This window comes from Drosophila innubila, assembly GCF_004354385.1.
Source record: "Drosophila innubila isolate TH190305 chromosome 2L unlocalized genomic scaffold, UK_Dinn_1.0 4_B_2L, whole genome shotgun sequence".
NCBI lineage: Eukaryota > Metazoa > Arthropoda > Insecta > Diptera > Drosophilidae > Drosophila > Drosophila innubila.
The window spans coordinates 20,905,662-20,977,567 of NW_022995372.1; the positions used below are offsets into that span (position 1 = coordinate 20,905,662).

The following is a 71,906-nucleotide window of genomic DNA, read 5'->3' on the forward strand; positions in this document are numbered from 1 at the left end:
AATTCTGTTGATAAAATGCATGTGTACAAGTAATGGGTCAAATAAGCTGGGAGTGACTGTATGCAATACTATACATATAAAAAAAATTTGGATTCAAAATATGTCAAATATGTCTGTCGATTAATTTTCCTAGTTATCGCAAGACAAGTTGGATTCAACAAAAATACAACAAATTTCATTCGTTTGTCTGCATTTGGTCTCACAGTGTTATTTTTAAATTTTTTTATGTTGTGCAGTCTGTCTTCTTCCAAAAAGGTTGGCCAGTTAGATTGACTTAGCAAAAAGGGTCAGGCAAGGCTGGTTGTTTGGCTGTTTTAGCTGTTTTGGTCTGCTAGTTGGCTGGTTGGCTGGTTGGCTGTTTAGGCTGCTTGATTTGAGCTGCCACGCCCGAAGGCGCATAAAAAATGACGACAGCGCGCGCTAGAGGGCGCTAGTGGACATAAATAAAGTACTGGGGCCATATCATCATTGGGTCAAAGTGTTAATCTGCTTTTGTTTTTGTTTGGCAGCTTTTTGGGTCTGTGGGTCAGGTGGCTTGATGGGGTGTACTTCCGGGGTGTGCTTGACACCATGCTGGGCTTTCTACCCACTCCCTCTCTTTGAGTGTGTGTGGGTGTGTGTGTGTGAGGTGTTGGCAGTCTTATTTGACTGCTCTTCTCAGATTTATAGCTGCCTTTGTTATTATTATTGTTGTAGTGTGTTTAGCTATTTGTTTGGGTTACGTAATTGTTATTTAAATGTGTTTAATGTTATTTTGGTTATCTGTCTGCCTTCCCCAAAAACTGGACGTGTTTCGGCTTTGCTTTTGGTTTCAGTTGTGTTATTTACTCTGCCCGGACGTGCGACTAATTGTCGAGCATCAAGGGTTTGCGTTTAGCCCTTAATTTATTTCTCAACTCGCCACTTGGGGAGCGTGAAACAAATTGTTGAACAAATATTGGCAATTAGCATTCATTTCGCTACGCTTTGCTCTCATTTCAGGCAACAGGTTCGTCTGATTTAGAGCAACAAGTTGGCTTGAATTAAAACTCTCGAAAAGTTCACATTTTTGCTCAATGTGTAATTGAACAATTGTTTCACACAATAGTTTAAATAATAAGTACAACACACACACTGAACACAGTACACAGTACACGAAGACTTCGCGTGGCATCGGCGGCCAGCGACACGAATCGAATCGTTGCTTGCCGTGGCGAAATTGTCCTGGCTTCCTGTTGCCTGCGTTGGTTGCCACCTTCCGGCAAACGTGTTGCCAATCAACTGACAGCAACAGCAGCAAACAGCAAATCATTTCCTTTCCTCAAAAGTCCTGCAAGTGAGTGTAAGCTCCCGAAGAGCAACTTTCGCATAAATCAAAGCTGACAAAAGCTCACAACAAAAGCGAGAGAGTGAACCCGTAAGAGAATCTTGCTAAGAGAGAAGGAGAGAAACTGTTGGCAATGAAATGACGGAAACCTTGAAATAGTAATCAAGGCGTCTTTATCTGCAATACAAACAGTGCATTGATAAGTCCTTCTTAAGACAATAATCAGCCTAAATTATAGTTTAATTTAAAACCAACAATTTCTGAGTCTTTATGATCTTATTTCTTATCACTAAAAATTGATTTATTTTATGACTGCCTTTTGGCCTTGTCTAGTATCACTTTATCAGTTGCATTTGGTTGAAAAGAATTAACTATTGATTTACAGCTGCCTTTAGCTGTTATCTTCGAGAACAGCTGATTGGTCTCTCTCCATTTTATTAAAATGAAAGCTTTTCACCACAAAGCTCGCTGCAAGTAATTTCCAGCTGCAGCTAGCCGACGCTAGATGGCGACAGTGCTGTTCTATCGCAAATGAAAGTTAAACAAGTTGAATTGGAAAAGGAAAAACAAACTTAAATGATTTAATAAAATTTTAAAAAATTCCAAGAAAATTAAATGGTTAGATTCTAGAAAATGTTGTCTATTTAAATAGATTTTGACTGTTAAATTGTTGACTTTTATATTAAAATTAACTAGGTGTTTTTTATCTAAAAACGTTCATATTAAGTATGCGCCAAATATTTTCAATTTACACAAAAATGTATAGTTTTTAAAGTCGTTTAGAAATAAAAGCGGCAGACTTGGATTATTGGCTGGTAAAATATTTGGCACGCCAAATCTGAGCTCCTTCTTTCGTCTCAGTTTTTCAAGATATATTGACAAATGCTTGAAGCAATGGCAGACGAGCCTGCTGTAATTTATAACACCACAACTCAGACGTGCCTGACAAAGCATTAGCAGACGTAGATGGAGATTGCTACAGCCTCTTTCTTGTCCCTGTTTACCATCGCAGATTCTGCAGGTGTTTAGTTATTTATGCCTTGTCACACATACTTCTCACTTCTTATTGCTTGTTCTTGTTGTTCTTTGTGTGTGTTTTTGAAATGGTTAAGACAAATGTTTCACGTTTCATACATGAGTGTGTGTGTCTGTGTGTGTATAAGAGTCAAAAAACTCGTAAAGGATTCGACCCCAAATCAAAATGGAAAACTCACTTTGCTCTCATCGCTCATGTCTTCGGGGCGAGTGAATAGAAAATTCCACAAAAGAAAATGCGCAAATAAAAACATTTTATTGCCAGGCTATTTGAAAGATTTAAACGTATGCGCAAGTGAATTTATATTGAAGTGTTTGCCGGGTACACGTACAGATAGCACATCCTGCTGATAACCTCTGTGAAGCGGAGGGTTTAGGATAATTATTATAAGGCCGCTTAAATTATGCAACATTAACATCATTTTTTAGTTATGGATGAGGTGGTAATAAACATCATTTTATTAACACAACAAGCAATCATTCCAGGTATTCTATTAAATAAATATCGTTGTGTTGAGTGGAGATATTTTATGTTTAAAATAAATAATATATAGTTGAAACTTAAATTTATTTTATTTTTGGATATGATTAAATATATCATGGTGATTAAATCAATAAATTTAAGTTTAAATTTAAAATCCTAGGGAAAAAAATATGTAAATTTAATTTATTTTATTTTACTTATTAATCTTTTCTTATACCAAGTGCTAAGAATTCATCTTTCTTTTGTGTATTGTTGTATAAATATAAAATAACTTCAGATTATTCACTCTGGAAGTACTGGAATGTTAAACAAAAATGTTCTGGAATTTATCTTAGAAGGGATGCTCTAATTTGGAAAGCTGGCTGATTGTGGTGCATTAATTCTCCATATTCATCGCTCAGTCTAGCTGTAGTCACGAATACCACATCGTTCACACACACTCCAACACAAAGACACATACATTTGTACCTCCGTAGAGCTCGCATGCCATGTGAGCTATACAGACTATCATGACATTTGAATAATGCGCGCACATTTGGCATTTTATTTTATCATCAGGCACTTTGCTGATGTGCTTACACGCCTCCTATTTTTCTCAACTACAACAACAATAAGATAAAGAGCAACGTCAACAACTAGAAGAAACGTAACAACAATAAAAGCATCTTGTGCTTTTCTGATGAAATTAAAGTGCTACTCACACTCAGCTGCCTTACTTTTATTTGCCTTCACTTTTATTTTGTCCCTTTTCTCGACTCATTTTACACTTGCCATGCCCACCGCTTCGCTTTGTTCTTATCCTTCCTTTTTTTTGGGTACTAAAGTAGAGAGTAAAAGTAACTTGCTCTAATTACCACATGAAAAACTCTTGTTCAATGTTGCGCTCGTAAAAAAACTTGCAAACTTTAAATCAAAATGCTAAGTATACGCAGTGTGTGACGCATAATACTTTGTATTCAGTTAACAATCTCTCATCCTAAAGCGGCTCAACTTTTATGGAAGGAGGTCTATCTTAGGACAACTCTATTCACATCTGTTAGCTCACGTTTGTTTACTTTTGAAAGTAGAATCTGTAGAAATCTGTTTTCGATCAATGTTATTATTGTATAGCAAATGCGTCGGTCGTTAGTAAGTTTTGCCTTGGCCTTTTCAAGTATTCGCCGCATGTTACTAACAATGCATTGAATTTTTGATTGCAACTATTAAAATGCAAGCGCAAGCTTGACGTTTGCCAAGAAGGAACAACAACAAGAAGAAGAGCATAATGAGCATTGCACGCAGTCGTCCTGCAATGCGCAAGGTCAGTCAAGGACGATTCGCAAATGTTGCTGTTATTGTTGGTACATATTTTTTCTTCTCATTTGAGTTGTTGGTTGTTTGGTGCTCGGTACTCTTTTATTATTTCAAACAATGGAGAGGCAGGGCTCTGGCACAGGCCAGACAGCATCCCCAGCAGCGACAGCTACAGCAATTAGAGCTTGGCAAAAATTTGTATAAAAGTTGCTATGCCAGTTTCTTAAAAAATTCAACAAAATATATATCAACATGCAGCACAACCAGTATAAAAATTAATTAAAATTTTGTATATGCTTTTGAAAATATACTGCAGTTTGTGACATTTTAAATCGAAATAAAAACGGACAAAAACTGTTCGTAACACGTTGGGCGCCAAATTGGCTTCATTTGTGATCTCCGTCGATTTCTAAGATTTACTTTATTGTGCTTGTTGAACCAGCTCTCTCATTTAAATATAAAAATGTTTTTAATACTTTTATCAGAAATAGTTAGCAAAAGAGAAAAAAAAGAATTTAGAGAATGTGATGCACATCTGCGCCAAATTCTTTGAAAATATATAAATAAATTGTGCTGTGGTCTAAGTGGATTATATAATTTATTATGCCCTTCACAGAATGTACAAATGTATTTTAAAAATGCAGACAGGCACTTGTAACATTTTTTTTTTGTAAAAAGTATAGCCAAAAATAAATCAATAAAACTAAAGCGTTGTCGAGTCTCGAATTCAGACTTGGACCCTGACTGATGGTTGGTTGGTTTATAGCCTCGATTTTGAGTGCTATCCACTTGGCAAGAAAGTGGCCCTCCCGTCCCCAAATGGAATGATTTAAAATGTGAGCAACACAATGTAAGCCAAATATTGATTTGCAGCAATTGTTGTTGCTGATTAAGGCGACAAAATGCTTGAAAAAAAAACAACAACAACAACGACCAGATGGAATCATGCACTTGAATTATTGGTGTGCCTTGTTGTGGCATCCATTGTTGCAAAAAATTAATATAACATTTATGAGTCATTTATTGACCGCTCATTATGTGTGTGTGTGTGAGGTCAACAGTCCAAAGGGGGGAAGTTAAGCAGCCAACTTATTGCCAAACAAATGACCCGCACAGCTGGCCACTTTTATCTGAACTGCATTGGTTCTTGCTCATTAATTCGCTGTTGGTTATTATGCCAACAAATTAGCGGAAATTATGCAACAATAATGTTGTATAACGATTGAATTGGGTTTTTTCGATTCAACTAGACCGCCATTTGAATCCCCTGCGACGATTGATTGCCTCATAAAATGATTCAACATTAATTTGACAAGGATATAAATAGAGAAAACTATTAAATTCCATTTCTATTATTGATTTATATTTTTGAATAGATTTATACTTAGGTTACGTAGATAATGTTTTAATTATACCTCAAGTTGACTTTGCTGTCCTTTTTTCATGTCCACAATGGAGATGTGAATCGTTCACGAACATCACATAAAAGTCCATAAAACTGTGCGGCTATTTCATGTTCAGCATGCTCACACGTATTTGGGAATGGCAAATATATTTCATATTTATAACATAATTCGATATAATGCGAGAGGGAGTTAAAGGACTGAGTAAAGAACCAGGACTATGCACATTGTGGGGCCATCGTAAAACCTGAATCAGCTTATGGGCATACAATTTGTGGCCACATTACGTATGGGTAGGCCAACAACAAATATTAATACTGACCACAACCAGCAACAACAATAACAAAAATAACAACAACAACAGGGCCACGTTAAGAGCGATAACAATGTTAGGCAGTGGGGCAAACTCAACAACACAAAAGGCGAACAGCGAAACGCACTTTGCTCAGTGAGGCATTAACATCTGTTGTCAGTGTGTGTAGGTTAATAGCAAACCCCTCAGCCCTCCCCCATCACATTACAAATTTTTACCATTTTCTATGTTTATCTGTCCTAGATTCGATTTATGAAGGTATGCTAACCATATGAGAAATGTAGTAGTTTACCTCTATGGCATTAGACTACAATTGTAAATAATCGTAATTGATTTAGTATATATGCTAAATCCTGCTTAAACAGTGGCATTACTGCCTCTCTGCTCAATGTGGCGTATACGTAATGTACTTGTTCAGATATATTGAGCTTTTTGAAAAGCTTCAATTAAAATATGCAGCAAAGGCAAGCAAATTGTTAAGACATTAAGCTCGGAGCACAGTGGGGCAAACTCTGTATTTTGAGTCATATACAAGATTTACAAGTTGTTGCCAATTGTAACAATTCTAATATCTACAAAGTTTAAGCTTAGACACTCTGCATTTATGGATAATTGTATTGTTTTCATAAAACTGTGCATGGAAAAGGTCCTTGCATTTGGTTTGCTTGGTCAGCTGCACGACTTCAGCCTTCTCCCCATCAATTGTCCTTGGCATTGTGCCAACTGTCAATATATTCTCTCCCTTCTCTGTGAACATTTTAAGACAACTCTCAGTCGTCTTTTTTTATGAACTGCTGCCGCTTCTTTTGCTCTCCACATGAGCTCCATCAGCTGATGCTTAGCTTCCTGCTCGCTTTCATGGCTCCTCGGATCCTTGGCATCTTTAATGTCATTTGAGCTTCTTGAGTCTTCGAGTTTATGTTGAGCATTCGCTTTTAAATATGCTAATAATTTTTGGCGCTGCTTTATTAAATTTCTACGGCAACACAGTAAAATGAAATGACATAACTTATTTAGCGTCTTCGTGGCAAGCAGCGTGCAAATTAACAGAGCCCAAAAATAAGGGGATGCCGAGCAAGCTGTACGCAAAAGTCAACAGCAAACCAGCTAACAGTTTTTTATGGCCATCAGATTGGAGGTTGTGGCATGCAGCAATTTCGACGTTACCGTTGCTTTTTTTTATGCGCTTTAAGCTGCAGAATTGTCTCATTAAACTGACAGCCAGTGAAATTTAACGCGCTTTAATAAAAAAAATAATTAAATAATTGACGTCAACAGCGTTAGGCTAAATGGATGTTAAATATGGTAATAGATGAAGTTCTACTTGTTTTACAAATAGGTATAGCCAGAATAACGCCAATTGGGTCAACTCTGGTCACAGTAAGGTCATATCTGTGGTAATTATGGTAATATCGACAGGGAAAGTGTATTTATTATGGATTAATAAATTGTGTTCTACACAAGATCCTCACAGTTATTAAAATTCTTCTTTGCACACTATTCTGCGCCTAAAGGTATGCCATCAAAACGGTTATGCCTGCAAATTTGAATTAATTAAGTGTCAATTAAAGTGTAGCTATAATATCTTAATAAAAAGTAAAGCAGGTGAATATTTGCGTAAATTAATATTAATTATATTTGCAACACTTTGTTGAATCATGCAGAAAATTGGCATTAATTATAATTTCATAGTCGATTTCGCAATCCGTTTGCATATTTGATCAGCCAGACTTGCTGATTGATTAACCTGCTGATTGTATTGAATTCAATCAGCACCTGCCCATAAATCATAACTGACTATACAGAAACCACCATAAATATTTACACACAGCAAACTCAACAATTAATCACACACATGACATTGTTAAATTGAACTTTTTAATTGTACATTTAACGCAGGAGACAAGAGTATTGTTTGTTTGGTTGTATAAGTCGTAACATAAATATATCCAGTTATATGTATATTAAAACCCATCAAAATTATTGCATTGATTTTCAATTTACTTGTTACGTACAAGTGAACACACAGAATAACCTCACAAAATGGTTTAAATTGTCACATTTAAAATATTTCGCTGCAATAAAAATTGATTTTTCAATATCATAAATTACACGTACTTTTCGAAATATGTAATCGGAAAACAATTTGTCCAAAATAAGTTTAAGTGTGTAAATGAAATAAATTCATGTGAAATTACGAATATTCTTGTAAATTTTTATCAGATTAATTATAAATTAGTTATTAAATATAAATAAAAATAGATTTAACTTTAACAACAGTTATCTAAATATGTAAAGTTTACTTTAGTATTTAAAATAGCTCTAAATTTACCGTAGCTTTCACATTTTGTATATTCATAAATTCAATTATCTGCGTTCCCAAATGATAAATTCATAAGTCAAGTTCAAGCTGCTTAACTTTATTTATTGCCCCACTGAAATACAAGTACATAATATGTCTCTCAGTATCTTTCGAGAAAAATCTAGCATATGGCAAATGCTGATTGACATTGAAAAATGATTGTCGCAAATAAATAAATATTTGGTATGCCTAAATAAATATGCAAATTTTGTTATTTTATTTTCATTGTTTGCCCGTTTTGCCTGTGTGTCTCTGGAATTAGGAATTGCGTATACGCCATGTGTGACAGTCGAGTGACTTATCCTTGATTTGCTTACCTTTCTACTGTTTGTGTGACTTGTCGTGTGGGCGTTCGTTCTGCAAAAGATAACATAGAATTAGTCAGGCGAAGAGACATTGATTTAAATGCAACATAAACACAATTCACTTTGATGACTTGGACATGCATGAATATCAAATTATGTAGAACTAAAAGCTAAGCCCCTAACACAAGACTTGCTCAAGTGATGAGCTGTTTATATTTATGATGATAATGGTGCAAACACACACACCCACAAACATTGACAGATTAAGTTACTTAAGCCGGACCAAGTCCAACTTTCTTGACTTGAAGTGGCCTTTTTGGCTCGCATATTTTGGCCATAAAAGATTTGACGCATAAATATTATGTTACGGCTCAATAAGCTTATGAAGAAGATGCCACATTCATCTCCTTCTCTCTTTTTCTCTTTTTTTGCTTTCATTTAATAACTTGCTCTGATTGTCTCCATTAGTCATTAGCAGCTTAGCAGCCAATCGTTGTGTTGATTTATATATTCATTCATTCTGCATTAGTTTGAGTCCTGCTGATGAATTGCTTCAGAGAGCTCACATATGCTGCAAGGTCAATCTTTAGAAAATTGTTGCCAACACCTGCATTTAATTGCCAAGATATTTTCACGCCTTAGCAACTTTTATAGCCACCCAAAAGTTAACGACAAGCACTCACAAATTGCCATTGCAAATATTTCAAGCGCAAATCCCAAACAAGCAACAACAACAACAACACTGTCTGGCATGTTACGGTCAAGCTAACCAGCCGTCCAGCCGCGTCAACCTAATGAGCAGTAGAAGTTAAGAGATAGAGGCAGAGAGAGAGAGAGTGACAGAGAGAGCCGCAGACCAAGACCACGCTGAGGTTAGAAAAAGTTTTTGCCGCTCGACTGGTAATGATATCCATTAACGGAGCACAAAGTACTGCTCACACCCAATCCTCATGCTCCTTCCAATCCCAGTCTCATTCGCACTCCTAACATCTCCTCCCCTTCCTTATATAAGCCACGCCTACCGCTGTTGGCTTTAAGCACTCTTTGTGCTAATCGGTGTTTGCCTTTGCGCTTTGCTTTCACAGCGTTTGCATAATTCCTGGCGCTCCATGCATTCTGATACCCTGTAAACAATTTAAAGGAAATATATGGAATGTATGGAAAAATCTTAGAATTTAGAATTGGATTTGACTGAAAGTTATTTTAAAAATTTAACACTTCAAAAAGATCTTATAATGAAGGGCTTATATCTTTAAGAGCAAATTTTAAATAAATAAATTTAAATAAGTGATTAATGTTTCAGCTTAAAATAAGCTGGTAATTTATTTCATAAATTCGGAGTGGGGAATTTAAAAAAATACTTTAAGCATACAGAAGTATAAGTTTATAGTTGTAATTAAAATGGTAACTTAAATAACAGCCTTGGATGAGTTTAAATGTGTGATAGTTTGGATTAAAATTTTAGATTCAGATTTCTAATTATTCTTTTCTTCATTTTTCTACGTACTTAAATTTTATATTTGAGCTAACTCCAGGGTATAATGTAGTTGGTAACTTTTCAAGCAAACCGCCGAATCGTTGTATCTATTTGTGTATGGATTTTATTTTTAGTCAAGCTCTATCTCAACACAATCCAATTATTGTGCAACAAATTCATTACAAGCGAGTGCGAGTTGAAGAATAGACAGAGAGGGAGAAACAGAAAATTTAACAGGAAAACAGTGAGAGTAAGTGAGAGACAGAGAGAGAGAGAGACAAGCCCAGGGCTCAACAAAATTAATTATCCATCAGCATTAGCAGATTCTGGCCTTGGTGCTTTCATCCAGATTTTCTCCCTCTCCCTCTGCCTCTGCCTCGCTCCCGCTACTCTTCTGTCACTTTGCATATTTTCACGCCTTAACCACGGCGAATTTCATTAACTTTTGCGTCAGACTGCGGTGGTCATCAATTAAAATTTAAGGATAAGCGCCAGTTGCCGGACACGGACACAGACTCGTACTCGTACTCGTGCTTGGATACAGACTGAAATGACCCAGAAGTGGACTGTTTGGCACACACATGGTTGAGCATATTGCAATTCGATTTAATGTGCGTTCCCAGGAGACAGAAGGCAAGAGACAAACAAATGTGCGGAATATGCGAATTTTTGCAGCGGCTCAACATTTTAATGAAGCTGTAATGGGCTCAAGGGCCCCAGGATAAGGCCAAACTCACACACACACACACACAGTTGTGGGCGTGGCTAGCTGCAGTTGTTGAAAGGGGCGCGCGATGATCTGGCAAATATTTGCCCATATAAATTTCTCGCATATCTGTGAGCAACGGCGAGAACGTGGCGCGCCTCTTACGTGCTTTGAATTTCAAATTCAAAATGCAAAAAATTAAAGGAAATATTTCGAAAATCTCAATTACCGAAAAACAACGACGATGAGGTACTCTGAAGGCTAGGCTTTTTTCTATAAATACAATTCGATCTCGCAATTCCAAAACTTTTGATGGTTTTATATTATTATTTTCATCTTTATTTCTGTGACTTTCGGAATGTAAATTTTGAATAAATTTAGAAATTCTCTTACTTTAGGTACATACTTTAAATTATGTTGTCTTATAATGCGTTTTCTTGAATTAAAAAAATTCATAGGCAGCTCAAAAGGTATAGATTAATTTTTTTTATTTTAATTCTTTTATATAAAACTTCAAAAAAAAAAAAATATTTCCACATGTAACATCAACACCATAAATTAGTTTATCTAAGATTTATCGCTGTTGCACTTTAAAATGCATATCTTATCAGGTATCTTGTCCCAACTCAATTATGAAATTTAAATAAAAATTTTCAATATGCAAAAATGTGCGACACATCGAATGGACTTTTCTTGCTGGAGAGCTTAGTTAAGTGAATTAAAGGCAGAACAGGAGAGACATGACAGAAACAGGGGGCAGACATAGCATACTTCAGGGCGTCAGGTAATTGAAATTTATGCATAAATTATGCGCATAAATGGACAAGGCAAAGCAATAAACAAAAATAAAAATGCGCACAAAAAGGCAAAAGACGCCAACTACCTAAAAATATAAAAAAGAAACAAAAAAAAAAACAACAACGCCTTCAACAAAAACAACAATAATGAAAATATTTTTCAACTCATGAAATTTTGATGCGGCAAAAGGAGACGCCTCCCAAAATACTCGCAACGTAAAGCTCTTTTATTATTAAGCTATTTTGTAAATAATTTACCAAATGATATTCTCTTTTCGCTATTGTTATTGTTGTTGTTCTTTATGTATTCTTGGGCTCTCTAAAGAAACTGCAGCGTCAGTATGTGTGAAGGCAGTTTGCAAATTTACGAGTACTGCTAGCTGCCCAGAGACTCAAAATTGTACGTACTGTATCTATGAGCTACAATTTGTGGTGGGGGCGACCGCATGAAAATTGAGCGCCGTCTGGCAAATTGTTTTAACAGCATGCGGATAAGTGCAATGCTACATATCTTTCTATCTCTATCTGTATCTGTTTCTGTATCTACAGCTGTGCATTTGTATCTGTATCTGTATCTGTAGCGATTTCACTGTGTGTTGACATGCTACAGGCATGTTCAGGACGTGCCCAACAGCAACAACACGGACTGTCAGTCACAATTGTGCTTCACTTTATTTAAATTAGACAATTTGCTGCACAATCTAACACTGGAAATTAGCAACAAATGCGACAATTGCGAATACGAATGCGACTTCACTTTGTGAAATTCAATTTAAGTGCAAACTTTTTCCATAGCCTTTGAGCGTGTTTGAGTTAAGCACAAGAGTGTGAGGAATGAGAAGAACCGACAGATCGACATCAAAACTAACAAATACAACTTATATAATAGACGAGTATCTTGTAGACACATTTTGACCCCTTTGGCTCCTTTGGCTGCCATATGCCAGCTGTCCAGTTTGTGTGTGTGTGTGTGCTTTCAAGCAGCTTAAGGCGCTTACACTGTCACCTGACTGACACACAGATACAACCACAACTCACACATATGTCGTGTGCTGTGTGTGAAATTTCTCGGCTCTCAGTTCTCAGCTCTTGCCTATCCTAAGTGGTTTTCGACCTAAATAACGTAGATGACATTTTTTTAAAGCAATGTACAGGGGTTGGTTGCTCTATGTGTGTGTATGAGAGTGTTCAGGTACTCAACAGCTGCACACATTTATCGAGAGCACATATCAGGAGCGTTCTATTTCTTTTATTGTATTTAACAAAAATATTTGCCAGTCTTAACTCCGCACTTAAAAAAGCCATAAAAAAAATAGCTTGAAGGTGTGAAAAGTTGAATGGACTACGGAAAAGCCATTTTTAAGCAGCATTTCTTAAGAAAACTAATAATGAAGAGGCGACTTATTATTACGAATTATATTGTATTTCTTGATCAATTCGACGATTCCTGACCAACCAACCTTGGCTGTGAATCAACGTGTATATAAGCCACATTTGTTTCCATATTCCAGCAATATTTATTTTATATTTATGCTTTTACCTGATAAAGACTGTGTACTCAAGTCATTTTCACAGCTCTTAACCGGCTGCATCCGTTGCTAATTTCAAGGACTATTTATGGTAAAAGCTTCTTCTGCTCAATAAAACTAACGTAGTGAAGTCTGTTTGAAACTATGTTAGAACTGTATTGAGTTTGCCAAAGCCAGAGCTTGGCTAAGTAACTAAAATTGCAGATGGCCAACGCAATCATCTGAGAAACATTGTAGAGCATTTTCAAGATAGCTCCAAAGTGAGCACGTTTTTATGTGCGCTTGTTTATAGCGCATGTTGCTGAAACAAAGCAGCGTTCCGGAACATTGCACAATAATACGGCACAACAACAACAACAGCAACGAGTACAGCTAAAATAACAACAAAACGTTGCAAACTCTAAAATAGAACGCCAAAATAGGCGACAAACAATAACCTTCACAGCTTAAACACAACTCTTGTTCCCACAAGTCCCGCAAATTGATTTTGATAGCACACCGTCCTTTACCAAGCCCTGCGACAATATAACAACAAAAAGAAGAAAAAAATAGAGTGAAGAAAAAAAAATAAAAATAAACAAAGTAAACGGCGCACTTTGTTCGTCACTTGTCAGGCAGTAAAATCAAATTGCTTAAAGTTCATTGCTTTAAGCGGGTGGGTTGAGTCGCTGATGCCTGATGATGGCTGATGAACGATGACGAGAGATGAGAATGAACCTTCTTCATTAATTTCATTTGCTGTCACTGCAAAAAGAGCGACGGACCACAGCTCCGACTGATATATTAACACTCACATTGGTTCGTAGGATTTGAATCTGCAAATATTTAGCGCCACCGAGTGGTAATAGTTGACGAGCAGCTAACGAGTAAAGCATAACGAGTAGATCCGATAAAAAGATACATATCAGAATGAATGGTTGGATCATAACGAGTAGATTGATATCAAAATTATCTTAACTAGTAGAATATATTACAAATTAATATATTTATTAAAATGATAAGATAACGAATATATTCTAATGAATAGTTATATCATAATCATAAGATACGAGTAGACAACAGGCATAAGTCACGAGCAAATCAAAGTAAATCGATTAGTGACTAGTAAATCACACGCAAAAGATTCATAACGATAAAAATAATAGCGAGCGATCGTAACGAGTAAATAAATATCAATTCGTTCATAACAAGATATATAATAGCCAATATAAATAAATGATTAAATAAGAGTCAAACACAACGAAAACTCTAGAAGCTAGTAAGCCATAACGAGTATGGAATAATAAAAATAAATACAAGTCAAGTACAGTAAATAGATACTGCTAAAGCAATGGAAAAAGATCAAACAAATAAGTACAAAGTAAAAGAAAAGAAAGCTTCTATTAAATTTGTAGGAAAACAATAACCTAAAATCCTATTACTGACAATGTCGGTCGGCTTTTCGTGGAAATCGTTGACCAATGCTTTGCTGACACATTTTCCTTTTGGCTCATCGATCAATTCTGATGTGTCCCCTAAGGAGAGTTTACTAATCTGCTGAGCAAAGTCTACGCTTGACCACTTTACATTGATGATTGGACCGGGCCAAAATATTGACGCTGCCGTCAATTTTCATTTTTTGTTGTTTATATTTAATGAAAAGGATTTGGCCTTCGTCCCTTTTGGGTTTTTGTGGGGGTTTTATTGATCCTCTGGGAGCAGACACACACTGACGCCTAAACCGATTTGAGTTTGACATAAATTATGTGAATCGTTGCCAATTTGTTGGGCATTAATGAGCTCAACTGAATTATAGCCGCATGTCCTTGCGGGCTCAACTTACCTGCCACACAGCCAGGCTTTCAGCCTGTCAGCTATATAATTTAAGAACAACGACTAAGCCAAAAACTGTGTCACGGTAACGTTTGTCTTTCCCCTCTTTTTTTATCACCTATGCAACTTGTCACCTGTTTAATTATGCAGGATAAGGCAACTAACGTTTGGTGTAAAACTTTACTCATATTCTATGCTATAGGTTTCTGAACTACAACAAACTTTATGTGTACCACGCCCACAGCATACTCTCATATACATAAGAGCGTTTTAGTAATATATGCTAAATTCCGAAATACAACTTTAAATGAAATTTACCCTCCGTTCACAGCCCTTACACACACACACTTGACTGATGGTGGTTGGGGGAATATTTTAGGGCTGAAAGCCAATAAATCAATGACACACACTGCGACCCTTGCCTACGCCCACTGAAGAAAAAGTTCAAGGCCATAATCCCACTTGATGCCGCCACAAATACGCCAATCATGTCATACATAATGCATGACTCGATGAGGAAACATAGAGATGGCGGAGACAGGGAGAATGTTTGCCAGCCAGAAAAGCGTTAAATGCGCAGCGAATTGTCAGCGCAATGTCCAGCAAAGCCAACAGGTTAACAACTACCAGAGATATATCTATATTTATATACTACATATACTTACTGCTTTATAAATATATATTGAGTTTTATATATCTATATTACTTGACCAACTAGAAAATTTGCACGCTTTGTAGCTGTGCAAAACTATGAAACAACACTTGGGAGCAACCAAAAACTTTTACCATTACCCGCAAAACTAGCAGAAATTGTATTGAGAGAACCGAACAAAGTAGAAACTGAGAATGGAAGCGCTCGACAAGCATACAACACCAGGATAACCCAAAAAGAAAAACATATTTTGTGGCTCGCAAATTAAATAACAACAAAACTCTAATTGAGTTTAGTTTCAGTTGATTTTAAATATTAAAGATCTTTGCAAAAGTATTTTATATTTATTTATCATTTGATGACAAAATTACTTTGACTTTTTGTTGCCAGAAAATTAAATTGTCGAGCTTGCCTTTAATAAAATACAACTTTAAGAAAAGATTTATTATTTATAAAAGGTTTTTAAAGAGGAAAGAGTTATTTAGTTAAAGAAAAAAAAAAAAAATGCTGAGCTTCTTTATTATAATTGAAGGATGTACATCTCAAAGATTAATTTAAATTAAAAGAATTGCTGAATTCAATTCTTTTCATTTATCACTTTGAATTTCATAAATTAAAGTGTTTTTTTTTTTTAAGGAGGGTACTTAATCTGATGAAAATAGATCGTTTTAGAAGAATCTCATGTGATTCATAGGGCTTCTCAAACATCAAAAATGTATTTTAATTTGCAGATTTGCAGATTTCAAGCAGATTACTTGAATAAATTTTATGACTCATAATGTCAACTATTTAGCTGTACGCTTTGATTAGAATCCAAATGATGATAAATTTATTTTATTAGAATAGATTTGCTGAAGCGGCATTTGACTGTCTTTTGATTGTTTCGTCCCATTTGACTTGTTTCTTGTCGTTTTGGTCGTTTGGAAATCAATAAAAATTGACAGCAATCAGTCAAAGCAAAACTATTAATAAGACACAACGGCCACATTAAATGGATTGAGATTGAAACGGCAAATGCTGAGATTATTGTCAATGGGAAGTGAGTTTTGGAAATGGGAATATGGAAAAAACCTTTAAGCCACAAAGGGGTGGTTGTTACCAGCTAACTAACTAACTTTTTGGCCGAGTGCGTGTCTCTGCCATTATAAATAATGCAAGTAATCGATTTATTGACTGATTCTTATTGTTTGTACCCAAATTGGAACACACATACCAAATGCCAAAGTAAATGAGCAGAAGGATAGAACATTGGACTGAGGAAAATCCAAAAAGTATGCCGCAATAAAATGACTCAGCCAACGTCACAGAAAAACTTCCACACATACCATACAAAGAATAAAAGCAGAGTCAGGGCAAAGGAAAACGGACAAGAAATGGCCATTTTATGAAGTGTTTAATGGATGTTAACTATGTGTGTACATATGTATGTGTGTGTGTGTGGGAGTATACATGTGAAATGTGCGTGAGTATGTGAATGTGGTCTTATCTATTGAACACTTGGCTGACCAAACAAGGCACAACGAAAAACAACTGAGCCTTGAGTTCTGCAGGGGAAATAGCCCTGTTTGGGAATTGAATTGATTTTTCTTTTTCTGTGTGTTGTGTGGCATAATTGCAGGAAAAGCGTATTAGGTGTATTCATCATATGGGCATACAAATGTTTATACCATATTGATATACAGTCAGTCAAATGTCCAAAATCACAAATGTCCAAAATCACACATCCGTTTTGAAGAATTTTCTTGAAAGTATACTGAAGAATACATCTTATGTACCATATAGATTTGTATTACATAAATAGTACATAACGATACTATATGTCATCGCTTAAGGTTGACGTCGACCAGGTTATATGCGAATAGTCAACCTTTTTGCTATGTATTTAAGTGCTTTGCAAAAACCGAAGGCAACGTGAAACTAAAGCAATCCCATCAACTAAAAAGCATCTCAACGTGTGTCCATACACACAGACACACACACACACAAGAATATATGTGGCTGTGTGTGTCTCATTTGAGATGGCAACTAAGGCGCTCGCTGCAAATGGCAGCACTTAAGTCTTCCTCGGCCAGAACTCAGTACGAGAAGCGCATAAAAATGGAAATGAAATGCCAAAGCAGCGCGACAGGCGCTCGTTTTTCAACCGCACCCAGTAGGACCCTTCTGCCCCCTCCCCACACACACACACACAGTTTGTGTCCTTTCCTCCTGCTGAGGTATGCAATGGAAAATGACAAAATTATTGCGGCTTGATAGCATTAGGGGTCATGAAAAGCGTTGATTTGTTTAACTAGATGACATAAGGACAACGACACAGGACGTTTTCCGGATACGGATACCAAAATGGCGGCCTGGCAATTAATGACACTGGGGAACAAGCTCGAAGATAAAATACCTGACACACAGTCCACAGACTGACGGACTGACAACATGCAACCAAATACAAATAACTTTGCCTAGCTGTGAAAAACTTTGAACTTTGTTGCTTAGTTTGAAACTAAAATATTGAATTATACTCGCAGCTCAGCTAATTGTGAAGGGAATTAAACTGACAAGAAAACCGGAATAATAAATCGTTGATATAGCCAAGGTATGAGTTTATTATTATAATTATTATAACAGTACTCATACAGCTGAAGAAGCTTTACTCATTCATTTAATTTGCCTTATCAAATTGTAAATTGCTTCCTCTGCACATTTTCTTATACTCGTGCTCTAATGTGTTTTTTATCTATTCTTACCTGCTTCGTTCTGGCATCATTTATCTTCTCTTAACGGTAACTAGATTACTAGTTTTTCTTCTACTTTTATCTTCGCTGTTTACAATCATCTTACATTTTTCTTGTTTTTGCTATAAATGATGACTTTGTATAAAGAAAAGAAGGCTCCCATACTTTATCCTTGTACTGTTTATAAACTTTTTAATTCAATATTTTACTAACCCTTCAAAATACTTAAACTTCAGCACGGCTTTTTTTAGCAAACAATTTCGGTGTCGTTCGTCTGACAGGAACTTAAGCTATATAATAACTTATTTACTTTATTTTCATCTTGACAGCTTACAATTTAAAGTAAAATCTATGTTTATTAAAAATATCGAATTTCAGCTGCTTTTGCTGTAGATGATGAGCATAATAAATACAAATTCCTTTAATTTATCAAAATGTTTTGTTCTCGTTCGACTGTTCGACTCGTTCGTATTGTATAACAAGAACCTTTCGTATGTGACTTTTGCACTCGAATAGAATATTCATACATAGCGAATATTCAGATTCGTAGTAAGGGACTTTCGACAAGGTTAAACTTGTGCCGTCTTCACACTGCTGTGCACTTTTGGGCGCGGTGGCAAGTGGCGCATTTAGCGGCAACTTTGTTATAAGCAGCGTCCTCCTGGCCAGGACTCGCAACCGTTGCAGCCGTTGCTCAACAGCATAGTAAACTGGAAATATGAGTATTCATTTATATAAGAGTATGTGTGAGTGTGTGTGTGTGTGTGTGTGAGTGTGCTGCTTACTTTCCACTTTAGAGATATGTTTACCGTGAACAAATGTGCAAACGGCGCCGTCGCTGCTAAGCCCACTTTGGCCTACTTGATGCACCCTGTAAACACACACACACTTACACATCCAGAGCTGCACCTACTTGGTCCATACAGGGTAGCATACTTTTTACACGAAAATTTGAGGCCAGTCGACGTCAGCAAAACAAGAGGCAGCTTCAACTTGTTAACCTCCTTTCATGACGCTGCATTACACGGACAATCAACGCTTTCACAACACTGCTCTTAGCCTGCTCTTCACTCTCAGTCGACGGAGCCGACGGAAACAACAAAAGCTAAAATTTTAAGCTGCGCATTCCGTTTTCCCAACAGCCCCTTTTCTCGGGCAACGTCTCCCACATGAATTTTCAATTAAAAGAGTTTTCCATTCACATATTCCGCATTTGGTATGAGATGGTTTCTTGTCAAAAAAAGCTTTTTCTGGCCTGGAAATTAACAAGTCGTAAAATACGCCCAAAAAAGTATGCTTTTGTTTTTTCGCTTCTTCATCTTCTTGTGTTTGCTGTATGTCATTTGGACGTCACTTGCAACAAGCACTCGACCTTGGCAACCAGAAGACAACTGAGCTGACAACATACCCGAGGCAGCAATTTTATCACCTGACAGTGAATATAAAAGATTTTAAAAGTGAATGAAGACGACGACAAATAAAAATACTGCAAAAATAACAATGAAATCCAGACACTTCTTATGTATATGAGTTTTTCTTTTAATTTTTGCCAGGCAACAACAAACAGAGTATCTACACTAATTGGCCATTTAATTAGTGAAATTTTGCAAAGCATAAAGCCAAAAGCAAATTTGTTAGCTGAAAATTCGGAATATTATAATATATACACAAGTATGAGTATTCGTAGTATCGTATTATATTGGGAGTAAATGGAGTACGTGAGGAGCCTGCGGCTGTCTATCTTCTAGCTGATGTGTTTGGTTGGAGGCGAATAGTTCCCCGAAGAATCCGTCACTTTAATGAGCCTCTCAATATGCATGACACATGGCTTAAATGTGTAATTACGAGCGAATGGTAATGCGGCAGGGCCACGTGCTCTCATCAACACCAATTTTTGAATGACTACGCGGCGTATACGTTATGAAAATGAGCGAAAATCCTCAAGCTTGCTTTATTGAAAAACTGATCAAATGCGCTTCCCAAAATTATTTTTCTGCCGTCAAAAGTTTAAATCAAATATGCAAATACTTTCAACTTTTGGCCTATTTTATTTTACAATCCTTTAAAGTTAAGCCGAAGCAATTGCCAAATTGAAAAATAGTTCCATTATATGTTTCTTTGAACTGTAAGATGAGAGTACATTCATGAGTTGAATGGAAAAGTTATTCAATTGAAAATTTCATGCAATTGAGTAAAATACTCGGAAATATTGACAGTTACAAAATACAAAATTTGAATGCACTCACCCAATTTGTGTTTGCTATTCAGAAAATGGCATTCAATGCGGGCTGTGCCTTCAGTATCAGAGTTTGTCACAACTTTCGTGCGACTGCCAAAGTCTCGGCTTAAGCTATCATAAAATAATCACAATGAAAAATCAAAACTTTCGCCAGCAAAACCATAATAAATCAATTGGCGGCAGCAAACTGGAGGATAGAGGAGAAAGGAGTATGTCTGCTGGCTGCCCAAGGAACTGGCACACATGCATAATAGAAAGACGAAAAACTGAATTGAAAGATGTGCGGCTCTTACACAAAACTTTCTCGCTAGCTCTTTTGTTCGAGAGTGCCGAAAAGTTCAAAGGGCACAAGAGGCTGTAAATGGCACACAGAGTGCTTTCTCTCTCTCTCCCTCTTTCTAGATAGTTGAAGTGGGAGAACAGTCGGTTGTCAGCGATTTTAGGAGTGCAGGTGATTAACACAAATCTGCCAAATGCCAAATCAATGAGAGCCAAATAAGTGGGCCATACTAGAAAATGGCTCGAATGTAGCTAATTAATTTTTGATAATTATCATAGACGATAGCACAAGTTCTCTTTCTCACTCGCCCTCTTTATGTTAGCCAGGCCAACTACTTGCTGTCTGACTGCTGCATCATTGAAGGTGCGAGAGGCACTAAAATAAAATTACTTTTTAACGTGAGCAAAACAAAAGGCGCACAGTTTTAATTGGAACATTGCGCAAAAATAAACAAAAAATAAAACGCATCTAACCAACGGCAACAACAGTTCACTTTTTCTCTCTCCGTTACTCTCTGTTCGTGACTGTTTCTAGTTTTTAGGTTTGCCGCAACAACAAATCAAAAAACAAATTGCAAACAAGCTAAAAATGAATATAACACTTTCAAGTCAATTATAAAGAACTTGGAATACCCTATACCTTTTTCTAGATAGTGATTTTAGTTGGTAGAAAGTATTTGTATAGCGTGAATATTAATTATATTTAATGCTAGTTGATTTATGTATAATATTTTAAATGATCTAATTTTTTTATAAACTTTTTCAAAGTACAATTTCCAGCCCACTTAGGCATAAAATCAGATACTTCAGTACCTTTTTGCTTCACACATTATTAAGCTGCCTTCAGTTAAAACTTGAACAACTAATCAGAAATTGTGTTGAGGCTTAAAAAAATAGCCATTTTTCCACACCAATTTCATTCTGATTTAAATCAATTTTTTGCCAGTTGACAGCTTGTTTGAACATATCTTATTCAAGATAATTATTTCAACTTCATCAATTGGACATTACAAATTTCCTGTAGTGATTTAAGTATAAATTTGATTAATTTTCTTATAAATTTTTTTATACAATAAATAGTATTCAATTTAATTTCTGTCAGTATCTTTATAAAATTCTAAATTTACCAACGATTTATTTTAAATGTATACAAAGCAATTGCAAATATTTCAAGTGTGTTCAACTCTTAAAGCTTCCGTAGAATTTTAGCTATTTTAAAATATGCCAAGTGTTTGGAAACTCGAACGAAAAGCTGGCTGAAAACAATCCTTGAATTGCATTTGCATTATGCATAAATTTTGACTGAAAATTACGCATACGTCAAGATTGCCGCTTGGCTTAGCACTTACCCAGCTTTTTCCTCAATTGTCTGCGCTCCAATTGTGTTTTGTATTTTAGTTATTGTTCGAGGCGTTTTTTGATTATATTGAAGATTTTTCAAAGTATAGAGATTTTCCGTTAAAGTTGAACTGTAATTAGCGCACTTGTTTGTTGTGTAAATTATTGTGACTTATATTGCTTCTGGGTTTAGTTTTCTCCTGCAAAACGACAAACTGTTGAGTTGGGTTCACTAACAGACTGTGATTGAAATCGCAGTACAGCTTAAGTATTCGCGAAATCAATTTTGTATTCGATCGTAAAAAACACAGAAGTAATTTGCGCTGACACATGTGGCGTATGCGCAATATTTAATAAGCAGTTCCCTACAGATAAGATGTATCACTCATACGTCACGTTGCCAATTTGCTAGCTCCGTCGACAGTCACCGCACACACATACACACAAGAGGCTGACGGAGCACAGCACGTGCACTTGACATTTAGTGTGACAAGCTGCAGAGCCTCGAAAAAAAAGAAATAAAAAACACAAAAACAATAACAAAAGCAACAACAACACAAAGAGAGAGAAATGGAACCAACCAAGAGAAATTCATAAAAATTCAAAACAGATTGCAATCAATGACGTACTAGAAATTGGTGAGAGTTCAACGTGTCAGCCAAGTCAAGAATGTCGCACTGTGGATTACAGCTGTATGAACTGTATGAATAAAATAATTACAAATAAAAAAATTTTGTACAAAAAAAAACATTGAAGCTTTGAAGTTATATTAGAAATACTGTAAGCAAATATAATATCTTTTTAAATTTGCTGTTTATAGCTGTTTTTAAAACCCTTTAAACTTCAGCTGAATCGATCCAAATTTATAAATAATAAGCTGTGTACTTTATAAATATGTCTTGCAAGCATCTTCCATTATAAGAACTACACCTAAAGTCACTCCAATTTTTTTTGTTCAGAATTATTTGTATTTAACACAATCCTAAAAAAAAATCTAAAAATTTTGTATACTCAATGCTATGCTGTATTTTGAGCCCACTGTGCGTGATGTCGTTGCGTGCTTAAAATGTTATTTCCTTGTCCTTGGTGGCAATTGTCAAGTGCGCGTCAGGAATCTTGACTCACTCCCGTACTCTTGTGTGATATCGTGCGAAAAGCGCAGCTGGCTCCGCTGAAATGCTTTTGCCCAAGTGCCGCACATCGCGAATCATTGAAAGTGATGTGCCCAAAATGGCAAGAACAATGGCGACAATGGTGCGGCTAAACGCGCGTTTTGCCAACTTCCTGTCCAGTCAGTTAACCTAATGACCGGCATTCATGTCTTGCTGTGCGTGGGTTTTCTCTCTTCCTTGCCTGCTCTTTCCATTGGTCGTTTTTCTTTTTTATGTCCTTTGCATTGTCATTCATCATAACTTGGACGCTTCAAAAAAGATAATGTTTCAATTGTCTAACGTAAAAACGAAATGAAAATGCTTAAAATTTACTATATAGTTCGGCAGCAGGACACGACAGCACGAAGGTCCCTCGTTGGTTACTGTTTTATTAGCTACGTTTCTAGAGGGATAGCAAGAAATGGAGCTTGCTCGAAAACGAAAACATATTTTTCAAACTCAAAATATTGTCAAGTTATGTCAGCAATGAAAAATTATTGCATAAATTAATTACGAGTAGGTAGGACATAGGACGAGGAACGTGCAGACAGGCAGGCTCGTCATCCATGCTACGACGGCAACAACGACGATGGTGGCAAATAATTGAGCACGTGCCAAAAGCCGAACCGGCAGGCATGCCGCATGCCGCGTATACGTAATGTGACCTGCTACTGCTTGATTTAACTAATACAATGAGCAGGCCTACGTGTATGTGAGTGCGAGAGAGTGTGCGTGTACACGTATGCAATTAATAACTTGTGCATAAATGGGATAGCTTGTCGTAACGGTTTTTCACAAATTGCTGCGACATTTAATTTAATTTTCTAAGCAGTGTAAAGCCAAGCAGACAACCTAAATTTGTGTCAAGTCAAAAAGGGGTTAATCAGTTTCCTTGAATCGTATTAGGTTCCTTAATTATTTCTATTTAAAAATTCCCTTTGGCATTATTATGTCGGCTCGCAGAGAAAGTTTATTAAATGTTGTCTGGGTCTATCAATTTCAATCAATACTATTGCAGAAATACCAATAGAGAAAATATTTATTCGGACAGAATATCAAAGAAATGATTGGAAAATTTTAAAAGTTTATTAATATTAGTATTATTACTTATAAAGATCGAAAGATAGTCGGTCAGTCTTACAATGACTTATAAGGTATCCCTTAAGATAAATCTGTTGTGTCTAGCTCTTTTGGTCATTGAGATTGACAATAATAGGGAGATTAATCGAGAAACAAATAAAGATCACAAAAGTGTGATGCTCTCTTTCTATTTTCCAGTTACTTTGAGATTTGTTGATAGTAAATAATCATTAATTATTTTAAAGTTGTAAACCAAATTCAAAAAACTTATTTTGTGTTATTTTATGCTATTGTAAAGCTTATAAATAGACAAATTTTCAATCAATTAGCACAACAAATATTGTCAGTTCTTGCTAGCTTTCATTGCAAAAACGTATCGCTTAGACATGATAATAATGATGTTTGCGTATATTGCGCATACGCTCCATGTGCCACAATTTGTAATGAAATACAAATCAGTCAACGCTTCATTGACAGACAGACAGTCAGAGCCCAATGAACGCATTAAATTCGCTTCATGCTGCACTGATTTGTTTGGTCTTGACATACGCATCACGCAGTAAGCACAAACAGAACATAAGTAAGAGCAGGACACTAAGGACACACACGGGAGCCCATCGATCAGAGTCTACGACACTTGCGGCCGACCTGTCAATCAGAGCTTTGAGTTCTAGCTTTTTATTGTTGTTGAATTTATTTGATTTGCTTGCAATTCGTTAGAACTTTGAGATTTTTACAGAAATTGGTTGCTTTTCAATTTTGTTTTCTTCTTTTTGTTTCTGTTTTTTTTTTTTATATGATACCTGGTCCGGTCAACCTTAAGAGGGAGCGTTGGGTTATTTTAAAATAGAGGCCGATGTCAAGGACAAGTTATGGTTATTTTTGAAGCCGTACAAACGTCGAACATTGCTGTAGGGCAAAACACGAAAAGAAATCAAACAGAAAGACAATGTTTTTTTGTCTTTTTTACTTTTGTTATTCGTTTTGTAGTTGATTTGATTGTTGTAATGGTTGTTGTTGTCAATTGAAATTCATTTGACAAAGTAAATTAAAATCAACGCTACTTTCACTTGCCAAGTCATTTGCTTTGCTTCACACATTTACACCATTTTTGTACTAGATTGAGTAAGGGCTATTCTTTTGTCTCACACACACACAAGCACACACTTAAGATGTTGTTATTGTTGTTTTTGCTTAACACGCTTTTGTTAATTGTTGTGAAGAAAGACAAGCGCTATCTGTACCGTTAGCTGCGATAGCTTTCATACAACTGAAACACAGAACAGAACTTATGCCGACGCTAAAGGCATATTTACATGTTCGTTCGACGTTGTTTGCACCATGTGCTTCGAACATGTTGCAAGCGATTATTTGTGTTTTGTTTTGGTTTGATCGGCCCAATCTGCGAATGCGTAATGCAACGCCAATGTTCCCATCATTAGAGCGTATGCAGTGTTTACAAATAGCCCATTTATATCTATTATATACATAAGTATCTATATATATATATATATATTTATATATAAATTTCTATGTGTTCAGTTAGGATTTATGCGTTGCGTGTGAAATGTTGGGAAAATTGCTCACAAATGAAAAAGAAGGATACGACGCGTGTTCAGGTGTAGAAATTGATAAGTGCATTTATGAATAAACGAATGAACAACATTTATTATTATCTCTCTATAGTTATATATTAACAGGCGAATTTTTAAGAGGAAATTAAGAATTATTTTTTTAAGTCTTATGAAATTTAACTTAATTTTTTCAATTATTCAGGATAGTAGGGCATTATATCGTCGTGTTGCATTTGAACTTTTGACTGCAGAACTCTTCCACATTGTCAGCCAAACGAAATGAATGATTGTCTCTGGCTGAAACACAAAGTGCTATTGATGATGTTCGGATCTTTTGTCTGACCTTCGTCATCACATTAATTAAAGCCAGCAACTTTTCTCTCACACAATTGCTCTTACCAATATAGAGTACAATTGAACGCAGAAAGCAGTCTTCTATCAGGGACATGGATGAATTTTCTAATCCTTGCCAGCCAGCGGACATATTCTTTGGCTGGCACGTAAAATATGCCAGCTGTAGGGGAATTTTGTGGCATTGCTCGCATTGCTGCGCAGTGTGTAAAATGGGCGATAAGCGAGCTGAAAGTCATCTCAACGTCGAACACCGAATCCTTAATCAGAACTGTCGAGCTGTTAACCCAGAGCAACTGAGCGGGAAGGAAGTGTGGAGAAGTGTGAAGAGTGTGGCGTGCTCGACATCGTCTGCAGTTTATGTATTGTTGTTGCAGTTAATAAAGCTCAAGCAGAGGACCACAAGGCGCTGTCACAGCAGCCAGCAACAGCAGCCACAACGACATCCACAGCGGCAGTGAACAATCAATTTCCCGTCAATTGGTTCATATTTTATAGGCTATGAAGGGCGATTGCAGAAATGTTGTTCGTTGCGTTGCGTTGCTTTGCGGCTTAATGACCGCATTTGTGGGCAAGCTTTAAGGTTATAGTTCAAGTAGCGCTTAACTGAAATTCACTGCTGCTGCCGCACTAATATCCATCCAAACGCCAATGCTTGACCCATAAAATTATTTGTGGTTGTGGCCAACAGCATAACGAGTACACAAGCTAGAGCTGCTCCTCTGCTGTTCGCATTGGCTTTCATGCCACAATTGAAATGTCAGCATTTGTTCGACGGCAATAATAATAATTTTGCAGCTTGTTATGCACAGAAAGGGGCTGGAAACTTTACTGAAGTCATGTCAGCACAAGAGAAAAGCTGAAAGTCAGCTGCCGAATTGGCTGTTGTAAAATTTATAGTTTTAAAGCTGAATTTAAGAGACTGCACAGCTGTTAAATTTATCACCAGAGATGACGATCTTGAAATTGATTTTATATCCATGCATTATTGGCTATTAATTATTTGATATTCCTTTGCTCCAATTTACAATGACAAGCAGAAAGAGGCTATCATTTATTTCATTCCTGAATATGCGTTGGAATTTTATCAATCCTATGAGATAGTCAATATACCCTCACTTAGTTGTCAAGTACTGTTTCAAACTACAGTATGTCTAAACTAACATGGAAAAGTGTTGTCTGCCAAGCGTTGCGCTTATGCAAAATTGAAACCGGAAACAACGGTCAAGCCGAGACGAGACGAGACAAGCCGAGCATAAAGTCCGTTCGCTACATGGGCATGCCGCCAGATGAGGAAATGCTAATGGAGGATGGGTTTGCGGTGGAGGGACAGACTGCGTCATTGTATCATTTGATTGATTGCCTTTTGGCCTATCATAGCGCCAGGATACGTGTATCGTAGTAAGCTACATCATGCCCTTCGGACAGTCATGGCGTATGCGTAATGTGATACATAACAAATATGCTATGCGCGTGACCGCCATTTCTTGTCGGCAAGTTCTCTGTTCCCTTTCATCCCCTCCCCACCCCCTCTTGCTTAACACGTTTCCTTTTACAAGCGGGTCCGCCAATTAATTTGCATCCTTTTACATGAAATCGCTTTCAGGTGCAGCAACGCGACAACAATTTTGTGTCCTTGTGCCCGGACTTTGTTGCCCTATCCTAGGATTTAACAATTATGTGGATGTGTTTGGAAGAGTGATGCGAAAGCGATGTTCAAATACTTTAGCTCAATTATTATTAAACGATTAATTAAATTTAAATTAAATGCCAATTTTACCATAATATGACCCGTTATTGGATTCTGCATTAAAATTGGATAATTCACTTTGTTCCTATACTGTCCATTTTTTCATATATTTTTCCTTTAACGCTTTTTGAATAAAAAGTTATTTAAGATAAATGGATATTTGTAACTAGATGTATAATAGTATTTTCCAATTAATCGAATACTCGATGATTTTTTTTGCATTTCCATTTTAAACAGTTTGGATTCACATTACCAGTTTGTAGTCTTTTATATCATAGTTAGTTTATTTTCTAGTATAAAATGCTTACAAAATTTAAAGCAATTATTATACATTGATCGACTTCGTCAATATTATTGTAAAAATCATTTCAAGTGAGTTTGATTAGAGTATATTTTTATTGTATTATTATTTCGTTATGAATTTAAAGCTATTTTGATTCAAATTTTGTTTTTAAATTTATTATATTTATAAGCGAGTGAGAACTGAACTTAATGATGATCAATGATCACATTGCACAATGTTCGTTTAAAATATATCTGAGGTATCTGTAAGAGTTATTGCTAGTTCTAGAGTATCCACCCGTCGAATTTTCTCATTTGTTCTTATTTGTTATTATTTTTATTTTTTGCGACCTTTCAACTGACATCTTGTGCATTTTTTCTGTTTACGTCCTTAGCCTTTGTTTTTTGGGGGTCGCCTTTCCTCTCTACTGCTGTTTCCCTCGCTTTAGCTGCTGCTAATGAGTGTCTTTGGCTCAAGTGTCTGCGAGGAAAGGACAAAAGGGTTCTGCAGTTGGCGACTTGGCGGAGACTGTCTATTAGTCTAATGGCAAGTGGCGAGTTTTGCAAATTGCAATTACATGCATTCTGTGGCGTTTACGAATAGCATGGGAACTCATACTCATACTAATCGCACTTAGAATCGCAACCGCAACCACAGGGCGAGTCAAGTCGATTAGAGGCAAGGCAGCAAACAACACAAATCGCTCAACACTTGGCAGCACTTAAACGCGGATAACCACATGATAAAATTAGACGATTAGCCACTGGCATGACCTCACACACACACACTGCGTATATACTTTACACACACTCGCAGGCAGACCGAGGCTAGACTAAATAAACAGCACAGCTGGCAGGCTATGAAAGTTCCAGCTTGCCTCTGCCCCTGCTTCATGCCACCAGCGTTATAGCTGCAGAGTGGCAAATAAAAAATATATAAAACAAATTTTCTTTTTTGCGTTTTTTTTTCTACACAGCGCGGTTTCTTCTGGCAAATATTTGAGCTGTGAAAAATCGTTTGAAATTAGTTGAACAAAACATAACCAAAGGCATTAAGATACAAAACCAATAAATAATTGACGCCTTGCGCTAAACCGTAACATAAACAAACATTAAAGGTATAGACTCGAACTCTATAAGAGGATCCTATCTGTACATAAAATGAATAGAATTTTGTTTTTCTTTTTATCATACTTGATTGATATAAACAGTTAGCTCGAAGATTTCTATAAACTGTTTAAACTTATATGCAAATTCTTAATCTAACGCTTCCAAGTATTTCGTTTAATCGATTTTTGAGAGATTGGCTGATTGATATCTTGATTAAAATTACATTATTCAACATTTAAAAAACAATTTTGTATGAAATAATATATATTGGCTATTATTTTGTATTGCTTATTTTTTCTATTTGGTGTAAGTAATAGTTTAATAAATAGTTTAAAGTTGTAAGCTATTATTTCTGATGAACAAAACAATTAAATTTACAATATTTTCATCAGACATACCCGAGCTTATATTCTCTTAAGTTGGATTACAATCTGAATATTCCCACTTATATTTGCATCTTATTTTTAACTAAAATTTATTATGTTACGTAAAGTCACTAGAAAATTTTATATTAAGCTTGTGGCTGAACATATAATAAATTTTGCAGTTTTATATTAAATTTCTTGATAAGAATATGAAGGGTTATATCGTTCTGTGCTTGCGCAAAATATATATTCCATTTATTTTTTGCGGTTTGTGACTGTCAACTGCGAATCGGTTTAATGCTGCATTTTATAGCTATGCATTTTTTTGTTGTTCTCTATATCATATAACTTTTGCGGGTTGGGTAATGTTTTATCGAGTTGTTTTGAATATTTTCTAAGCGCACAGCTAAGAATTATCCAACGGAAAGACCCCATTGAGATGCCTTTGAGCACTGAAAGCGATAAACGTCGTTTCTTTTTATGAGCATTTAAACCAGAAATAGAAAATTCGTGCGAACAATTTAAAGTGTGATGATGAAAGGTGTGGGAGGTGGAGAAATGGGTGTGTAAAGAGGTAAATATATTCTCACACAGTGCGCCGCAATTCTAATGAAATATTAATTGTTTACTTTGGCGCAATGTTATTGTGATGTGCAGCATTTGTCGAGAGGCGAAATTAGTTCGATTTGCATTCAAATCATTGTAAATAAAACTAGACGATAATTAAGAGCAGACAGAGGCAGACAATGTATGAGTGGGAGAGAGATAGTAAAATGAAATGTTAATAAATTACAATGCAAACCAAGCAACAAAGTTGAAATTGCCAACTTACTTATCGACTCTGACAGACTAAGAAAGTGAATGCGGCGAACCGTGTCACCTCACAGATGCTCCTCGATCTTGAACTGAACCCCAACTGGCTTCAGCTGCCAGTTGATAAATTTGAAAACTGTCAGTTGGCTGATAAAAATAATTTTTGAGCTCTCTTTGTAGCCTTTTTAGTTGCTCCTATCAAGTTGATATCGTCGTCCACGCGTAACTTGCCCTTGGCACTGCCACTGAATACTGGGTGAGTTTCCAAAAATTAAATTACATTTTGCACACAGTTGTGATTTTCATTAATTTAGTGTAAATATAACACATATACGAATATAGCAGCAATAGAAAAAGTTCCAAATTCCAAATCAAATAACTTTTTGTAACTTTTATGCCGGAAACCACAGCCAAAAAAATTAAAAAAATACGTTGCCGAGCAGAAAAGTTTGCTTGAAAAAGTTTCCGGCCGCTTTGCTGTTCTTTTGTCTGAATACCGTATAAATTATGACTTGCAAGGCTACACCGACTAATACCTATAATACTTCAATCTCTCAACTCATCTTTTGCTTTGTAACAAATTATTTAAAGTTTAAAAAATATTGTTTAAAATTTAATTTAATTTGTTCTAATTGTTGATGACTTGACCAGGATCAACACTACCCTTATTTATATTCTTTAAGAATACAGGGTATTTATCTGACAGCTCTTACTTTACAGTAATTTCTATTTATTTTTCCTTGCTTTTTGTATTCCCTTTCGTCACGGTTGAGCATTTTGGCATTACGTATACGCAGCGCGAACCGCGTGCTGTGAACTTTTGTCGCATGTTTTGACTGACAGCCAGCAGGACAATTGCCAACTGAGAAAGAGGGCAAAGTGTTTCGACTTCGTAGTTGGCAGCAGGGGAAGGGGGATCCTGCAACATTTGGTTGCATGCAGCTAACGCAAAGTAAGCGTTAAATGCGCTGTGGCACAGTTTCACTTTGGAAGATTGCCGGAAGGAGCCGTTAAGCGAAGACGTCATCTAAACAATGTTGTGCTTGCTGCACTTGGCTAAAAACATTTGCAAGCTAAAGTTATTGTCATCTATGGGCCATAAAATAATAAGACCTTGAATGAAAAGGGAAACGACTGCGAAGATGAGACTAGAAATTGATTCACTTAAGCAAGTGACATCAATTGTGAAATTTCAACACTTCAAATTGACTCTACATACGTCCGATAATATTTACTCTAACATTGTAATCTCTTTCGTGACTTGTGCGACAAATTTCCAACTGTAGTACACAAGTCAAATTATTTCAACTCTTTTAGCACTTCCCAGTAAAAACTGTAATATACATTTAACCAGAAAAAAGTTCAACTCAAACTTTTTTATGGTCATCTCTTTGGCAAGTTTAAATTACCGCCGGCTCATATTGTAATATGTTTTATTTAGTGGTTTGAACTTGGACTTGTTGGTGTCGAGCAGAGTTGGCAACTTTTTTAGGCAAAAATGTTAAATTTATATATGTAATTAAATACTTTTAGCTTTCACTGTTTATTCGGTCAGTTCATTTTTCAATTTTATTAAGTCTCGACCTTATAATTTAAATAATTTCAAAATTTTAAATGGTTTTTTGTTTTTAAAAAACTTTTTTAGTTAATTTCAGCTAGTATGAACATTATCAGCTTAAAGCTATAAGACTTACTATTATTGAGGTATTTTTAATCAAAACTCAAATTTTATTTAACAAGGACATAAAAATAAATTATTAACTATGGGTTTTCAGTCAGCTACAGGTAAAGTTGCATTTCTACAGTGTGGTGTCTAATTAGATGGTCAATTTTGCATATTGACTCAGTTTTAATTAACACCTGATGACAGCCATTAGAGACACTAATAAAAATTTGATTGGTACCATTTAAATGCCACTTAGTGGCAAGTCCATAAAAGCTGCAACACGTCGAACGAGTCCAGTTAAAGGTGTTTGACAATGGATATCGACAGTACACTCGCCTATCATCCATTGTGGCTCTGCTTTCGAGTTTTGGCTCCAACGTTCTTTGGCGCCACTTCGTATTCAGTTTATGTGTATATGATTTTGATGCATTTGCTCGTTACGGTCACGTTTTCATTGCATCTGCTGCTGGGACTATTTCTACAAGCCGATCCAGCCAAGTTGTTTAAGAACTTGACTATGAGTTTAACCTGTGCAGCATGTAGCTTAAAGTGTATTGTACAACTGTGGTACTTGCCACACATGATGGAAATTAAAACATTGTTAATGCAGCTAGATGAGTGCGTCCAGAACGATGAGGAGAAGAATTATTACCGGGAGACAGTGCAGTACAGGGTAAATCGATTTACCCGCTGTATTTATATCAGTTATGGCATTATCTATATACTCTTTGTGCCCAGCTCGATAATGGTGTTACTTTCCGAAACACCTGAGTTATTATATTTGGCCTGGTTACCCTTCGACTGGCGAAGTAGTTACTCTTGTTATGCACTGGCCGTTGCTTATCAGTTTATATGCATCCTGGCCGAGTGCTTTCAAGGATTAACCAACGATATCTTTACCCCATTGACATTGTGCTATGTGAGTGGACATCTGCATCTTTTTGGAATACGTATGTCGCGTCTGGGATTTCATCAACAGCCTGGCATCGAAATACAAGAGGAACTCAAGGCTTGCTTCCAGGATTTTAAGCTAATCATGAGGTAAGAAAGAGATAACTTTTGAATTTAGTTACTTTCTCTCTACAATACATTTAATATAATTTGTTTATTATATAATTATAACTTGCATTTGGCATATTCGAGAGTCAAGAGTAATTTGTTAATTATATAATTATAACTTGCATTTGACATATTCGAGAGTCGAGAGTCAATTATACATATTAAAGTTGCATGTTTAGTTTTGAACAATTATTCTAATCTAAACTATAATTATAACTAGTTCATATTCCTGTCTGACAAGAAAAGCTTTTAGATTTAGTTAAAATATAAACTGCTCAGCTACACAATGTGTTAGAAATCCAAAATTGATGACTAATCTAACTTTTAGCCAACAGTTTTATACTATGATTAATAATAATTAATTAATAGTATATTAATTATAAGTTTTATTTATAAGGTTTTTCTTTTATTTTAGACTACATGAGCTGACCAGAGAAACCGTTAGCTTTGTACAGCTCATACAGTTGGTCTTCTGTGGTACGAATCTGTGTATAATCGTGATCTATGTATTGTTCTATGTCGAAGATATTGTCTCACTGATCTACAATGCCACGTACTTTGTCGTCGTCTGTATTCAGTTTTTTCCCAGCTGCTACTTTGCCAGTGTTTTGGCTCAGGAGTGCGGACGATTGCCCAATGCCATCTTCTCGGGCAATTGGTATAAACAATCATCTCAATATCAACGCAATGTGCTCATCTTTACCCAGCTCTCATTGCGGCTTCTTAAGAGTCCTGTGATGGCCGGCGGACTAATTGAACTCAATCTGAACGCCTTTGTTGTTACCGTGAAAATGGCGTATTCACTTTTCGCAGTTGTGGTGCAAGCTAAAAAAAATAATTAAATATAAAACAAACTAATAATGTACTACAAATATTGTATTGTATGTATTGTTTAGTCCTTAAACTGGTATTAATTAAAAAATAAAAACAACCTACTGTAGCTTGGTGATTTGTTACTGATTACGGGATAGTCATGTCTATTTATTTTTCAATGTTTTTGTGTTCCCTTTGGTCACAGTCGCTCAGTTGGCATTACGTATACGCATAGTAAGACGCGTGCTGTGAACTTTTCTACCATTTTTTGACTGAAGGTCAAAAGTACAACCGCCAGCAGTGCAGAAAGATAGAAGTTATTCCATGTGGTAGTTGAATTTGGGAACTAGAAGCATTTGGCTGCAAGAAGCAAACGCAAAGTAAGCTTAAAATACGCTGTCTTTTTTCTCATTGTGTGACACAGTTTCGCTCTTTGGATTTGCGGAAAGCCGAAAAAAGACTACGTTATCTTAACTGTGTTGTTCTTGAAACTCTCTGCATGCAATGTCATCGATTTGCCCATAAAACAATGAGACCTTGAAAATAAATGGAAAAAAAGAAGCAAAAAACTTCAGAGACGAAACGAGCTGTTGCTAAATTCAGAGAGTGAAATTTGATGAATTTATTTTGTGCAGGAATGCGTCAAAAGGTGTAAAACGTTTGGTTTGGTTCTTATAGAATGAAGATAAGAGCGTGGATTAGTAAATTATAAACTTAATCACGTCGAACTGAAAGCTTATTTGTCCAATCATTATTGATCCTGCCTACAGAATACATATTGTACGTGCAAGTCTCATTTTCAATTGTGTCCTGATGATAGCAATTAGAGGTTCTAATGAATGAATATGATTGGTGTCAATTCAATATCATTTAGTGGCCATTCCATAAAAGCTGCCATGCGACGATGGTGTTCAATTAAAAATGCTTGATAGAGGATATACCACAAAAGATTTTAAGAAGAATCAACCTTATATGGCTAAAGTAACAGAATAAGAGTTCAAAAATTTAGCATACATGACAATTTTTATTTCAATTGCAGGAAAAACAGTAAAATAAACAAGAGCTACACATATTTATCCTCTATTCTGCATAAGATTTCAAGATCACCAACAGACTCACCATCTTTGAATAAAGTTGCAACTGCCTTTAGGAAACCGCGGGGAGCTTGAGACGGTAAATTATCGGTATTAACTTCGATATTGTTGTAATAATATGTGTTCTTCGGTACGGGGCAAATATTGGTATTGATAGGAAAGTTGGTGTTAACTCCCGGCTGAAGTGAGGGCTGTAAATATGAACCATAGTCATCTCTAGCACTACATGGACCCATATTTGATATGTTATAAGGAAGTGGACGAAATTGTCCATTGCCAGTCGTATCACTGTACAGGGCGATGGAAAGTTCAAAGTGTTCATTATCGATGTCTTCAAATAAGTCTACAGTTCCATTAATAACACGATTGCGACCCATAAGATGTATATTACTTGGATCCATAACTTTCTGGCCAGAAGCCATATTAAACTGAATTTTCTCAATTGTCATCTCATAGGTCTGCTTCAAGGACTGTGAATACAATTTTATAATCAATTAAATTTATAAGAAATTATTTAACTACTGCTTACCAAGCTGCTGCCAAAAAGCAGCAAATAAATAATAAACTCGTAAGTCTGATTCTTCCAATGCATCTCAGCTAGCAATAAGCTCAAAGTTTTTCATGTGCCAAATATATAGTGTACCCTCAACGGTAACTAACAAGTTAGCAACATTTCCACTGTTTAACAGATCAAATGAACATAACACAGATTCATCACTTTTTTGTCGGCTTGTAAAATGGCAAACAACACGCGATACATTATCGTAGGTCATATCTTTAACAAACCTATTTTTGAAAAAATTGAAAGTCATCATTAAATAAAAATTTATTTGCATATGAAAAATAATTTTTTTAACAATAATTATTAGAAATAACTATTTGATTTTAAAGTCTTAGGAAATCTTTTACCAGCAAATTCACACATACGGCAATCAGTGCCACATACTCAATAAGCAAGCAGTTAATTTTTTGCAACGATTTGTCACTGCTTTTCCTTTGAATATCTTCTGTGTTTATTAACTGATCGTCAAGTTATAAAATGACATCTTTAACTACTCACAGTCTATTCTAATTCAATGCCAACTGGTTGGCTTCTCGAACTCATTCCAAAAACATTTGTTACCAGTGCAAAACTTAGGTTAATTAAAGTCAACTGACGTAGATGCTGCTGCTGTTTTATCTCTGTTATTGTTATTGATTTTCATAATTTCCTGCCTACGAGTGGCAAATACATATATACGTTTTCACTTTTCCATTTCTACAATTTTCACATTTTCAGTCAAAAAGTGAGGCAATCAACGCCACACAGTGCGTTGTAACAAATGAAATTCATTAATTGCCCCGTCCCGATGCGCAAATAAACATTTGTTTGGTTTTGTTTTGTTTTCTTGTATTTCGTTTCATTTCGATTCGATTCTATTCAAATTGGTTGCGCTTCGATTTGAACAATTCTCAATTGCACATTAAAGCAAATAAAATGTTTACATATTAAAATTTGATTTTTGTTTTCGTCAATGATTCAAGCCATTGCTATTGTAATTAAAATGAAAATATAATAAAGCGTTACCATACCTACATATCGCAAGTGCTGTACAATTTAGCAGCTAATTTATTTGCCAATTGTTGGATATGTCTACTCTTATAAATTTGCCAAAGGTTTTAATTATAGTAGTTTAACTTTAACTTAAGGTCTTCGACTCCATTAAATTCAAAGCTGCTCGCACATTTCTTATGTCTAGCATTGGGTTAGGTAAGGACTTTTATTTTTGCTGATTTATGGCAAAGCTTTGGTTACTTGAGACGTGTTTGACCGTTGTTACTGAAAGCTCCGAACGTGACCCTTTCACTTTCACAATCTCATGCTTAACCCTGTTCGTGTTTTTCATTCAAAACTTCAGCATACATATGTAACTCAAATGCTTTTTTGTTAACTTTCAACTACATACTTGAAATTTTGTAATTATAAAATGTAATGAATGAGTTGAAATGAACAATTGTAACTTATTTGCACTTTATAGCGTTATAATTAATAGCTAATTGCCATCAAAAAAGTATGTAAGGCAAAGGGTAGCAAAATAAAATTTAAATTAAAGTTAATAATGTTCTTTGATTAGGTAGTAAAAATATAATTAATAATTGTATGAAATAATTTAATTCAAATGTGAAATTTTTACTAATACAATTTTGCAATATGCAATCAATTATATAATTATTAAAATTGTAAATACCTTTGGCGAGTCAAATTTTACCGCTGGTTCCTAAGCTTAGAAGTTAGAAAAACTAATTAAATTAGCTTTTTACCAGCGCATTAAATTTCAATTTAAACTGTATGATTATGCTTTTGTAGATATCATAAGCATTTATTTTACATAATCCTGATTAATTAATAAATAGTAAAAAATGTGCAATAATGCAACAAACTGCCGCACGAAATAAAAATAATATGCAAACGGATGTCATGTGCTAGAATTGTGGCAAATTTTGTTGCCTGCCGATTGCAGAACCCAAAACTAGTCTGTACAAAATGCAAAAATGTCGATGTCGTTGCCGGAATGAATAAAATGTGCAACGGGTCGGGAGAGAGGATGTGTTTATCAAGGACACAATGCATGAAGTGCACAACTAATTAGCATCAGAAGCCAAGATAAGTGTAATTTGAATTTCAGTGCTTAAAAATTGCTGACACAATTTTCATGGCATTATTGAAACCCATTTAGAGAGTTTGCTGTGCTTTCAAATAGAAAATCGAATACGAAAAGCAAACATCAACGCGAAAGAGCGAAACAAAATCTGAAACAGAAACCGAAACCGAAACAGACTGAAATTGTGACGAGTTTTGAATCCATGCAAAGAACACGGGCTTTGGAAAGTATTATGCGCGAATATTGCGTATACGCCCCATGGGCGGCGGAAAGCATACAGTGGCTGCCACGCCTAGTGCTCGAGGTGATTTAACTTTTCTGCCTGCCATTCATTTCCTTTTCAATAGCACAAAGCACACAAACGGCAAAAATATTGTTGGTATACTTTTGCAAGTGCTTCCTGTTCCGTGTCCTGCTTGTATGTACATTTGTGTGTGTGTGTCTTTGTATTTACAATCTGTGTGTTTATTTTAACTTTTGGCATTTTGAGCGCGATCCAATGGGGACTCCACACCCAAATAGAAAACTAAAATAAAACAAAAACACAAAACGCCAAACACATAAATATGAAAAATAAATTGAAACAGTCAACCGGGCCAAATGCTGTCTATCTCAACTATTTCCACTGGTATCTGTCAAATAGTCTCGCAAGCCCCAACTCAATCAGTGCAGCAGCAAGAAACCGCTGGACAATCACCAACAACAACAGCAGTATCAGCAACAAAATAGTTACCAACTGGCCACAGATTGAATTGCTTTCACTTTGCTCGAAAATTGTTGTCGAAATTGTGAAATGTAAATGCCCCAAGGGAACCCAAACAAAAATCCTATCATACTAGCTGCATTTTATACTATGTTTGTTTGGCATATTTCACTTTTGTAAAGAGTGAACAGCAGATACTTATACAAATCAAATTGGGACATTACCAGTCGAGTATTGGAATTGGGTTGACTGAGTGTATTATCAACGGGAGCATTAAGACCATAATGAGATATAAACTAGAATTGCAAAGTTGAAGAAGCTTATCTTTTTTAGTACCACAGGGAAAAATATGAAATACAGAAAAACATAAAATATTTGAAATTGTGAAAGAGCAAGGGAAACCTCAGGCACTAAAACGGAAAAACCGAAGTCTAATCGATCTGTGTTAATAATATTAAATCTCACTTTAATAACTTGGTTAATATAAATAATATTAAAATGGTTATTACATAAGGATAATATTGTAGTAGCGTTTTTTATAAATTCAAAGATTCTAAGCTATCTAATAATGATGAATAAATAACCAAAGTACGTAATTATTATCCAATGCAGTACTATCCAAATATTTTCTTGAATCGTTTTTATTTGTAGATTAAGTTGAATTTTATAGCATAGAAAAATGGTTCACTAAGCTAAACTCTTGTATGAACACTTCATGCTAGCTTTAAAACAAGCCAAAAAAATCTTATTAAATTACTTTCTCCCTTTAAACCAAAAATATAATTTTTAAAACCCTGCAGGAAGTGTATTAAGCAGTCGCAGTGCTGCTGTGTTAATTTACTCTGACTTTGTTTAACTTGGCAATCGGTGCAATTGTTTGTGTGCCAAGTGTAAATTGTAAAATGAAATTTGTAATTCCGATTATAATTCATTAATTGCATTTAATTGCACTGCAGCTGGCCGAAGCAATTTCAATAATTCATTTGTGCAAGGCTAATAAAAGCAAATTATAAAAGAAAATTCCAGGTAATTTTGTAAAATTGGTTATGTACTGAAAATGAATACCGAATACATGTCGAGCCTAATTGGCCCGATTATCTCTTTGTGCATCAGCGAATAGTCGAATTATCTAATTATTGCACCGCAAATTGGAGACATCCTATGCATAATTGTTGAGGGATTTGCTGTAGGGATTTGTTAACTCGACTGCTTTGAAAATTCATTTAAGGACTTTTCATTTCATTCAGAACTCAATTACGCAGCGCAGTTAGAAAACAAAAAGAATCCTACAAGCGGAAAACGAGACGAGGAAAATAGAAAAGCGTTGAACAATGGCGACACATGGTTCTTGTTTCAGTTCTGCTTCTCTTGGCCAGATGCCATGTTGTTGTTGCCATTTTTAACGTGGCGCCTAAAACTATGCACCAGATAGAATAACACAGCGTCGAGCTTTAATGGGCCCACTGTTGGATGCTCGTTTCCTCTTCTTGTATTTCAGTCATGCATGAAATTTTTTTCTTTCCAGCCAGTTGGCCAGTTGGTTGTAATTTTCTTTTGTACTTGTTGTTGTTTGTTTTTCAATCCTCTGTCTCCCTCTCGTATTTTTTGTGGCGCATGTTGTTGGAGTTTTTATTTTCGTACGCATTGCTACTACAGATGTTGACATTGTTGTTGCACTCCCTCTGTATGTGTTGTTACAGCTGATAAAGCTTTCAGGCATTCAGTGTCCCATCTAAATCATGTTGACTTTAGTGTGGGCGCATACTGTACAAAGCCACTGTAGGGGACACTCGACTGACGACTAGAGTACGAACAATAATAGACAGGGGCTTACAAATGTCAGCTCTGAGCTAGCATGTAATTTATGTTGCAACGGATGAACATTTCTTTCTAACTTTTATTAATGTTTATAATCAACAAAAAAAAAAAGAAGTTAAAATATGATCTCTCTTTTTTAAATCTGCATTTCTAATTCCATTTTCACTAGCCGCTTATTGGTGTCATGTGGCATGCGATATGGCAGAGTTGCCACATAGTTGATTAACGCCTTGCCGCGTTCGCGCAATTGCAACTTTGTCGCACTATTGGGCGACTTTTCTCTTTGATACTCCTTGAAGAGAATTTTCATGGCAGCCAACAGGACATTGGGCAGCACTTGAACGGCATCAGCACCCAAAACTTTTGTGCTGCTGAGACAAATGTTGATCTGTTGACAACTCTGCGGAATCAGCTGACTCTCATCCAAAACTTCCAATGCCTCACGAAAGTTGCCCGCATGGAAGGAGTCGAAAAAGTTCATCAGCTGTGTAAGCATTTTAAATGATCCAAACTCATCTGCATCCGAAAAGCAACTGCGACTGGTTAATGCCAGATTTAATCTGGACGTAATTTTACGTAATCCTTCGCTCCGTTTTGGCAGATGCACCATCTTAGCCAAAATAGAGCAAGTCAATCGCATTGCTTCATTTAGTTGAAAGCTTATTAAATACATCTCGATTGCCGATGCGTATTCACAGCGTTTAATGAGTTCGGTGGCAACCATAGAGGTCAGTGCATTCTTCTGATATCCTGCGCCTGGCAATTTGTCTAAGATGCCGCTGAAAAGGAAGAAATTAAGTAAATAAACTTTTTTTTTTATTTAAAAAATAATTGCTAATTAGGTAAAGAGTATATTGATTTCTTACCCGGAATAATAAAATGGATTACATGGGTCGGTTTTTCCAAAGATTAAGCTTAACACTTCTACTGTACAGTTTTTCACTATGAAATCACTAATGCATTTCAGCATCAGATTGCTTCCATCTGCGGCCTTGTAATGACGCAACATGAAGTAATAATTAAACGCCTCATTGGTATCCGTTTTTTCAAATCTCATGGCATAGGTGATGATAAGTCGCAGCACATTAAGTCGACACACCGGAGAATCATCTTCAGCTTGGCTGCTGAGCAACGGATCTAGTTCATTACAGGGCATTCCCAACAATTTGAGCTCATTAAGTGCGATGGCCATGTGAACCGCATGCACTGCATTCTTCTCCGTCCGGCTTAGTAACTCAATTGCCGCCTCAATGTGACCCGTAAGGACGAGCAGTTGGAAATTAGTCAGTGTCACCTTGCATGCCGTTAAACAGTTCACACTATACCTAAGACTTATAGTAGAGAACATATCTTCCATATTTAGTTGCTTGGTCTTGCTACGCATTTTCAACTGTATCCACAAATAGTCCTCAATGGTAGGCAACACTTTGTAATGTAACTCATCTAATTCAATGCCCAGAACAAAGGCATAAACCTGGCCAAGCAAATAAAAAATTAATGCAGTAGAAAATGGTAATACAAAATTTACAATTAAGTAACTTTCTCATCTGAATAAAAATTAAAATTAAAAACAAAAAAAATGTGTTTTTATTTATATTCGATTAGGTCACTTCAATTTCCAATTTATTCTATTTAAAAAATATAATAAAATTTTAATATTTTTTAAAGCTTCATGTTGATCTTGTATAAGAAAAAAAAAATTTATGAAAACCAAATTTAAAAATGCAAATAAACAGAATCTGATAAAAAAAAAAAACCTAATGAGGTTTCATTTTAAGCAAAAGTTCAAGAGAAAAAGTTTCGAGGACTCAACTCGTGCTACGACTACCAACACAAAACCGAAGAGGGCAGGATATAAAAATGAAATAAGTAAAAGGTTCTTTCCCATCTCTTACCGCATGTTTATAAGGATCACTGCTGAGACGCAATTTGTTGCTGTACTCCATTATGAGGGACGTACGCATCTTTACAAGCTGCAAATTTTGCATGCAAAGATCTGGATCGTCCTTGAGCTCGTGCTGTTTCTGTATTATAATACGTAAATATGGATATCGATCACTCCAATCCTTAAAAAACTGAACAGCAGCTTCAGGATCGCCACAGCGGAGGCTATAGAAGACAAGTGGCCAGAGGGGACAACCTAAGACGATATCGCTGAGGTCGCTCAACGATTGAGTCTGTTGGAACTTAATGGAAACAAATGATTTGACCTTGCTGTAGATATTGGGAATGCCACCGCATTTGGACACGTTTCTGCTTTGCTGAATGACCTTGGTCATGTGATCTCTGTAGGCAAGCTCCAGATAGAGACGAGACTGTCCTAAAAACTGTGGCGACCCTTGACGTGTCCTTACAGCATCCTTGTTCAGGCAAAGTGGTGTTTGTTTCGCCATATGTTTTAGTAGTCTCCACATCTCAGTTATTTCACTATTTTTTATTTTCATTTCGGCCAGTTGTGTGAGTACAATCAAAAGATTCTCACGCCTGTTTTGGAGTTTATTATAGCTTATCAGCTCCTTCGCGTACAACATTTCTGTGCAATTAAGAGAAGTTTGAGGTGTAGTTTTCTCATCGCACTCGGATAATGAATTGATCAACATGCCCTTCTCCATTTCCCACTCCGAAAAGAGGCTTCGCCACTTTCGTTTCTCCACCGTCTGGAAGATGTTTGAATTGGTATCCTCAATTACATCAAGTATCACATTCTGTAACTTGGTCTTTAGGAAGCCAGCTACATCCGGGTCCCAGTGCGCATCGCTGGGCTTAAAGGAGCTGCCCATATCTAGTTTTTCAATTTTATCCATTAGCAACTGCAGATCGATGCCCTTCTGGCCAAACATCATCCTTGCCTGCCGCGTATTTTCCTCCGGCTGCGTCAATTTCCCTGTGAGCCTCGAATGCATCTCTTCAGTTTCCCGCAGAACCTCATAAAGTGTGCGCTCCACAGGCGAATGAGTTACAATTAACTTCGCCTCATTGGCCAGGCGTTGTGCCTGCTGCAGTAACTCACTCAGACTGCAACTCATGATCAGCAAGTTTATTTACTTGATCTATTCTGTTCAATTTTAATTCCAAGCGGCATTTACGGTATTTCTAAAATTGATTCTATTTTAATGCTTTTTTGAGACGAATGTCAAAGATAACATATAATAAAAAAGGCAATGACATGTTGTCACGACACAAACAATTCTTATAGTGAATTCAAAAAATTTTTGTTAAAACTTGCTAAAAATTTAATTTTTTTTGCACATTTTAAAAAAAATAGATTTTTATATTATTTAAAGTATTCATTGGGTACTTAACGGGTTAAGAAAAATTTTTTATCATTCAAACGGAATTCAAATGACCTTTCCATTAATGCCAAAATGTACATGAGATAAATTCGAATTATGAGTAAATTTTCCTCATACTTTTGATAAAATAATTATGCTCACCAGTGTAACACAAGGATTGGAATGCACAATGCACAGCCTTACAATATTTTGTCGGGTAATGATTGAAAAACAGGATCTATGTGATACACATTTTTTTATCCTTTGAGTTTTTGTTGTAGAAACAAGCCTCAAGGGTATTAAATCCTCTTTCACATCTCTGTTTTCTGTGTGAACTATGTTAAAAATCCCTAAGTTCACTTGCTCAGCTCATAACTTTGAGATAATTTTCCACATTGTTACAGCAGTTGCATTATTAAGGTGCAAAACTACATTTACAGTCTGAAAATTGTCAACGGCTTTGACTTAGACATGGGACCTATCAGATTTCACGTTTGTATATTATCATCATTTGTTTGTTTTGTGTCTCTTGCTTTGTCTCTCGCCCATTTGCAATTGGAGCTGGGGCTAGAAATTACAAAATTTCAAATTTGTTTTTGGGCTCCAGGTTTGTGTGCACTGGTCTGGTGGCAAATTTCCAATTTCCGTACGCACTGTGCCTGACATTTTCCTAAGCCACGCTGGCCACGTTATTCTCGGACAGCAATTTGTTTCTTTTGGCTTTAGTGAGCACCTGAAAAGTGAATGCTGTGCTGCAGCTTTTGGCTGACCAAGCAGGCGTATCACCCACACAGTAGGAAGGTCATTTGTAACTTTAACTAAACAAATTTGAAAGCCTCAATGCATATCAAGTGTGGTCTGGTTCTGGCGATGGCCCTTTTTGTGGCCAACTTATGTATAAAATGGCCAATGCTTGTTTGGTTTGACATCAGTAGCACATCGTGCCACATCAAGCAAAGAGACAAGTTGCCAAGTAGCCAACGAGCAACATCAGCTTAACATATAGCAAAACAAGCAGCCAACTAGTCGAATACTTAACGTCAACAGCCATGAAACGGGTAAGTTCTGGCATACAGTTCTGGCCATAAATTTTAGTCCGGCCGATTGCCTGCGGTGTCATGTTAAACGCATCGAACCATAGGCTGGCCATAAATCAGGATGATCAAAAATACAAAACGATAAAACTCGTAAACATATTAGGACAATTTGTATAGACGGAGATAAAAGACAATATTAAAGAATATTGTTTGCACTTGCTAAAAAAAATGATGGTATTTTCAGCGTTATTTTTAATTCAATTTAACGGAAGTTATCATTAAATTGATAAACACATTATTTCAAATATAAATGTTCAATTGTTAATGAATTAAATTTCCCCTACAATAAGTAACTATGTTTAGAATGTAATGTAGATTTACCATATAAAGAAATGAATGTTTTGATATGGTAAAATAACCACATTTACTCAGCAGTCTCAGCAGGTTTCCATTCACTGTTCAAACTTGATAACAAAGCTAACATACTCTAGCCAATAAAAGCTGCTAATCCGAGAAGACAGACAAAGTTTCAAACAAAATGCTGTCAATAGGCCTTTGATAAGAATTGTAGATGCCTCGAGCCGAGATTTAGGTATCTCAGTGGGAGAAGGAAACTCGTTCATTTAAGGACCTTGTTGGGGAAAAAAAGAGTGAATAGGAAATTTATGATGCCAACAGCAATTGGACAATTTGATTTATTTGCTGGTCATGTTTTCGGCATCCTCCGAAATTCAGAGCATATTTTTTTGCTTATGCGTATTTCCTTTTTTGCATAGTCCTGCCTGTTGCTCTGCCTGAGTCTGCTGACCTGCAATGTGGCCAATGCATCCTATCTGCGACCTATCGAACTTAGCCAGTTGAGTAAGTCATCCAGCCTGCAACAACAGCAACAACAACAACATCAAAGAGGAGAGCAACAACTGCGTGGAGAGCTGAACAACGATGATGACAATTTGGATGAGGCCACCACAATATTGCCCAATTCTAGTGAGGATTACGATAGCCGGCCACAATACACATTTGCCTATGATGTGCGCGATACTTTGACCGGCGATGACAAGCGACAGGAGGAGAAGCGTGATGGGGATTTGGTAAAGGGACAATATTCTCTCATTGAGCCCGATGGCACTCGTCGCATTGTGGACTACACGGCGGATGATGCGAGCGGCTTCAATGCCATCGTTTCCAAGCAGCGTCTGGATGAACGCCTCGGGTCCTCACACTCATCGTCATCTTCCGCTTCCGCCTCCGCCTCTGCCTCCTCATCCTCTTCGTCCCGTTACAATAGCATTGAGGAGCTCCAATCGCGTCTGACAGCTCAGGCTATGGCCGAAGCTCAGGCCATTGCCGATGCCCAGCAACAATCGCATTTGCAGCTGGAGGCAGAAGCTCGTCGTGAGTCCGAGAACCAGGCACGTCTGCAGGCCCAACAGCTGATGGAGCAGTTCCAGCAGCAGGTGCAGCAGACGGCCCAACTGCGTCAACAGCAGGAGCAATTGCGCGAATTGCAGCGTCTGCAGGAGCAGCGGGATCGTGACCAGGAGCGTCGCCAGCAACAGCAGCGGGATCAGCAAAGGGAGCAGGAACGTCGCCTCAGTCAGAGTCATAGCCAAGGTCAGCGCCTGCTCGAGCGTTTGAACAATCAACAACGGACGCTGCTTCTGCCCAGCTCCTCCCAGTTGCTTGACCAGAGTCTTCAGGCCAGCGTTGTCTCGCATCCGCCCACTTTGACCACCTCATTGTTGACCCGGCAACGTGATCTGGATGCCTGGCGGCAACTGCCCAACGCTCGCCTGACCATTGAACGCACCAATCAGCCTTTGATTCTAACTCAACCTTCAAGTGCTTCTCTGCAGGCTCAGCTCATTAGCTCGCCTCTGATCCTGGAGTCGGGTAATCTCAATGGCTTGATCTCTACTCGCCTCAACGGCCATGCCGCTCGAGCTGGTGCCGCCATCAGCTGGAGTCAAGGAAGTCGTCTGCTGGATAACGATCTCTGGCAGCTGGACAGGCTCGGGGACAATGATCAGCGGCGTGAGAGCGACGAACTACGCTCCAGCTCCGGTTCCAGTTCCAGCTCCAGCTCGGAGCGTAATGGCAATCATCGCGCTCAATGGTAAAAACCAACGCAAGAACTTCAATTGAACTCACGAATAAATGAAATCACGATTATGTCTAGCATTTAAGCACACAGACACCCTCACACACACACACACTCATACAACTACACTGTAAGTAAACTCTTGTGTTATATTTAATCTTATGTGGGATACGGGACTTTCACTATTTGCTTTGCTGTTTTTTAATTAACTCCAACTATATCGTCTGTCTGTTTTTAACTTTAACCCTAAGTTTAATTGTTTTTGTATAACTCGTTAGTCAACTGCATTATAAAATCTACAAAAAAAAAGAGAATCAAAATAAAGAGAAGCCAACGTAAAAAGTGTGGAAAAGTATCTAAAAAATTTGACTTCTATTAAATTTAAATGTAAAAGCAGAAAAAATTAGATTTTGCTCGGTGATTTTGTTTTGTGTTGAGCAAAACTCAAAACTTTCTGGGCAGTAAAAACTTAAAATAACAATTTTCTACAGGCTCATAAAAAAATGCCCTTGAGCAGAAAAAAATTTAAATAGATGGAATGCGCAATTGAAAATTACAACACAACATATTTATTTTTCATATTATTTGCCAAAAGTACAATTAATTATGGTGGCCAAAAATAAACCAAAATATTATTAATAAGCAAAAGTTGAGTGAGTTTTTAACACTTATGATTTTATTTGTTGGACTCAGAGCGCTTAAATATATTGAAATTTCGTAATGGCTCTTTTAACCGAAAAATGTATACAATAGCATAAACAACACTTACGAAGTTTTTGTCTCGGGAAGTGCTCATCGAAAAAATAATGTCTTCCCTAAGCAATGACGGCAGAAAAGAGGGCAACAACAGGTGGCTTATGGTTGACCCTAATCTGCTTTCATGGACTTTGACACTTGGCCATGGCCAATGGTGCACAATCCCCTCCCCCCTCTCACCCTTTCAGCTCCGGACACGTGTGCACGCAGGCTGGCCATAAACCTTGGACCAAGTTTCTTTAGGGTAGCAGCAAATGGCAACAAATTTTTTAATAATAAACAGGCAGACAGCATAGGGCAAATAAGAGAAAGGGCAGAAATAGGACAAGTGCCAGCAAAGTTGATCCTACTTCTCTCGGCAAACCATAAAGTTTACGTTGCACACTTAAAAATAAACTTGCACTTGGTCAACTTGCGAGGTCGTCGAAAGAAGAAGAGGGTAATGAAACTGTTAACAACAGAACTCTAGAAAAACAATGAAAATTCCAAGCAGGTATGAGAGGGTTGACCCAAAACTATATACATTTTTATGGTAAAAGTTGATAAAATTGCAAATAATTTTGAATAAATATAAGTTAAGAATCATCAAGTTGAGAACTCTAAACTTGCTTTACTGAAAAAAAAAAAGAAAGAGGAATGCAAAAATTTTTTTTTTTTTTTAAGTTTTACTTTAGTTTAATAAATGCGAGATGGTTGTCTGAGTTGCATCTTTACGAATTGAAATGAAATATTAATGGATACACTTTATATAATAAAATATATATTTTATATAAAAAAATTAACAACAGTCAAAGAAAACAGCCCTCGCTTTATAAGATTACTGCCGCTCTCAAAGCTGTCACAGAAGCAAAGTAACAACATATTTAATAAAAATTGCGCTAAGCTACGAGTTTTTGAAATGTCGCTTTAAAGTAGCGCGCTTTCACTTTGGCCCACGAAAAAAAAAAAATTCAGCTGACAGCTACCGGCTGTTACCCAAAAACTCGTCAAGTCTGCCAGAGAGGAAATCACTTAAAAGTTCATCAGAAGTGCAGTTGACTTCTCTGCACCTCCCTTTGGGCGTTTCCACTTGACAATTGGCTGACAGCTCATGGAAAACTACAAAAATCTTCTTTGCTGCAAGTGTCATTGTCGAATCTAGGAAAAAAATACACATACACTTTCGCGGACAGACAGATCAGATTGCAGAGCGTAAGAGCAAAGTAAACTGTTAAACTTTGACCTGACTTTGCCACTTCCTGTACTTTTGGGGAAAAGTATGTTGACCTTGCTGCGTTCTGTCTGTGGCAGCTTTGCCAAACCTCCCCCAGGTGTCCACACTGCCATACTTACGAATCTGATAAGAAAACAACGGAAACGGAAGTGCCAGTTGCCAAACATCTGATTCGATACAAGGAAGTCAAGGTGCAGCGAGCCATGATAAATGTGTGGGGCATGCAGCGTGCAGCAGAGGTTGAGAAATATTAGAAAGGATAAGACCGATGAAAGTTTACCCTCTCTCTCTCTTTTTTTATATCAACGAGCCGTGTTGGAACGCATGCAGCATGCGACAGACGCTTACAAGAAACTAAATTTTTCACTCTAGTGAGAAAGAGAGAGAGAGAGAGAGAGACAGACAGACATCGGCCGCAAAATAGGGACGACATGGCATTTTTATACTTTTCTTCAAATATTTCAATATTTCAGTTTTTTCCTTTAATGTCGATTTTTTTCTATGCTTTCCCCAAAGAGCTATTTAAGAAACTTTAAACTAGCATACCATTGTCAAATCTTTACAGGTTTCCTTGCGTATTATCAATTTTATCATTATTAGAAAAATCAATTTTTTTTTAATTTTTTTCCATTTTTTTCAAACATATTTTTGAGTTTACTTAAGAATAATTTACATACATACATATCAATGACAAATTTGATTAAACTTATTTTCTGTTTAATTTTCTTTTCCATTTAATTTTCAAAAATAAATAATCAGGGGTGCCACAGAAACCTCCATACATTTTTGGCACCCCTGAATGTATTCATTAGTTCTGTAGTGGAAGAAGCATAGTCCTTACTTTCTAGGCCGTACCATCATTACGGCTCTTTTGAGTGAGTACTCTTTACCCCGAAAAGTGTGCCAATTAATGCCCTTACCAAAGGTGTTGTCCTTATATTTGCCTGCTAAGTTGCTGTAAAAAAAAAAAACAAGCTTATAAATAAACCATTTAAGAGTATAACCATTTCTTCTTACCAGTCGTGACAATCTTTGTACCACCAGGCGCCAGTGTAGAGTTCAGCACAGTTTTTGTCATATCGATCATTATCCCTATCATAAGTGGAAAATGGCATACCATGTTGTCTTCTGAGGGCATCGCCAGCAGTTCCATTGGCTGTACCCAGAGTGTGTAAGGCATAGTGTTCATCTTTGTCACCGATAGCAAATTTCTCATATATTTCAAATGTTTCAATTCCCGCAAAGTCCTCGAAAACAACGAGCATCTCCTGGCTGTACTCTGCAGTTAGGGCGTGTATTTTATCTAATCCCAAGAAGAACTCGCCATCCAGGTCTCCGAATCCCTTTTTGTAAATATTCCAACTTCGATAAAAATCAACACTTCCATCCATACGACTCAAAATTACAGTCCAACCTCCTCCCTGAGTTTTTGCATCGCAGGCAACTTTAAAGGGCTCAGTACTATAGTTGGGAATCAGTATCTCATAAATTCCACTATGCTTAGAATTGGCAGTTGCTTCGGCACAATTACGTTTGTAAGATCTTAAATTATGCAGATCGTCTCTCTTGGCCTGTCGATCTAGCTGAGCTCTGGAAAAAAGTTTAGTTTGTATTTTAAGTAGGTTCGACACCTAAAAAGCTTACCTCAACTCGGTTAACTGGGAGCTAATCGAAAGAAATGCATTAGTCTCATTTAATTCGGAAACGTGAATTGCATCAGAAATAATTATCGTTGAAGTAATTATTAAAATTATGCCAATTATTTTAAACATCATTTTGCGAGCTTTCTGTTGCGAACAACATGCACTTGAAGACAAATAGTAAATTCTAAAGCCATCATGCATTATATATACTCTGTGTCTTATCTGTACTCAAATTCCATAAGCATTAGAAAGCCACAGCCCCACCGCATTCCATCGTGATAAAATGTTCAGCCTATATCCAATCGTTGAAGCATTTTATGAAATCCAGTATAAACATATAATATATAAATTATAATATATTTATTGAAATGCATGTGAATTTCTTAAAACCACATTCTTCATTTTAATTTTACTTTTTGTGCATCCATAAGAAAGAGATAATATAGATTTTAATATTATTCATTAGCTAAGGCTACTTTGACATAAACATCAATTTAATAGAATATTACAATTCGAATATTCAATATAAATACGAGAATTACAATTCCAGAATAAACTGAAAAGGTTTTTTTCAAAAGCTGAAATGTACAAATTTCTATTGCGACATCATTCTTTGAGTTTTCGTAACGATAGGACCTCAACTTGCAAGTCCTTGCTAAAGCTGAGCAGCAAAGCCTCGAATACGCCGCGTCCACCAAAGGATCCTCCCGACGAGGGCTACCGACCTCAGAGTGTGGACCATCAGGAGGTGGAAGTATCCGACTTTGTTAGACCGCAAGCATATCGGCAATTTAATGGATCTGATGAGGTGCTCGGTCCCGGTGCGGGAAAGACTAAGGATTACAAGAACGCCCAATACTTTGGCTATCATCGCTTCAGTTTTGTTGAACTCCAGAATCAATCGATGGAGTTGCGCGATGAGCGACGATTAAATGGAGGCATTCAAGTGAACATGGGCGAGGATGATGAGGAGGAATGTCTTGATGACAGATTGGAGGCCATGAAGGAGCGGGAAGAGGAGTTTGATAAGGCGCTGGCAGCTCAGTTGAAAGATGGTGAAAAGGCCAAGTTAAAGGACTGGTGTTTAGCCATGGAAAAGAAACAGGAGGAAATGCATAAGGCACAGATGTCTAGCAAGGATGACGAGAAGAAGCTCAAGGAATGGTGTGAAGAAATCGAAAAGAAGCAGCAAGAGCGAGCTAAGAAAGGACAGAAATTGGACAACAAGACGGAGAAAGTTCAGAAGGCAATCGACAAGAGAGTGAGTGAAATATTAACTGACTGCACGGATAAATTAAAGAAAACGGGCGACGCCATTGAGGTGGGAAAAAAGAATGCCCCTACTGAGTGTAAGAAGGAAGACAAAGTGAAAACTGAGAAACCTGCTGTAAAATGTGATGAAGCAAAAGTTAAGGAAAGTGTCAAAAAAGCAGATGAAAAATTATGTGATCAACCGAAAGAGAAGGACAAAAAATATGAAATGAAAGGAAAGGTAGAAAAATGTGATAAACCGAAAGAAAATGAGAACAAATGTGAAAAACCAAAAGGAACTGAAGAGAAATGTGCAAAGACTAAAGAAACAGATGTGAAATGTGAGAAGAAAGAAGAACAAAAGTCTGATAAATGTGAAAAGACGGATAAAGACAGCAAAAAGTAACATTCAAAGACGTCACAACCCAAAGCAAAGACCCAAACCATACAATGCCATCCCAGCTGTGAGAGTTTTTAGTGCATTGGCTAAGCGACGTCATCAACCGCAAACAGTGGCGCCACAGTTGCTCCCAAACTGTACTGGTCAGATACATTTTGTTTATCGCTTGGCCTTTTGTTGTTTTGTTATTTTAATTCTTTGTGCGAGTTTCTTTTCAAGTTGCAATTTGAATTGTTAATAAATTCATAGTAGAGTTTCGCATATAATCAATTGATACGCTTTACAACGCCATAACGGAAACTCACAACGGGGTTGCTGCACAATTTCAGGGACAACTTAAATTCAACCATGCAAAATAACAAAAAAGTAATATTCCAATTCGAGGTGATTCGAGGTCTGGGCTATATGAATAGATAAGTTTCAGGTACACTACATACGTGTACATATAAACTAACGTCATTGATCTTAAATACAATTATTTCTGATGCTTCTGGTAGCCTGATCTCTCTGAACCGATAGCGAGAATCATTACGTGTTTAAATTTTGTTGCTTACTAATTAGTTGATTTTACCTGGAAATCCCCCAACCTCATAGACAGTAAGAAGTAAAGGAAGAGAGTAAAACAAAGCGAAGCTTAAAGTTAGTTGGAAATTATTATACGAATTTGTTGATATCCAATTGAAAAAGTCTCTCCAAGATCTAATAGCTTACAATAGTTATCGACAACACTTGACAAATGACAAAATCTTTATGTCAGGTTATGCATGAAAAATTAATATGAAAATAAAATACTATGTTGATGTATAATTTACTAAAAGAATATTTCAGTTTTTAATGCAGAAATCTTATTTGTAATCCCTCATCATAACCAAACTTAAAGTTGATCGAATAGTATGAAACCTAACTTAAATAAAACACAAACTATCAGGTTAATTATACGGAAAATCAATTGGATTTATTGAAGGTCTGAAAGTCTATATAGTATCACTTTATATTTAAAGTTATCGTTTACAGCTGCAAATATGTGGTCATGTTTTATTTAATTTCAATTAATAATTTTCTCAAAAGGCTGCTTTGATCACAAATTCTTAATATAGTAAACTTTTACATGCCAATTAAAGTAGCATAGGAATTAATGTTATCATATATGCCGCCACCAATTTATCTTTTTAACTTTAATGTCTGTCATTTTGAATGCTTCGCATAACTTTGCTTAAATAAGTGTATCTATGCCTAAAAATTTTCGAATCTTTATGCAATCCACAGGCAAAGGGTTAACTTAACTCCACTTAAGCGAGCTGCAGCGTCCGAGTTGTCCCAGACAGCGAGCCTTGTTGTAGAGGCATTTAAGCTGAAAATTGCTGCAACAAATATTTGCACAGTGCAAAGTCTTCAGATGCAGTCGTCACAGTCGGAGGCCTCGACGTTGCCAATGCAGATCTTGGCCAGCTGCATTGATGCATCTAAATGTTTACACACAGACCATAAAGCGAGCTTTCTCACTCACTCGATAAGACTGTCTTTCTCTCTCTGTCTTGGACTGTCTGGCGGTCATGTAAATGCCTCTAATTTTGGGCCTAACGACAACTTGTCGCTTGTCATGGTTTATGCAGTTCTCTAGCATTGTTGTTGTTGCTGTTGTTGTTGCTACGGTTGTGCCTCATCATCATTTGCAAAGTTTCGACTGCTGGCGACAGGTTTTCCCAGCAGCAGCTGCCGCACTTGGCATCAACATCAGCATCAGTTTAGCCGCGCTTTATTTGTGCAGCTTTTAGATGCGCTTAAGTATTATTTTGTTTTTTTTTTTTTTTGTGTGCCGCCTCGTAATCGCAGCTCATAGATCAAAAACGAAGCGTGCTATGCTATTGTGGCCTCCTTGTCTCTCTTTTCTCCTTTTTCTCTGCATCTCTTTCTTTGTTGTCCGCGGTAATTTGCATAGTTTAGTATAAAATGCGGCTAGGAAGTCAATCAGAGTGCGACTGCGCTCGCAGACTGTGTGAACTGCCGCAATTCTCATGGCGAAATGACGCCGCATTCCAGTAACGGAAAAACTCCCAAACGCACAGCTGCGTCCCCCTTTTTTTCAGTGCTGAGAAGTGCCACCCACACTCAACAAGACAAAAGCGACAGTCCGTGTGATATGCTAGGAACTGGAGCGCCAATTCAAATGGCCAAGAGCTCAACCCAATTGCCACAATTCCCACAGAAATTGAACACAGATTTGGAATTGCAGTTACCGAGTTTTTAAGTTCGTTTGCCCCATTGGCTATTCAAATTAGCCAACTCATTTTCGCTCTGATTAAAGGTAATTTTCCAAATTTTCCTGATCGCCCTGTGACACTAACAACAACAAGAAGAACAAAAAGAGCAACAGCCGGCATGCATTTGGCTAGCAATTTGGCCTGTCGTCATTTAATGGCTTAAATCGTAGCAGCAAAAAGTTGCCCCAGCATGTTGCACTGTCTGTCCCCTAGCTCTGACCATTTCTGTCGCCAGTTGGCCGGGAAAATTGGAAAATTGTTGAATTGAAGCGCGTGTGCATTGAATTATGCAAAATTTGTTTGCCTTCCATTCAATTTGGTGGAATTTCAACTAGGTTTCAAGTCGAAAATAAATATGTGTGGCAAACAACTTGGCTCGTTAAACAAGTTCAAGAGTTATTTGGTAGCTAGTTATCTACTTAAATTATCTATTTTTTAATTTAAATATATAATTAATAAAGTTTTAATTAATTTTTAATTTTTTTAATTTTTATTTATTTAACTATGGGCCTTACAATATCTAAAATACTTAGTTTTGAATTTAATAGATTCTCAATGAATTATGACGAAACAACTAAGTATATATTTATGTATATTAAAACCTTTTTTTATGAAGAAGAGCTAACGAGGTGTGAATTTAAAGAATCCAAGTCTACTTCCGACAAAGTAGTCGTATTTAATGAGAAAGGTTTCCACCGCAGTTATTATCTAAGATCCACACTAATGTGTAAGACTATTATCTGTCTCTTAGGAAACCCTAATAACTTCCAGAGAATACATTATGTTTGTAATTTGGCTGCTTATAAATAAAAGCCCGTTTGCCATGCAGACAATTGATATGTTGCTTGCCCCATTGTGGAAGGTGTCTCATAAACTATTGCAATCTGTTGGCGAGACAGGAAGCGTCGCTGCCTGCACTTCCGAGGCTAGCCAAGTGGAACGTGGAAGGTGGAACGTTTGTGGAACTGGTGCTGGTGATGGTGCTGTTGCTGGAGTTGTCATCATCATCATCAACAACATCAAAGATAGCTCGTGCAGGAATTTCTTTGTATCATTCAAGAAAAAGTGTCTACTAAAATTTGCAACAAAATTTATGCATAAAATCATTGAAGCGTTCAGTTGACAATGACGGAGTTGTAGTTGGAGCTAAAGTCGGAAGAGAGTTGAGAACCCTCTAGAGGGACAGTGCACCCTAAAAGTATAGGTATGGGTATAGGTGCAGATACAGGTACTGCTGCGGTTAGTTGCTTACAGCTGAGGGCAACTTGGCAACTGGGCAACTGAAACCCATGGAACTCTCTCACACACATGCCGGCATTTCTAGCGTGTTGTAATTTGTTGTTGTTGTTCTTGTTGTTGCTTTCCAGAGCTATTGACGAAGTACGTCTCTTGCAGTTGGCATACTTAGTACAAAAGGAAAAAAAGTTAATTATCTTTTTTCTCCCGCTCTCCGCTGGTTGTTGTTTTTTTAGTTTACTCCGAGTTTTTTTTCTGTTTTTTTTTTTTTTGTAGCATGCCCAACAGCTCCATTGGGCTATTATCCATGGTTTGGGCCTAGCTCTGGTACTCGTACTTTTCTTGAGTTCTTTTCTCACTCGAAGCGATTGTTGTTGCCACCGTTCCATCCGCTCCATCACTTAGCTTGAAGTTCATTGAACTGTTAATTGTAGCAATGCCTCTGTCCAACTGTGGCCAGTGTGAAAGGTGATTTTTCAAGGCTGCCACGTCCGGCGCTCAGATGTTCCCAGCCCCTGACCAAAACTGATGTAAGGTTCTTAAAGGTTTTATTTTTTGTTTATTATAATTTTGAAAGTTTTCCTTTGTTCTTGTTCTTTTACAATCGGTATTTATGAATTAGATTGTTGAGCTTATATTAGGTGCTAATGAGTGTCAGAGCAACACGACAATAATTAAATTCCCACAATTGTTGCCTGGCTATCACGACGTAACCAATTTATTGCAATTTAAGGCGGTTGCCAACTGACAAGTTAAAAAAAAACTGGTCGGATTTAATTTCAAATCACGCACAAAATATACAAAATTAGAAAACAATTCACAGTTTTTTACGACTCTATTAACACAATTAACAAAACACATTCTCTGTAGAGGAGATGGGAGAGGTATGGAATTATCTAGAGCTTTCAGTTTCTGTACGTATTATCCCGCACCATAGATGCCACTAAGAGATCACGGGTGTGTTATAAAAACCCCGTGAATTCTTCCAGTGCCATTAACTGTGCTGAGATGCAGACCGAAAGCCACACTTTTTGATAAAACTTAAACAGGTTACTTTCAACTTACCTGACAGAGAGAAAGAAACTTCCAGTAGCTTTACAAAGATTTATCCCACGTGTTTGCCTGATATGGCAACGCTGTCTGCTTTGATCTGGGAACATACTTAAAAAGTTATTTACCTGAGGCAGCAACAGCAACAAAAAAACAGAAATGAACTTGTTCTTTGATGCCAGGATGCAGAGTACCATCTTTATTGTTAGATTTAAAGATCTATCCCACGTTGTGGTTGTTGTTGCTGTTGTTGTTGGTGAACTGTACACCTGTGCTGACTTTTTCTTATGTCTGATAAGGTAACCTCGCGCTTTGATCTATCCCACGATTTAATCAAAAACGCAAATTTTTGTTTTCTATTTGCTCAGCTCGCGGAAGTTGTTCATTTCCATTGAGGGCAGGAAGAGGTGGACGGGGGGCCATGTGCGTGGGAAATACGAGTTCCCACCTGAATATTGCATGTTGTATCTCTGGTATCTCTGGAGCTGAGGCTGAAGTGTCTGGGTCGCTGCGGTTGGCCGCATAATTCGCTGTGAAAATCATTTTGCGGCTTTACAAAGCTGCGTGTTGCATAAAATTACAATTCAATTTGGGTTAAAAAAAAATGTATAAAAAAGAAAATATGATTATTAATAGAAGAAGTGGCAACAGAGGAAGCCAATTAAAAAGTTATAATGTTAGCTTAACTAATTAAGTAACGCAGTTTAATGTATTTCATGCGCGATCGCGCTTCACCGCACAAAGCGGCTGAGAAATGGGGGCAGGCCAAATTGAGTTGTTGCAACCAACAAAATAAAAAAAAAAAAAAAACAGAAAAAAAATTGTAACATCGAAAATTGCTTTGCCTGCTTTTTTGGTTAGCGAATTACAAATGACCTCTGGTCTCTGACTTTGGCTCTGATGCTGGGAAAACGTCGCCGCAAATTAGTCACGAAGAAAGCGAGATGCGATGGCAAATTGTAATCGAGTTTGTTGCCTAAGTCTTTCGTTTCGTTGCGGCCAATTTATGCAAATGTCGAATGCCGAATTCGGCTGCTCCATTTTATGTAATTGCCACTATTTTTTTGTTGCTGCTTATCAAGCAACGGTAAATCAGTACGTCAGTCAGTCCGTCTGCCAGTCAGTCAGTTAAGCAGTTAGGCAGCCAAGTCTCATAGACATGCCGAGCATGCGTCGTGAGGCGACAGCCATCAATCAAAAAACGCCGCAATCAAACTTCCAGTCAGGCTAAGCACAAAAAAAACAGATACAAATAAAAAAAAAACAAGAAACAGTTAAAATATCAACAGCTGCTGTTTGGCCATTTCTCAAGGCAGCTTGCAACGTAATCGCGTGTCGCCGTTAACTTCGCATCTCATCGTCTGTGTCGCACCTTTTGACCCCCCCTTCAGCCGCCCTGTGTCTTTTGCTTACATCTCGCAATCTGAACATGATTTTTAACGACAAATTTACGCGCTTAATCTCTGGCCCCGGCAATAATCATCGTCGTCAGCAGAAATACAGCAAAATATGCAAATGTGAGCGGTCTACGCTTTTACATGTCTCCATCTCGCATCTCGCATCTCGCATCTCGCATCTTGCATCTCCGTTTCCATCGCATCCACGCGCATCTCATCGCATCATTAGCGCCAACACTTGAAGACCCTAGTCCGACAGTCCGAACAACTCTTTAATGTTTAAGTGCGTTTTTCATTAATTGAAATGGTCAATTTGTTGCCACTGAGATAGACAGACAAAACGACAGAGAGAGAGAGAGAGAGAGAATGAGAGATCGAGTGAGAAAGAGAGCGATACAAGAGTCGTTTTACAGTGTAGTTGATTCTCTCATTGATAGTTAGTTGTCCAGTTGTTGGCTGCCCTACATGGCCAGCACTTGACTGCCTGTCGCCGTTCACTTGGCGCCAGTTGCTCCACCAAGAAAGATTCAAACTCTTTAGATCTGCAGCTCTGCAGCTGCCTCAACACACTCATTCATCACGGCCAGCCAAAGCGTCAACGACGACCGCATAAATATTAATAGAAATGCTTCAAGTTTAACTAAAGTTGCATTACCGAAGATCGAATATAATATACACTCATCAGAAGAAATCTTCCTCTGTTTATTTTTACAAAATATTACACATAATTTATTCAATTTTAAAAATATAACATTGTACTGCTCAACTCTTTAAAACTGTTGAAATACTAAATCACAATATCATTTGCTTTTCGTGAATATAGTATTCAGTTATATTTTACCAAACTCAATCAGAAAACTTTCATTTGCTGCTGAATCTATTTTAAAATCTTTGCAAGGAATCTTTTTAGATATATTTCTGTTGATTAACTTATTTATAAAACCTTCTTTAGAAAAATATGTTTCTTATACTCAACATTTTGTTGCTGATTTATTTTTAAAAATGGTTATACAAATTTATTGGCAATTTTCTAAATTGATTGTTGGTTTTTTTTTTTAATTTTATTGTTCCCAAATTTTTTATAATGTTTTCCGAAAACAAAGCAATAATCTGTTTTTTCACGTTTTAAGCTGTTTACCAAAGTTCAGTTCCCCGCAAGACAAAGAGTACAGTAGATAAAATATTAAAAAAAAAAAAAAAAAAGAGACGAGACGAGACGAGACGAGACGAGAAAAGAAACTAGTCATGGTCTTGACCATGTCATGAACAAGAACTGAACTGAACGGTAAGCGTCGGAAATCGGTTTCAACAATAACAGAGTGTGGCTATCGTATATGGCCAAAAGGTAACAGTAACAACTGCTTATCGTTTATCTAGCGGCCTTTTTAAGCAAATTGCAGTCAAATGCGGCTCTACTCTGCTCTGTTCTGAATCAAAGCCAGTTCTAATTGTCTGCAATGACAATGCAAACAAGAAGAGAAAGATCGAAGAAGAGAGACGGATTGAAGATACGAGTTTTAGGTATGAAGACGCCTCTTAAGCAGGCCTTAACGGTAACCACACGCGCTTCTTTGAGTCAAGTCCAAGCAACGTGCCTCAAACAACAATACTCGTTACGAGGCAACTTCAGTTTCAGACTTTTGAGCCAATTGGCATTTCAATCACGCATCAATCTGGCACGTTTTTATGATGCAGATCACAAGCAACACAACAACAACAATAACAGCAACGGCAATGGCAACAACAGCAAATGTTGAGTATGACGAACTGGACACAGCACGCGGCATCCACATTGTATGAGCTGCAGCTGCAATGCCATTCCCCATTCCCCAATCCTCATTCCCCAATCTCCACACTCCACTCTCCATTCCTACTGTCGATTCCTGATTTCTGATTCCTTTATGAAAATGAAATTTTTATTGGTCGGTTATGTTTTCGTTACATTTCGTGGATTGTTATAAATTTCATTGATAATTGCCATATATTGATGGCATGATTATGTGCATGATTGTCTGATTGCCTGTTGCACAGTTGTTGTTGCAAGTTGTTGTGCTCTACGTGCGTGGCATATGCAGTACAAAAAATATTTTCTTCGTTTTTTTTTTCATTTTTCTGTTTGCTTGCTGCAAATTGTTTTCAACGAAAATTGTTGCACGCTCAACGTTTTCACATACATATACATATATTGGGCAAAGATCTTAAGTATATAGGTCAGTTGCCACAGAGTTGCTTTGATTGTGCAACAACAACAAAAAAGGCATGTGAAAACTTACAATTTTTCATGCCATCAAAAAATGAGAAAGAAATAAAGAGCTTTTTAATAGATTCAATTCTGAAAGGCAATCAATTGGCTTACAAAAAAAAAATAATGATAAAAAAAAATCTTAAATATATTGAGGGCCGGTTTTTCAATGTCTCCTTAAATTTAATAAAATAGATAAATTCAAACTTGACATTGATTTCTATACATTTTAAGTCAAAATATCTGTTGAGTAGTTATCAAACCCCTTAAATTGACATTGAAATGTGGGGATGAAAAAATCTAAGTTTAGTCTGAAGTATATTAAGCAATTTAAAAATAATATATATTTAATTTAAAAATAAGTATTCTCCTGTTTTAAGACAGCTAGCAACTTAAGATAAACCATAAAAACAAGTTGAGAGTCACATAAATCAGTTGCAAATTTAATGAACTTTAAATGCATGAATGACGTTTTCCTCAATACTATAGAAAGGCATTTCTAGGGAAAGAAGAAAAAAGCAAACTAAAACTGGACAAGTTGTAAACCAGCTGGCAAACTAGTTAAATGTCCAGTTATATCCAATTAAAAACTTATCTATGCTTAAATATTTGTATCTATAAAAGTAATTGTTTCAGTTTTATGTATATTGAAGAGTTTATTAAGATTTCGTGACGAATGGCTTTTATATTTATTATTTTCTTGGTTTTGGCCATGATCATTGACCGCATATTTTGGCCAGATCTTTCAAAGCATCTCACTCATAAATTAAGCGAAAAGCAACAACTGTCAGCGATTTGTGTCATTCGAGAAACGACAAGTATTTTATGCCTTTTTAACCAGTTGTGTTAGCCATAGAAAGTCGCTGCCCAAAATGGGCTAATACGGACCGAGTACTCGTACTCGTATGTGTATTCGTATTCGTATTTGCGGCTAAATGTAAAGTTTTAGGCAATAACTAAAACGCTGGCAAAGACAAACAACCGCTCAATATGCAAATGGCCAACAAAATGCATTCAAGTTGGCCAAGCTAAAATCTTGGATGCTGCTGCTGTTGGTCTTACTGGCTTTTAAGCCATGGCTTGCATGTGTGTTCTTATCAGACTGGGCTGCCATGTGCATTCGTTGAGCTATCAAAAATAATTGACAACTAAATGCGCATTGAAAATGTCGTGTGGCGTGAAAAAGTGGCATTTAATGTGCCGGCAGTTGTCGTTGTCGTTTGACAAAATCGTTTGTTTCTGATAAGATACGGCGAGTGTCATTGACTTTGGGCCCACAGTTTCTTTTTACGAGTTTTTAAAGTGCAGCGTGGGTATCTGTGTACACTGTACAGTATTCCCTCTTCTCCTGTTTTGTATTTTGGTTTCGTTTGCTTTTTTTGGTCATGAGAGCGTGCGCCCACGCCAAGTGCTTCAAGTTCGTTGCCAGAGTCTTTTGTTTTTGTTTCATTTTTTTTTGTTTCTTACAATTGCGTCGCATTTCGTTTTGGCCATGATTCATTGACCAGGGTAAGAGTAGACTCTGCTGTTGTTGCTACTGAGCCAGTTGAGCGACTGGCACGACCACCGCAATTACATCCGGTAATTTAATGTAATTTTATATTTCATTCAATCACATGCGATATCTCTCTGATCACAGGCCACGACGCAACTTTCAACTCTAGACTCGTTAGCAATTCAAACTGAATCGAGTACAAGCTAAGCGTATATTTATATAGATGCTCTGGACCACCAACTCTCTGATATCATTTAGTGATTTTTGTCGCCCATTTCAATTTCAATTTCAGTTGATGTCTTTTGTCTCTTTGGGTTAATTTAATCAAGGCGGCATCTTTGATTTCTTCAAAATGATTGATGGCTTAATTTCAGCTGCAAGTTGCCAGCAAATTTGTCAATGCGCTGTGAGTTACTCGAACTATTTTCAAATTCTTCCAAAATTTTATAGGCAATGCATAGGCTTTGTTTAGGCAGATTCTTCAGATTGACGCTGAGTTGTTGAGCCTGTTTTTATGATTAATTGCTTAGCGACGTCCAAACAATACCCAAAATAGTTTCTTTTTTTCTACTTTATTTTGTGTTAGCAAAATGTTTTGTTTTTTTGAGCCTCTCTCAAATATTTCATTAATTAGAATTTTTGTTTGTAAGACCATTAAGCTAGCTGGCCAACAAAATAGCCCAGAGATTAATAAGCGGCAATTAACGAAAATCAAACAGAAAAGGTAATGGAATCTCAAAACCAAGCCACTAATAACAGAAAACTGTTAGAAAGAGGCGTTGCTCAATGGTTTAAAAACGCATTTGTGTTAACCCCCTTCTCTCTTTCTGTTTTCCTTTTGGCTTAATTATGCGTCGTCTTTTGGGCTGAGCTCAGTTTAAAGCCTCAGTTCAGTTTCGCTTTGGACTTATTTGATAAATTAGTCGCGGCAGGCGGTAAAGGTCAGCAAGGGGTCACCTCGCAGGGTCAACAGTGCGTGTGCGTGTTTGAGTCTCTATTTAGTGAGTTTTATGTCAAAGATTTGGCCTTGGAGTTTTGCTTTGACTAAGCATTAATCTGCCTACCTGTCTCTTCCTCTCTCTTCTGTCGTTTTGTCTCAGATATCAGGTAACAGCTTACCCAACAGGAAGCGTCTCTTGGCCATTTCGCTGAATTCCACATTCACTTCATGATTGACATGTTCAAGCTCCTGTCGAAGCATCTGCTTTGTCTGCAATAGAACAGAGACATAAGTATCAATGAAAATCGTTGTAACTAGCATGTTTTTTGCGAGGGTTACTCAAAGATAATAAATTATCTTAAGATTTTTAAATTTAGTTTTTGCTTTTAAAATTTAACGTAAAACTATATTTAACGTAAAACTTATATACATATCATAAGAAACAATCAGAGCTCGAAAACATTTTTAGTAAATTTATTATTATTTAATTATTAAATAATTATATTAAATAAAAAAAAATTATTTTCTTTTCTCAAGATAAACTTGAATTTGCAATATAATTGCATTATCAAGAGTATTTATTTTCATCAAAAAACTAAAAATCTTTCTTTACTTGTCTCAATTTTAATTTGCCAGAGAATAGAGACCTGAGTATCAATGAAAATCTTTGTGTTGCAAAAACAAACATATCTTTAATTTATAATAAAATTGTTGCTGTAGGACATTAATCAATAGAACTGAATCTGTCTTCCTTAGCTACTCTATGGTCACTTAAATTATGCTGACATCAGGTCTGCTTCGACAGCCCAACGAGGTCGGTTGTTGCAAGTCTTCCCTCGGGTTTTTTCTTTGGCCATCTGCCAGGCTAATGCTCTGCTCTACATAATAGACACAGCATTAAAGGCAGGAAACTGAATTGAACTAAAGCAAACAAATAGAGGAAAAGAGGAAAAGAGGAGGCAACAATAAGTTGCAAGTTGAAGTGGGGAATTAAGTGAAGCTTTCTGCCTGTAAGTTATGTGGTCAGCAGGCTGGGCCATAAACCTGGGCCAAGCCAAGAGGCACAGACATGTGAAAGAGATCTCGTAGGGTGGCTTGGTCAATGCATTTGACAATTGGCCTGGTTAGTTGGCCTGTTGGCTTCTTGGCTGGTTTGAGCTGTGGAATGCTGTTTGCAGTTAGCCAGCAGCTGCAACACTTGGAATATAGCTAGCAGTTACTTGGAACTTGCCACATGCCACAATTAAATGCCGAGCATTGCTGCATTTCATCTAGCTGTCAAGTCAGGCCAACTGCGTGGCAACTGCCACAGCAACTTGCTACGTGCAACGTGCAACTTTGGTTAGGTGTCATCACATGTCGCTGAAGGCGCCGCTTAAAGTCATTCAAGAAATTAATATAAAGAGATGCAAAACAGGGGCAAGAATGATAAACTGACAGCCTTATGACAGCATTACGCAAATTGCCCAACCAACTGAGACACGCGGTCCAAGATGCAGAATCCCAAAAGCCAAGTCAACAGACAGCCAGCGATTGGCTTAATAAAATGATATATTAAATGCGATTAAAACGCGGCAAAAGGCGACGAAGACAACAACGACAACGACAACAACGATGAGAACAACGACAACGACAACAACAACGACAACAACCTGCAACTTGGGCTGAGGAACGCGTTGCAATAAATATATTGGAACAGCAGCTACTGGAGTTGGGATACCAGAAACTTGTTGCACGTTGCAAGCTCCAACCTGCAACTCGCGACGCGGCACGCTGATAAAAATGTTCATTAATTTAATGCGTTGAGCATAATTAAATGCGTGTTGGTCTTGGGTGCCCCATAATGACATTAAATATGTTTAAACATGCATAAATAAATACGCCAAGTAGGCAGACGTTGCACTTGCAACTGAAGTTGTGGCAGCTGCAGTTAAAGCCTTTATAAGCGTTACTTGGCCTGATGTTTTAATCAGGCTGCCTGACCCAGACGCTTGTTGCAACAACTAGTTAAATTAATGACGCAACATAAGCGACAGAGAGAGAGCGAGAGAGTGAGAGAGAGAGAGAGAGAGAAAGAGAAAGATTTACGACAGTCGCCGCTTCAATTGAGACTTTTTGTCGACCAGACGATAAATTGTAAAGTTAATCGCTTGTCAAAGTTTTCGCGGGCACATTTATCTCCAACTACAGCTGCAACTCCAACTCCAGCTCCAGTTCCAGAAGCACAGGAGCTGCTGCAAAACAGATTTTAACTGCTGATAAGTAATAGATGCGGATTTATGACCAAAGTGGTAGAGTTAAAACAAGTTCAGTTTTGGGCTTAGACCAAGCGTTTGATTCGGCAATCGAATTGATAGACGACAAGGCCATAAACTATTTGAAAATGCATGTAGTTTATAGTTTATGATCACTTCAAGCTTATTATTTGCCTCAATTGATAATATGCCATAAAGAATAGTTCACATTGAGGTTTTTTATCTGCAGCTTATCTGTTTATTTCAAGCCTAAAACTCTACGAAAACTCCTTTCTAAGCTTACTTAACTTTCAGATTAAATTTAGTATATAGAAAACCTTCACTTACTTTTAGATCACTCCCATAATTATAGAGCTTTTGTATCACACCTCTCACCTATACAGTTACATTTAATAAGCAGCTTTAAAAAACTTTTTCCTGAGCTAATTGCTTGAAATGTTTGAGAATTCTAATGTAAATTGTGAAAACTAATTAGTGTGAATACCATTAGCTTCAAATTATACAGAACTGCCTAGCAACTGATTTTATGTGCAGTTTAGTAGCTCTAAAATAACAAACATGCTCGACCGACAAATAACCTATACATAAATAATTTCTTGGATATTTGTTAAATTCAATAAAATGTTTATTTTCCAAAGGAATATATTCTTTTTAGTTGTGCATACCCATTGATGCACTGTATAAATACATAGGGCATAAAGAATTACAGCTACTGTCATACTATAAAAACGATGACTTATTGGTAACAAAATTGTATGGCACTGAAGTCTATTAACCTGACTCATAGAATAAATAAGCACTTGTTAATATATATAGATATATATATACAGGTATAGTATGCTTGTAGGTGTGATTCGTAAAGGTCTTTGATAAGGCCACTTGTGCAACAAAATTTACTTTCAACTTATCAATATTATGTTTTCGGTCTAGTCAGACGAGTAATTACTGTTGTTGTTGTTGTTGTTTTATGGTTGTTGTTACTGTTATTGTTGACAATTGAATGCAGACAGCAGACAACAATTGTGCATTTCATGAATTGGAATCGCAAGTTGTTGTCGCTTTTTATTGTTGTTGTTGTTGTCCATTGTTTGTTGTATAGAAAATGTCATTCAAGTCGCAGCCAGTTGACAAATTTGTCAACTGATATGGGAAATGTTGTGTGTAGCTTGGTAGCAAATACACACACACCACATACACACCACATACACATATGGTATGTAGATACATTCAAAGTGCCTTTGGCTTATGTGTAAACATGTGTAGATTTATGTGTCGGCTACCACACTCTGTTGTCTGCCCCTTTTTTCGTGCCACACAAAGTGTCTTTGCATATGCATTAGGCAAATCCGGCGCTGTGTCTATGTTTAACTCTTGTTTGCCTGTGGTTTTTTATTACTATTGTCTATATGTCTGTTTGCTGTTGTTGTACTGTTGTTGTATCTCAAGTTCAGTTCACACGCTTTCACTGATTGTGAGACGTTGTCAATTTGAATTTAACGATTCGGTTTGCTTCGTTCGTTTGATAGATAACGCCTAAAAACCATACCACATGCATAATTAGCAAGTTCAACAACACACACACATTCACACATTCACACAAACACACACTCACACACACACTCTGTTGATCTTATAAGGCTTCAGCTTGGCAGAGCTCTGGGAGCGTGTGTGCTTCTCTTGAAACGCTTCAACGTTTGTCGGCATGCCCCAACAAATTGCTGCTAATGAGCTGCACCAATGTTGCACCTCTCTTTCCCTAACTCTATCTCTCTCTCTCTCTCTCTCTCTCTCTCTCTCTCTCTCTTAATTAAAACCATAAACAGAACAGAAGTCACTTACCTTAGACGGTTTCCACTTGCCGTTGTCACTCCATTTGTTGCATGCAGCAAAAAGGACTCCGGGGAAATGACAAATGCCAAGCGTTGTCTCATTGATGCCATGTTGCACAATCAACTGCAAAGAAACAACAAAAATTTCATTAATTAAAGCACATTTTAACCAGTACTAAGTCAATCAGTAAAATATAATATAGCTACAAAACGAGATACCTTTGGTTAATTTTATTAATATATTAATATTGCCAAATTAAGTAAAATGACTTCTTTTTTAACTATATTTTTAGTCAAATAAAGTAAACATTTATTTTTTTAAATTAATGTACACCATATTATTATCGACATTTTTACTGCGATTCTATTTTTTCTTCTAATCAATTTACATTATATTATTTTCAACATTTTAACTTTATACAAAATTGCCAAATCATTTTAGAAATTATATTTTTTTTTTGATATAATCTTTAAAAAAATAACTTGTTTTCTCTCACTTCTAATATTTTCCAATCAAATTTGCGACCAGCTTATCAATAAAAAAAGCTTACAAAAAATCTAAAAAAAAGAAAGAAAACTAAACAAAACGTGAAAAATAATAGGCAGAAATAATTGTAGACAGAAATTCATTTGGTATGGCACAGTGCGAGGCCATAAATGTCATTCCCAGGCAAATGGCAAATGCTCTCAACGTTGCCACACGCTTTTTGGCCAGGCCAGGCAGTCAGCGTGGGCTTGTCAACATCAACTGCTGCAACAACAACGACAACAACAGCCACAACAAGAACAAGTCGACAACAAGCAGCCGTAAATCAGCGGAAGGTGCTGCCCTACCCCTCTCATTCCCCTCTTCAACTCCCTTGCCTCGTAAAACATTGAAAATTATGATTTAACGCAAATTTTGTAATTAATCTTGACAAATAAAGCGACACCCCCGCAGCCTCTGTCCCTACTCCAGTCCCTCTCTCTGTCCCTGTCTCTGCCTCTGCTACTGCAACGTCTTGCCAAAGGAGTTAACTTTTAATGCCCTGCCAGACTTTGTATTTATCTTCCTGCACAGTTTTTACATGCATAAATCTTGGCGGCACTTTCAGGCTCCAAGTTCTTCTACGCATTTACGTCTGGCCAAAAGATTTGAGAAGGGGAATTGAGGAGTGTGGAGATTTGTACTGCTAGCCAGCTTGGCGTAGCATTTCCCCTACATGTCTGTCTGTCTGTACGTCTGTCTGTCCGTCCGTCTGACCGTCCGTCTGTGTGCTTGCAACATCATCATCATTATCCTTCATTATTATTTATGAATTTTTCTTGGGCTCTCAACCGGTTTGGTGTTTGAAGCCTTTCAAGTATTTCATAATTGTGCCAAGTTATGCACAAATGCACATTTCTCGTTGTTGTATCTTTTTGACTGTTTTTTTTTCGGCTGCCTTATTTGGTAAATTATTGCGTTTTAAATGCTGAAAAAGAGAGGAAGAGAGAGAGAGCGAGATCTCTCTCGGAAGTAAGAGTATGGTGACCTTTATGAGGCGCTTTCCGTTGCCTGATCTTAATTATATGTTGGCAGCTCACGATGCTGATGAACAGTAGCAATTATTTGCCAGTCCAGCACTCAACACTCATCATTCACACACAGAGAAAGAGACAGAGTGAGAGAGAGAGAGAGAAAGAGAGAGAGTGATGGTGAGTGTGAGAGAGAGGCAGATATACACACCGAAGCTGATGATATATAGTCATATTACGTATACGCCACGTATAGACGTTGCCTTAACTAATTGCCAAGAGAGTCAAAGCCCAAAAGCCGCAGCAGTCGAAGCTATAGATGTATCTGTGGCTGTAGCTGTAGCTGAAGCTGTTGTTGTATCTGTATCTGTATCTGTACGTGGAGCGCGAGTAACTTGAAGCTGTCATTAACTTGGCAGCCTGGCGACGTCTGAGTGCCAATGCAATGTGCCAGGCCAAAAACGGGCCAACATCATAATCCCCACAGCTTACAGATGCTCTCTGTATCTCACTAGCTGTATCTGTATCTACAGCTCGACTATTTTGTGCTGTGTAAGCAGCGCTGATGAAGCTGCCAGTTCTTTTCAGCCCTTCTTCTTCTCATTGTTGTTGTTCTTCCTGTTTCTAATCTGATTTAAAAGATTTCCACTTCTCTGCTCTTATTTTTCGGCTGATTTTTGTGTGATTTGTTTGCTCTCACGATGCGTCAAACTGATCCGCATTTGGATTCAATATATTTTCCGATTTTTGTGCCCGCCATCAGAGCAAATAATAGTAAAATATATAACAAAAACAAAAATCGAAAAAAACGAAGAGACGAGAAAAAAACGTGACTGTTATGAAAAAGTCGTGTATGTAATTTTAGTTTGTTGGTTATCTGCGTGTGTTGAGTAGTTGACAGTATAGCAGGCGCCCAACAACAACACGATCAACAACAACAATAAGATACAACAATGCGCGCATTTTTCAATGCGTTGGAAAGCTTTAAATGACAATGTGAAACGACTCGTTCTATTGTTTGCCCCTTTACTAATTTTGTGTGTATCTGTTGGTTATTAACTGCACACAGATACACACACACACATATACACACACACGCGTATCATGTCTGGGAACTACAAAAATAGATACTTATTAACAATGGCAACAGCTGTCTATCGCATATTATCTCCCTCTCCCTCTTTGCAAGCTCATAAATTGTATTATGTGTTTCATAAGCCATTCGTCTATTCGGCCCTAAAAACCTGTCTCTATAGAATCTTTAGATTTATATCTAGCTTGTGCTCTCTCTCTTATCCCTTGGGTCACTTTTAAAACCAGACTTTTTATCATAGTCCAGCTAAAAATGCCCAAATTGGCAACCACAATTTAACATCACAAATTTGTTCAGCCATTGTATCTATATATGAATAAAAAAAAAATGTGTCAATCTGTTGCTTTGGCAATCGGGTTTTAGATTCTAACAGTCTTTTTATCTGTCTGCTTGGCCAGAATAAAATATGATATCAGCTTATCAGCAGTTAATCTATAGACAATGATCTACACCTTAATTTGCTTCACTAATTAAACTTCCTTAAACTTTGATTGAAAAGATCTCAATCAAAGATAGTATTTGTATCTTTGAGATAACTTACAGTAATCAAGCTGTGATAGTCAATTGTTAAACAGCTTGCCTATTTAGTTGGTTTTTTGACCATTGCTAAGCGTATTAGATACATTTGCATCTCTTGAGTAAATATTCAAAAATTTATAATAACCTTGGCTATACTTCCATATCTCTAAGATACAATTAACTGTAGCTAGCTTACAGAACTATTCTTTAGTTACATAACTTTAAATTTTATGTACGCTGTATGATTTATGCACAAGGTAAAAGGTAAAAGATACTTTTTTAGCTCAGCCTTAGCGTACATTTTACAATTATTTGCTGCTCGATCTTCATTTTACAATTCTTAGTAGCTTAAAGATATATTGAATACATTTCACATAACTATAACTTCCATTTGCAGCTAAATTTATGGTTGAAGATACAATTAAGAAGATACTTTTAATGAAGAGAAAGCCTAGTTTAATTATATTTTTTAAGGAAAATACTGATCGATTGTCTAGAAAAGCAACTTAGCTATCAAGTTTTGCCTGTAGTCTCCGATATGTGGCGGGTTATTTGATGTTAAATCGCCCCCCGCCAAAAACACCGCCCATGTACATATTTAGACAGCAGCCTGACTGCAATCCTGGCCTATGACTGAGGCGCGTGGGTGGGTGCAGCACCAATAACAACAGCAACTACAGAGAGAGTATCTGCCACAGCAACAATTTCAGCTTCAGCTGCAATTTTGAGTTAAGTTTTTTGCTTTTTTAAGGCACGGCTTGAGCTGGGATCGGACCCAGTTTTCTTGGCTGGTTACTCGTAATCAGAAACGCTCAAAATATTCGACGCTTAATCAATTAACTAACATAATTTCGTGCAAAAGTAATTAACTACCCCGTTGCGATAGTCGGCCGACAAATGTTTGCTGTCAGTAGCGTTTAGTGTCATTCATTTAAGCGACCAAGCGGCGCCCACTTGTTGCCAGGAACTTGTTTTTGTTGGCCATCTCCGTAAGCCATGTTGTACGGTTTTAATTTGTAGCGCTTAATGGGACTTTTGGGGGCGGACAGTTGCATTTTTTTTTTTTTTTGTGCTTTAAGGGAAGGCTGTCAAGTGTTTTGTAGGGTTCAATGTGAACTAGCGCGATGCGAAATCAAATATCAATACATAATTCTTTTGACATGCCAATCGCACATTTGTGGCATGCAACAGGCAACAGGCAACAAGCAACAGACAACAGGCAACAGAGCAACAACATGTTTGCGCGACTCATTCAGATAAAACTGCAATCCATGAAGCTGGAAGCTGGTGAACGTTGCAGGAACAAAACGACGACAAGCAGCCAGCAACAGGCAACAGTTGCAACTGTTCGAGCTGCACCTTAAAACGTACAACAACAACAAAAATATAATACTGACAGTCAAGAGTGGAGTCGAGTCGCGTCGAGTCGAGAAGCGAATGAAGGAGGTAGAAAAAAAAAGTGAAATCTGCTAGAATTGATCTTGGGGAGTCAAAACTGGTTCTGTAGAGGAAGTAAGAGCAACTTGGCCATTGCTGACCAGAGGCTGCGGTTTTATGCTGCGACCTCTGCAGACTCAGGCAGCGCCTTTCATTCGCTGTCAGCATCAATTGAAGCAGCCGGCAAAAGCAACGATTCCCCCCCTCTATTACCTCTTTCCTCTTCCATCTCACAATCTGCAAAGCAAAAGCTCAAAGATATATGAGCAGTGCAATGTTGTGACTACTGCCCGCTGTGCACCTGTGCTGTCTGAGAATCGCATGGAGATGTAGATGGAGACTTCGTCTTCATCTGTGACTTTGTCTTCTGACTTGGACTTCAAAGCCTGGCCTGATGATGTGCTGGCCAAATGCGATTTTAAATGATGCCATTTGTTGTTGTTGCGGCTTGCGTGAGTTGCCACCAGTAGCAGCAACCCCTTCCTTTTCTTTTTTTTTTGACCAATTGTTGGGCTATTTGCAATTGCCACAGCCAAGAGTGCTACCAATCCAGTTAGTTCATCCCGTTTGCCCAGCGGCGATCATTAACGCCAACATTGCGAGCGGCGCTTTGAACCAATCTTTTTTACAATTTCTGCCGAAAAAAGTGACA

General features: G+C 37.0%; 6 protein-coding genes and 1 long non-coding RNA gene across 7 annotated transcripts; 3 read left to right on the top strand and 4 right to left on the bottom strand.

The window, feature by feature from the left end:
• Positions 1–8,424: 8,424 nt before the first annotated feature.
• LOC117782262 lies at positions 8,425–25,565 on the bottom strand. Its single transcript, XR_004617238.1, has 3 exons — positions 25,535–25,565; positions 22,071–22,259; positions 8,425–8,553 (listed from the first exon to the last, which is right to left on the bottom strand). It is a non-coding gene; the product is annotated as an uncharacterized LOC117782262 (long non-coding RNA).
• A 6,949-nt stretch (positions 25,566–32,514) lies between these two features.
• LOC117779992 (odorant receptor 33c-like) lies at positions 32,515–34,102 on the top strand. The gene is made up of 2 exons (XM_034616354.1): positions 32,515–33,242; positions 33,676–34,102. Exons 1-2 carry the CDS (start codon positions 32,515–32,517, stop codon positions 34,100–34,102), a joined length of 1,155 nt encoding a protein of 384 aa, XP_034472245.1.
• A 6,360-nt stretch (positions 34,103–40,462) lies between these two features.
• On the bottom strand, positions 40,463–42,302 carry LOC117781158 (nuclear pore complex protein Nup93-1-like). The gene is made up of 3 exons (XM_034617897.1): positions 42,226–42,302; positions 41,197–41,804; positions 40,463–41,109 (listed from the first exon to the last, which is right to left on the bottom strand). The coding sequence occupies exons 1-3, from the start codon at positions 42,292–42,294 to the stop codon at positions 40,467–40,469; spliced, it is 1,320 nt and encodes a 439-aa protein (XP_034473788.1). The 5' UTR covers positions 42,295–42,302; the 3' UTR covers positions 40,463–40,466.
• On the bottom strand, positions 42,297–43,356 carry LOC117779993 (nuclear pore complex protein Nup93-1-like). Its single transcript, XM_034616355.1, has 2 exons — positions 42,407–43,356; positions 42,297–42,354 (listed from the first exon to the last, which is right to left on the bottom strand). The coding sequence occupies exons 1-2, from the start codon at positions 43,354–43,356 to the stop codon at positions 42,297–42,299; spliced, it is 1,008 nt and encodes a 335-aa protein (XP_034472246.1).
• A 1,188-nt stretch (positions 43,357–44,544) lies between these two features.
• LOC117781194 (probable serine/threonine-protein kinase fhkB) lies at positions 44,545–46,811 on the top strand. Its single transcript, XM_034617944.1, has 2 exons — positions 44,545–44,660; positions 45,416–46,811. The coding sequence occupies exons 1-2, from the start codon at positions 44,652–44,654 to the stop codon at positions 46,757–46,759; spliced, it is 1,353 nt and encodes a 450-aa protein (XP_034473835.1). The 5' UTR covers positions 44,545–44,651; the 3' UTR covers positions 46,760–46,811.
• Positions 46,812–49,447: 2,636 nt separating this feature from the next.
• LOC117781455 (ryncolin-1-like) lies at positions 49,448–50,430 on the bottom strand. Its single transcript, XM_034618218.1, has 3 exons — positions 50,354–50,430; positions 49,727–50,299; positions 49,448–49,664 (listed from the first exon to the last, which is right to left on the bottom strand). The coding sequence occupies exons 2-3, from the start codon at positions 50,098–50,100 to the stop codon at positions 49,547–49,549; spliced, it is 492 nt and encodes a 163-aa protein (XP_034474109.1). The 5' UTR covers positions 50,101–50,299; positions 50,354–50,430; the 3' UTR covers positions 49,448–49,546.
• A 493-nt stretch (positions 50,431–50,923) lies between these two features.
• LOC117780186 (golgin subfamily A member 6-like protein 6) lies at positions 50,924–52,273 on the top strand. The gene has a single exon (XM_034616615.1). It carries the CDS (start codon positions 50,936–50,938, stop codon positions 52,007–52,009), a length of 1,074 nt encoding a protein of 357 aa, XP_034472506.1. The 5' UTR covers positions 50,924–50,935; the 3' UTR covers positions 52,010–52,273.
• The last annotated feature ends 19,633 nt before the right edge of the window (positions 52,274–71,906 follow it).

Excerpts from the sequence above, each read along its gene's own strand:
- LOC117779993 (XM_034616355.1), bottom strand. The coding sequence starts at position 43,356 with ATGAGTTGCAGTCTGAGTGAGTTACTGCAGCAGGCACAACGCCTGGCC. Across the intron at positions 42,355-42,406 it reads GATCCTGAAGCTGCTGTTCA|AAACAGCACGAGCTCAAGGA; the intron begins GTTTTTTAAGGA and ends ATTATAATACAG.
- LOC117780186 (XM_034616615.1), top strand. The coding sequence starts at position 50,936 with ATGTACAAATTTCTATTGCGACATCATTCTTTGAGTTTTCGTAACGAT.
- LOC117781158 (XM_034617897.1), bottom strand. The coding sequence starts at position 42,294 with ATGCGTACGTCCCTCATAATGGAGTACAGCAACAAATTGCGTCTCAGC. Across the intron at positions 41,805-42,225 it reads GTGATCCTTATAAACATGCG|GTTTATGCCTTTGTTCTGGG; the intron begins GTAAGAGATGGG and ends TTGCTTGGCCAG. Across the intron at positions 41,110-41,196 it reads AATCCATTTTATTATTCCGG|CGGCATCTTAGACAAATTGC; the intron begins GTAAGAAATCAA and ends CTTCCTTTTCAG.
- LOC117779992 (XM_034616354.1), top strand. The coding sequence starts at position 32,515 with ATGGATATCGACAGTACACTCGCCTATCATCCATTGTGGCTCTGCTTT. Across the intron at positions 33,243-33,675 it reads GATTTTAAGCTAATCATGAG|ACTACATGAGCTGACCAGAG; the intron begins GTAAGAAAGAGA and ends CTTTTATTTTAG.
- LOC117781455 (XM_034618218.1), bottom strand. The coding sequence starts at position 50,100 with ATGGATGGAAGTGTTGATTTTTATCGAAGTTGGAATATTTACAAAAAG. Across the intron at positions 49,665-49,726 it reads TACAAAGATTGTCACGACTG|CAACTTAGCAGGCAAATATA; the intron begins GTAAGAAGAAAT and ends TTTTTTTTACAG.